The sequence below is a fragment of the Crassostrea angulata genome, unplaced genomic scaffold (genome assembly GCF_025612915.1).
Source record: "Crassostrea angulata isolate pt1a10 unplaced genomic scaffold, ASM2561291v2 HiC_scaffold_265, whole genome shotgun sequence".
NCBI lineage: Eukaryota > Metazoa > Mollusca > Bivalvia > Ostreida > Ostreidae > Magallana > Magallana angulata.
Genome location: NW_026441818.1, coordinates 62,889 through 134,977, shown reverse-complemented (window position 1 = coordinate 134,977; position 72,089 = coordinate 62,889). Strand labels below are relative to the sequence as shown.

Genomic DNA, 72,089 nt, shown 5'->3' with positions numbered 1-72,089 from the left:
AGTATGCCCTATATCTAACGTCAAATTGAAATTTATTGGAATACTCCGGGGGGTATAAATTCATAACAGAGGGGTAATTCTTTTAACTAAGGGTCCTATATCCTTTGTATATATGTGTATTAGGATAAATAATGCTTGAAATATTGATACCTAAATTTAGAGGGTTTCCGAAGGGACTGACTATGCCCAATATTTAACGTCAAATTGAAATTTAATGGCTTTTTCAAGTGGGTCATTTTTTTTAGAGGGTTTAACTGTAGAGTTTTTCAGTTATAATCTCTTAAGGGCTTTACAATAAACAATAAATCATGTAGAAATCAACAATTTGATGCTTATTTTTAAGTTTACACCCTGCGCAGTATGCACTTTATTTTATCCAAAATTGAAAAAAAATGGGTCTACTCCAAGGTCCCTTAAACTTTTAAAGGGCTTTAATTGTGAAATTGATTTGTTATATTCTCTTGAATACATGTAATTAAAGAATAAATCAGGCAGAAATTAATATTTACAAGGAGCATTACAAATTTAGACCCCCTACAGTATGTGCTTTATTTGACCAAAAGTAGAGAAATATGGGCTTACTCGAGGGGGTCCAAATTTTTTCAGAGGCTTTAACTGTGAAATATTTTAGTTATAATCTCTTAAGAACTCTACAATAAACAATAAATCATGAAGAAAATGTCCATTTGATGCAATATTTCATGAATTTCCTTAAAATAAATCTCTGGGGTTTAGAGGACCAAAATATTGGATTAAGTTACAAGTAACACTTTTTTTGTAGGGACCATAAATTCTTGTGATTATGGCAATAAGAGTTACTGGAAATAAATCAAATATTCTTGTTCTATTTCAGTCTTATTCTACACCAATTACAACAGAGAAAAAGGCCCAAAACACTAGCCGGAAATTATCGGGTTCGAGATTCGATCGGGCTCGGTGTTGAAAAAAAACATTTGTGACAAAATGATTTCAAGGTGACATGGATTATACTTGTGTTTTGGGATTAAATCAGACTAATGCAAGGTAGGTTTGCATAAAATAAGTGTAAATAATTGTTCTTTATACTGTATTTGATTGTTTTGTCAACTGTTGATCCCGTAGTTGTTTATTTACAACTGATTGACGAATCGGAATGTTATATGTACATTGTGTACAATACATGTTGGGTGTCAAGTGTTTAAACTAAATGTAGTTACACATCTTAAACTGTTATAATAGTTTCTTTTGAGTGTTATCGATGAAATATACTATTCAGAATAACGTTGTAAACTTCATACAATGACGAACGAATATACAGAAAAGTGTGTATGTGAGACATTTACAAAAAATGTTGTTAAGTCTTTTGTAATCAACGATTGTACCCTTATTTATCTTTAATGATATTAATACACAGAAATAATCTCCTTAAGTGCATGTAAACTCCTTTTATTATAAAATTATACCCCATCAAGGAGCTGAATAATTTCGGTTTAACGTGAACAAATCAGTAAAGTAAAACACTAAGGAAACCCTCGAAATCTTTTCGGATCAATATTTGCACCCTTATTTATCCGTTGATACATTCCTACAAAGAAATAATCGGTGTTAATTTACGGACAAATATTTCTATAAAGAAATTACATCCCTGGAAAGAAGCCAATATTCTTCATTTTAATGTTAAAATAGGGATATAGTTAAATGCTCCGGAAGCCCCCTAAAACTTTTGGGATCAATAATAACACCCATATTTCTCCTTTAATACATTAATACAAAGAAATAATCAGCATTAGTTTCAGATAAAATTCTTTTATAAAGAAATTACACCCCCTGAGAAAACTCAAAATATTCTGTTTATCGTTAAAAAAATCAGTAGACTTAATTAGTTTGGAAACTCCCTAAATCTTTTGATATGAATACTTACACCCTTATATATCCTTGATTACATGAATACAAAGAAATAAACAAAATCAGTTAAATGAAAAATCACTTTATTAAAAAATGACATCCTCAGGAAGGAACCCATATTCTTCATTTTAACGTTCAAAAATAGGTATAGTTAAACGCTAAGTAGACCCCCAAAACCTTTTGGGATTAAGACTTACATCATCAATTCTCCTTTAGTGCATTAATACAAAGAAATAATCAGCTTTAGTTTCAGGAAAAATCCTTTTATTGAGAAATAACACCCCCTGAGAAAACTCAAAATTTTCATTTTATTGTTAAAAAATCAGTGTAATAAATCAGTTAGGAAACTCCTTAATCTTTTGGTATGAATACCTGCACCCTTATATATCCTTAATTACATGAATACAAAGAAATAAACAGCAATAGTTTTAGGCAAAATCATTTTATTAAGAAATAACACCCCCATGAAGGAACCCATATTATTCATTTTAACGTTAACAAATGGATATACTTAAACGCTTAAGAGACTCCATAAATGTTTAAAAATTAATACTTACACCCTAATTTATCCTTTAATACATTAATACAAAGAAATAATTAGCATTAGCTTTAGGCAAAATCCTTTTATAAAGAAATATCACCCCCTGAGAAAACTCATAATTTTCTGTTTATCGTTAAAAATTCAGTATATTAAATCATTAAGGAAACTCCCTAAATCTTTTGGTATGAATGCTAACACCCTTATATATCCTTAATTACATGAAAACAAAGAAATAAACAAAATCAGTTAAATGAAAAATCACTTTATTAAAAAATGACATCCTCAGGAAGGAACCCATATTTTTCATTTTAACGTTCAAAAATAGGTATAGTTAAACGCTAAGTAGACCACCAAAAACTTTTGGGATTAAGACTTACACCATCAATTCTCCTTAAGTGCATTAATACAAAGGAATAATCAGCTTTAGTTTTAGGAAAACTCCTTTTATTGAGAAATAACACCCCCTGAGAAAACTCAAAATTTTCATTTTATCGTTAAAAAATCAGTGTAGTAAATCAGTTAGGAAACTCCTTAATCTTTTGGTATGAATACTTACACCCTTATATATCCTTAATTACATGAATACAAAGAAATAAACAGCAATAGTTTTAGGCAAAATCATTTTATTAAGAAATAACACCCCCATGAAGGAACCCATATTATTCATTTTAACGTTAACAAATGGATATACTTAAACGCTTAAGAGACTCCATAAATGTTTAAAAATTAATACTTACACCCTAATTTATCCTTTAATACATTAATACAAAGAAATAATTAGCATTAGCTTTAGGCAAAATCCTTTTATAAAGAAATATCACCCCCTGAGAAAACTCATAATTTTCTGTTTATCGTTAAAAATTCAGTATATTAAATCATTAAGGAAACTCCCTAAATCTTTTGGTATGAATGCTAACACCCTTATATATCCTTAATTACATGAATACAAAGAAATAAACAAAATCAGTTAAATGAAAAATCACTTTATTAAAAAATGACATCCTCAGGAAGGAACCCATATTTTTCATTTTAACGTTCAAAAATAGGTATAGTTAAACGCTAAGTAGACCACCAAAAACTTTTGGGATTAAGACTTACACCATCAATTCTCCTTAAGTGCATTAATACAAAGGAATAATCAGCTTTAGTTTTAGGAAAACTCCTTTTATTGAGAAATAACACCCCCTGAGAAATCTCAAAATTTTCATTTTATCGTTAAAAAATCAGTGTAGTAAATCAGTTAGGAAACTCCTTAATCTTTTGGTATGAATACTTACACCCTTATATATCCTTAATTACATGAATACAAAGAAATAAACAGCAATAGTTTTAGGCAAAATCATTTTATTAAGAAATAACACCCCCATGAAGGAACCCATATTATTCATTTTAACGTTAACAAATGGATATACTTAAACGCTTAAGAGACTCCATAAATGTTTAAAAATTAATACTTACACCCTAATTTATCCTTTAATACATTAATACAAAGAAATAATTAGCATTAGCTTTAGGCAAAATCCTTTTATAAAGAAATATCACCCCCTGAGAAAACTCATAATTTTCTGTTTATCGTTAAAAATTCAGTATATTAAATCATTAAGGAAACTCCCTAAATCTTTTGGTATGAATGCTAACACCCTTATATATCCTTAATTACATGAATACAAAGAAATAAACAAAATCAGTTAAATGAAAAATCACTTTATTAAAAAATGACATCCTCAGGAAGGAACCCATATTTTTCATTTTAACGTTCAAAAATAGGTATAGTTAAACGCTAAGTAGACCACCAAAAACTTTTGGGATTAAGACTTACACCATCAATTCTCCTTAAGTGCATTAATACAAAGGAATAATCAGCTTTAGTTTTAGGAAAACTCCTTTTATTGAGAAATAACACCCCCTGAGAAAACTCAAAATTTTCATTTCATCGTTAAAAAATCAGTGTAGTAAATCAGTTAGGAAACTCCTTAATCTTTTGGTATGAATACTTACACCCTTATATATCCTTAATTACATGAATACAAAGAAATAAACAGCAATAGTTTTAGGCAAAATCATTTTATTAAGAAATAACACCCCCATGAAGGAACCCATATTATTCATTTTAACGTTAACAAATGGATATACTTAAACGCTTAAGAGACTCCATAAATGTTTAAAAATTAATACTTACACCCTAATTTATCCTTTAATACATTAATACAAAGAAATAATTAGCATTAGCTTTAGGCAAAATCCTTTTATAAAGAAATATCACCCCCTGAGAAAACTCATAATTTTCTGTTTATCGTTAAAAATTCAGTATATTAAATCATTAAGGAAACTCCCTAAATCTTTTGGTATGAATGCTAACACCCTTATATATCCTTAATTACATGAATACAAAGAAATAAATTGCATTGATTTATGGCAAAATCTTTTTATTTAGAAATTACACCCCCATGAAGGAGCCCATATTCTTCGTTTTAATGTAACAAACTGATATAATTAAACACTTAAGAGACTCCCTAAATCTTTTTGTATGAATACTAACGCCCTTATATAACCTTAATTACATGAATACAAAGAAGTAAACAGCATTAGTCAAATGAAAAATCTTTTTATTAAGAAATTACATCCCCACGAAGGAACCCATATTTTTCATTTTAACGTTAAAAAATGGATATAGTTAAACGCTTAGTAGACCTCCTAAAACTTTTCAGATTATGACTTACACCCTCAATTCTCCTTTAGTGCATTAATACAAAGAAATAATCAGCTTTAGTTTCAGGAAAAATCCTTTTATTGAGAAATAAATCCTTCAGGGAAAACCCATAATTTTCATTTTATCGTTAAAAAATCAGTGTAGTAAATCATTTAGGAAACTCCCTAAATCTTTTGTTATGAATACCTACAAGCGTATTTATTCTTCATTACATGAATACAGAGAAATAAACAGCAATAGTTTTAGGCAAAATCATTTCATTATGAAATATCAACTCCAAGAAAGAACCAATTTTTTCTATTTTAGCATTAACAAACAGATATAATTAAACGCTTGAGAGACCCCATAAATGTTTCAGAATTGTTACCTCAACCCTCATTTATCCTTTATTACAATAATACCAAGAATTAAACATCATTAGTTAAATGAAAATCATTTAATTAAGAAATTACATCCCTAGGAAAGAACCCATATTCTTCAGTTTAACGTTCAAAAATGGATATAGTTAAATGCTTAGTAGACCCCCAAAAACGTTTGGGATTAAGACTTACACCCTCATTTTTTCTTGACTACATAAATACAAAGAAATAATCAGCATTAGTTTCAGGAAAAATTCTTTCATTAAGAAATTATACCCCCCTAAAACAATCCATAATTTTCAATTTCTTGTTGAAAATCGGTATAGTTAATCACTTAAGAAACTCCCTAAATCTTTTGGGATCAATAATTGTTCCCTAATTTATCCTATATCACATCAATACAAAGTAATAAACACCTTTACCTTTAGGAAAAATCCCTTTATTTTGAAATCAAACCCCCATCAGAAAACCCATAATTTTCATTTTATCATTGAAAAATCAGTATCGTTAACCACTAAGTAAACCCCCTTAATCTTAATAGATCAGTATTTATATCCTAATTTATCCTGAGTTACATTGATACAAAGAAGTAATGACCATTAGTTTAGAGGATAATCGTATTATTTTGAACTTACACCCCCTGTAGGAAAGCCATTGTTATGAATTTATCATTTAAAAATATATATTCTTAATCACTTTGCTTTGGTATTTTTATCTTTTAATCCTGTAGAAACAGGATGAACTTTAATGCATTTAGCTATAAGTTCAGTATCCACCCCTTCATGTACACTACTGAGATGGTCTTCTCCATATGCTGAAGGATTATCAGCTAAATAACCTTTAAACCGTTTATTTTTTGTTTTTAAGTAGTACAGTTCCATGACTATGCACGAGGGTTCGATTCCCTCCCTAGGCATTATGGAACAGAAAGCTGGTGCAAAGCGGGCAGATAGCCTAGTGGCCCCGCATAGTCAGAGCTGTAATTATAATCATGATAGAATAAATTGATTCAAAAACATTTAAAGTGCTTCTTAGAGAAAATGTCACAAATATAAGAAGTGTTGTGCTTGATAAAAGTTAACCATTAGATTGTACATGTATTCTTTTTTTCTGTTGATAGTAGGAATTAAACCCACTCCTTTTCCTGGTTGATAACATAAAATGTGCTCAAATACATCATATCAGCTTTATTGATGATTACAAAATCTAATTCAGAGAGAGAGAGAGAGATCTTTGTTTGTATATGGTACAGTTCAATGACCATGTACGAGGGTTCGATTCCCTCCCTAGGCATAATGGAACAAGCTGGTGCAAAGCGGGCAGATAGCCTAGTGGTCCACATAGTCAGAGCTGTATACATAGCGATAGAATTAATTACTTCTAAAACATTCAAAGTGCTACTTAGAGAAAATGACACAGATAGCTATAAGAACAAGTGTTTTGTTTGATAAAAGTTAACCATTAGATTGTACATGTATCACCTATTTTCTGTTGATAGTGGGAATTGAACCCACTCCTTTTTCTGGGGGGTAACAGGAAATGTGCTCGAATACACCATATCAGCTTTATTGGTGATTATGTAATCTAATTAAGAGAGAGATAGAGAGAGAGAGAGAGAGAGAGAGATCTTTGTAAGTAGATCAGTTCAATGACTATGTACGAGGGTTCGATTCCCTCCCTAGGCATATGGAACAAGCTGGTGCAAAGCGGGCAGATAGCCTAGTGGCCCCACATAGTCAGAACTGTATACATATTGATAGGACAAATTGCTTCTAAAACATTCAAAGTTCGTCTTAGAGAAAATGTAACAAATAGCTATAAGAAGAAGTGTTGTGCTTGACAAAAGATACTTATAAGATTGTGCATGTATCACCATTTTTTGTTGACAGTGGGAATTGAACCCACTCCTTTTCCTGGTTGATAACAGGAAATGTGCTCGAATACACCATATCAGCTGTATTGGTGATTATGTAATCTAATTGAGAGAGAGAAAGAGAGAGACAGAGATAAATCTTGTTTGTTTGTAGGTAGTATGCAATTCTATGACTATGTACGAGGGTTCAATTCCCTCCCTAGGCATAATGGAACAGAAAGCTGCTGCAAAGTGGGCAGATAGCCTAGTGGCCCCGCATAGTCAGAGCTGCATAGATAATACATAACAATCAGGTTCAAACATCTCCAAAAATATAGAGAAAAACTACTATCTTGACATTAATTCAAGTATTTCCATGACAGGGCAATGCGACAATACTAATCGAGTAACAATTTAATCGAGTTTTTGTCGATTTCGACTCGTTCAAAAAATTCACCCTATCAAATAATAAAATACATCAAGTGACTAGTTCGGGTCAGAAAATCTCCAAAAATAGACAGCAACATGAATACGTCTATGTAAATTCAAGTATTTCGATGTCCAGACAATGCGATAAACCTCATTAGTTAACGATATAATGTTTATTTTAACGATTTATAAGCGTTCAACAATTTCACCCCCCGACTCTGGATATCTGATCCGTGATGGTCCTTAAGTTACAAAAGTGTCGCTACCGGGGTTAGCTATCTCAGAGACTATCGAAGATATTGCGACGGGACCCAGAGGGTTAGAGACGGTTTTCGATGTTATTTAAGGATACGCTAACGGTCAAAAATGAAAACAGACAAAGTCGGCAAACCCCGAAACTTTATGTTACAATTAACACTTTATAAGTTACAAAGCACACTCTTAAGTTACAAAAGCACACTTTTTTAAGTTACAAAGCACACTTTTTTGGCTTAAGTTACAAAAAGTGTGCTTTTAAGTTACAAAAAGTGTGCTTTTTGACCCACTCCCCTAACCCTAACCCTAACCCTAACCCTAACCCTAACCCTAACCCTAACCCTAACCCTAACCCTAACCCTAACCCCCTAACCCTAACCCTAACCCTAACCCTAACCCCCTAACCCTAACCCTAACCCTAACCCCCTAACCCTAACCCCCTAACCCTAACCCTAACCCTAACCCTAACCCCCTAACCCTAACCCTAACCCTAACCCTAACCCTAACCCTAACCCCCTAACCCTAACCCTAACCCTAACCCCCTAACCCTAACCCTAACCCTAACCCCCTAACCCTAACCCTAACCCTAACCCTAACCCTAACCCTAACCCTAACCCCCTAACCCTAACCCTAACCCTAACCCTAACCCTAACCCTAACCCTAACCCTAACCCCCTAACCCTAACCCTAACCCTAACCCTAACCCTAACCCTAACCCAACCCCTAACCCTAACCCTAACCCTAACCCTAACCCTAACCCTAACCCTAACCCTATCGCAAATACCCCTATACCCTAACCCTAACCCTAACCCTAACCCTAACCCTAACCCTAACCCCTAACCCTAACCCTAACCCTAACCCCTAACCCTAACCCCTAACCCTAACCCTAACCCTAACCCTAACCCTAACCCTAACCCTAACCCTGAAATTACACCCCGATAAAGGAACCCATAACTTTCTGTTTCTCGTTAAATTATCAGTATAAATAATCACCTAGGATACCTCCTAATTCTATTTCAATTTACCCTCACACCCAAGATTATCTTTAATTGTATTAATACAAAGAAATAAAAACCTCTAGTTTAATGATTAATCCTTTTCTTATAGAATTACACCCCCATGAAGGAACTCATAATTTTCTGTTTCGCGTTAAAATATCTGTATAAATAATCACCTAGGAAACCTACTAAATCTCTTTGAATTTACCCTCACACCCTAACTTGTCTTTCATCACATTAATACAAAGAAATAGTTACATTTAGTTAAATGATCAATCCTTTTCTTATAGAATTACATCCCCATGAGGGAACCTATAATTTTGCATTTGTCGTTAAATTATCAGTATAAATAATCACTTACGAAACCTCCTCAATCTTTTTGAATTTACCCTCATACCCTAATTTATATTTTCTCACATTAATACAAAGAAATAATTAGCATTAGTTTCCAAAGAAATCCTTTTATTCTGAAATTAGACCCCTAAGTAGGAACCCATAACTTCTTGTTTCTTGTTAAATTTTCTGTACAAATATTCACCTAGGAAACCTCCTAAATCTTTTTCAATTTACCCTCACACCCTATTTTATCTTTTATTGTATTAAAGCAAAGAAAGAGACAGGTTTAGTTCAATAATATATAATTTTCTTAAAGAATGACACCCCCATGAAGGAACCCTTAATTTTGAGTTTATCTTTGAATTATCAGTATAAACAATCACCTAGGAAACTTCCTAAATCTATTTCAATTTACCCTCACACCCTTTTTTATCTTTTATTGTATTAATACAAAGAAATAAAAAGCTCCAGTTAAATGATAAATCCTTTTCTTATAGAATTACACCCCAATGAGGGAACCTATAATTTTGCATTTGTCGTTAAATTATCAGTATAAATAATCACTTACGAAACCTCCTAAATCTTTTTCAATCTACCCTCACGCCCTAATTTATCCTTCCTCACATTAATACAAAGAAATACTCAACATTAGTCCCCTGTAAAATCCTTTTATTCTGAAATTACACCCCGATAAAGGAACCCATAACTTTCTGTTTCTCGTTAAATTATCAGTATAAATAATCACCTTGGATACCTCCTAATTCTATTTCAATTTACCCTCACACCCAAGATTATCTTTAATTGTATTAATACAAAGAAATAAAAACCTCTAGTTTAATGATTAATCCTTTTCTTATAGAATTACACCCCCATGAAGGAACTCATAATTTTCTGTTTCGCGTTAAAATATCTGTATAAATAATCACCTAGGAAACCTACTAAATCTCTTTGAATTTACCCTCACACCCTAACTTGTCTTTCATCACATTAATACAAAGAAATAGTTACATTTAGTTAAATGATCAATCCTTTTCTTATAGAATTACATCCCCATGAGGGAACCTATAATTTTGCATTTGTCGTTAAATTATCAGTATAAATAATCACTTACGAAACCTCCTCAATCTTTTTGAATTTACCCTCATACCCTAATTTATATTTTCTCACATTAATACAAAGAAATAATTAGCATTAGTTTCCAAAGAAATCCTTTTATTCTGAAATTAGACCCCTAAGTAGGAACCCATAACTTCTTGTTTCTTGTTAAATTTTCTGTACAAATATTCACCTAGGAAACCTCCTAAATCTTTTTCAATTTACCCTCACACCCTATTTTATCTTTTATTGTATTAAAGCAAAGAAAGAGACAGGTTTAGTTCAATAATATATAATTTTCTTAAAGAATGACACCCCCATGAAGGAACCCTTAATTTTGAGTTTATCTTTGAATTATCAGTATAAACAATCACCTAGGAAACTTCCTAAATCTATTTCAATTTACCCTCACACCCTTTTTTATCTTTTATTGTATTAATACAAAGAAATAAAAAGCTCCAGTTAAATGATAAATCCTTTTCTTATAGAATTACACCCCAATGAGGGAACCTATAATTTTGCATTTGTCGTTAAATTATCAGTATAAATAATCACTTACGAAACCTCCTAAATCTTTTTCAATCTACCCTCACGCCCTAATTTATCCTTCCTCACATTAATACAAAGAAATACTCAACATTAGTCCCCTGTAAAATCCTTTTATTCTGAAATTACACCCCGATAAAGGAACCCATAACTTTCTGTTTCTCGTTAAATTATCAGTATAAATAATCACCTTGGATACCTCCTAATTCTATTTCAATTTACCCTCACACCCAAGATTATCTTTAATTGTATTAATACAAAGAAATAAAAACCTCTAGTTTAATGATTAATCCTTTTCTTATAGAATTACACCCCCATGAAGGAACTCATAATTTTCTGTTTCGCGTTAAAATATCTGTATAAATAATCACCTAGGAAACCTACTAAATCTCTTTGAATTTACCCTCACACCCTAACTTGTCTTTCATCACATTAATACAAAGAAATAGTTACATTTAGTTAAATGATCAATCCTTTTCTTATAGAATTACATCCCCATGAGGGAACCTATAATTTTGCATTTGTCATTAAATTATCAGTATAAATAATCACTTACGAAACCTCCTCAATCTTTTTGAATTTACCCTCATACCCTAATTTATATTTTCTCACATTAATACAAAGAAATAATTAGCATTAGTTTCCAAAGAAATCCTTTTATTCTGAAATTAGACCCCTAAGTAGGAACCCATAACTTCTTGTTTCTTGTTAAATTTTCTGTACAAATATTCACCTAGGAAACCTCCTAAATCTTTTTCAATTTACCCTCACACCCTATTTTATCTTTTATTGTATTAAAGCAAAGAAAGAGACAGGTTTAGTTCAATAATATATAATTTTCTTAAAGAATGACACCCCCATGAAGGAACCCTTAATTTTGAGTTTATCTTTGAATTATCAGTATAAACAATCACCTAGGAAACTTCCTAAATCTATTTCAATTTACCCTCACACCCTTTTTTATCTTTTATTGTATTAATACAAAGAAATAAAAAGCTCCAGTTAAATGATAAATCCTTTTCTTATAGAATTACACCCCAATGAGGGAACCCATAATTTTGCATTTGTCGTTAAATTATCAGTATAAATAATCACTTACGAAACCTCCTAAATCTTTTTCAATCTACCCTCACGCCCTAATTTATCCTTCCTCACATTAATACAAAGAAATACTCAACATTAGTCCCCTGTAAAATCCTTTTATTCTGAAATTACACCCCTATAAAGGAACCCATAACTTTCTGTTTCTCGTTAAATTAGCAGTATAAATAATCACCTTGGATACCTCCTAAATCTATTTCAATTAATCCTCACACCCAAGATTATCTTTAATTGTATTAATACAAAGAAATAAAAACCTCTAGTTTAATGATTAATCCTTTTCTTATAGAATTACACCCCCATGAAGGAACTCATAATTTTCTGTTTCGCGTTAAAATATCTGTATAAATAATCACCAAGGAAACCTACTAAATCTCTTTGAATTTACCCTCACACCCTAACTTGTCTTTCATCTCATTAATACAAAGAAATAGTTACATTTAGTTAAATGATAAATCCTTTTCTTATAGAATTACATCCCCATGAGGGAACCTATAATTTTGCATTTGTCGTTAAATTATCAGTATAAATAATCACTTACGAAACCGCCTCAATCTTTTTGAATTTACCCTCATACCCTAATTTATATTTTCTCACATTAATACAAAGAAATAATTAGCATTAGTTTCCAAAAAAATCCTTTCATTCTGAAATTAGACCCCTAAGTAGGAACCCATAATTTCCTGTTTCTCGTTAAACTTAAATGTAAATTTTCTGTACAAATAATCACCTAGGATACCTCCTAAATCTTTTTCAATTTACCCTCACACGCTATTTTATCTTTTATTGTATTGAAACAAAGAAATTATCAGCTTTGGTTCATTGATGAATCCTTTTACTGTAAAATTACACCCATATGAAGGAACCCATAATACTCTGTTTTACGTATAAAAATCAGGACAGTTAATCACCTAGGAAACCTGCTAAATCTTTTGGAATTCATCTTCACACCCTAAATAATAATTTATTTTATTGAAGCAAAGAAATCATCAGCTTATGTTCAATGGTAAATCCCTTTATTTTAAGAATGCACCCCTCTGAAGGAACCCATTATTTCCTGTCCATCATTCAATTATCTGTATAGTTAATCCCTTACAAAACCGTCCAAATCCTTTTGAATTCATCCTCTCATTCTAAATTATCTTATATAATATTAAAACAAAGAAATAATCAGCTTTAGTTCTATGATAAGTACTTTTATTGTAAAATTACACCCCTTTGAAGGAACCCAGAATTATCTGTTTAACGTTTAAAAATCAGTACAATTAAATCTGTTTACATTCATCCCCACACCCTGAATTATCTTTTATTATATTGAAACAAAGTAACAATCAGCTGTTGAAACTTGCACCCCCTTATTTATCGTTCAATAATGTGCTGTGCTTGACATTGAAGAACCATAAGATTGTATCACCTTTTTTTCTGCTGATAATGGGAATTGAACCCACTCCTTTTCCTGGATGATAGCAGGAAATGTGCTCTAATACACCATATCAGCTTCATTGGTGATTATATTATCATATGGAGATAGAAGGAGAAAAAGAGAGGTTGCTTTCAAAAGACAAAATCAATGGTGAATGTGTTTATCCCAGTTCGCCAGGGGTCCTCTATTCTAAAAGCGGTGAACGAGAGCACAGGAAAGAAATGAGCAAATCTAAAATCAAACAAAGGCTACGAACTCGATTTAAAACTCGTACCACAATACAACAGTATCAAGAAAACCCCAAATATAAACAAATATTACTCCTTCTAAATAATATAATGTGACAAAAAGTTAATTCCGCCTACAAAAGGTGACATGATCTTTTTTTGACATTGACGAGAGGCAACTGAGTTGAAATATCGCAAATACCCCTATACCCTAACACTGACAGCTACAAATTATGATAATAAAAGTTCTCTGTAGTCGAGGAAATGCATAACATGACATAATTATTGGAACTATTTTCATTGTCAATATGCTTGTCGATCGAATTTCTTTTTTTACACGGGTAAAGCAAACTAACCTGGGGTGTAAGCAGTTCGGCACAAATATTTACAATCACCAAAAACTAACAAACACTGATTTAAGCTAGTATTTTGCATTAAACATTAAAAAAAAAACAAAAAAACAAACGATGGCTCGGCAAACCGGAAAAAACAGCAAAGTACGAAAAAGAGAAAACCAATACATATGATATATTTTTTTCCGGAATACTCTATAATTTATAATAACATGTTTCTGACACACGCATATCAGTTGCGGGGATTATTCGTTGCATTTCCGATTCAGAATGTTTAAAGTGACCTGCCTTAGAGAATATAGAGAATATATTGCAGCTATTTCATGACTGCCTAATTCACTGAAGAGATTCATTAAATCTTCCAGATTCAATATTTAATATTAAGATTGGTATGCTTTAAGACCTAACGTCATGCATTTGAGGTCTCCTATGTCACATTTACAAGATTTTAAACATTGATAAGTTCAATTTAAGGTTTGAGATTTTCCGGTTATTTTTGGTTCATGTGGTGTGGTTTCTTTATCAGCGTGTAAGTTTTATATCCGATTAACACGCGTCTCCAACAAATCAGAGAAAACAAAAAGTGTACAGTTTCGGTAAGATATTTCTAGTGTTGTATTTACATTATATTGTACTTGTTCATTTTCTGTCCATAATTTCTATTCAGAATGAGATAAGTTTAAAAAAATATAAGTAATACTAAGGCTCTAAAAAGGTTGACATTTACTGCAGCACCCAGACTGTTCCATCGGCTTCGTGCACAATTGAAAAGGTTTTATTATTCATGAAATAGGTAAAATAATCAATAGACATATAAACAAGCAGTCAGGCAAACAGAACAAAGCTAAATTAACTATCAATTAGTTCACTACAGTAATCACAAATTCTCCCCTCAGTCCTCAACCCTCAGTCCCAAATCCACAACCCCCATCCCTCAACCTTAAGCCCCCAACCCCCAACTCTACAATTCTCAGTCCTCAACCCTCAGTCCCCAACCCTCAGTCCTCAACCCTCAGTATCCAACCCACAATCCTCATTCCTCAACCCCAAGTCTTCAACTTACTTCAATGTCCGATCCGCAAAGCACAATCCTCAACCCTCAGTCCCCAACCTTACGCCCTAAGCCCGCAACTATCATTCTGGATCCCCAAACTTAACCCTCATCCCTCGTTCCCTAACCCACAGTCGTCCGCCCTCAATCCTTAGTCTCCAACCCACAACAATCATTCTTGCTCCCAACCCCCAATCTTCCCACCCAAAACCCTCGGTCCCCAACTCCTTACCTCCCTGTTCTTAAATCATGAGTCTCAAAACCCTTAACGCTCTCTTTCAAATCTGCAACCCTCAGTTGTCAGCCTCTAATCAGCACCTCTCAGCCATTAGTCCCCAACTCTCAATCCACAACCCTCAGTCCTCAACACACACAATTGATCAAGTTATTTATTAAGATTCCGCCATTACCGATTCTTACTTGTCGCACTTTCATCATTTCATTATATATAGGTCGGATACTTCTTGTTCAGTATTATGATATGCTCTGGTTAAAAGATTGGAATAGAGATTTGTTGGTTTATTATTTTGAAATAAATATTAATATTGTTTTCATTTCAGTTTGCTAGGGGTGCTGTATTACAGAGCGATGAGTGAAGAACAAGACTCGGGTAAGTCTCAAGTTTCATCAATGTTTCATGCTTGATAGTTTATTTTATTAGTTAAAGAAAAAAAATCGCTCTTAACATCGAAACTAATTCGATATTATTTTCTAATAAATGTGTTGTATGACTCAAAAATACAACTGGATTGTGTCTTATTTCAGAAGAAGCACAGCAGCTTCTGGAGGTCGTGGAGACGTACATCACTGACATTTCAAAAGAGTTTAAAGAAGGGCTAGCACAGATCAAGAAAGAAAATGTCGAAGTCCTAAACTCTGTATCAAACAGACTTTCCACAGTTGAAGTGGAAAGTCAGGCACTGCGCAGGGACATAGAACGACTAGAAAAACAGATAGAGGACGTGGCAAAGGGAATCTCAAAAGATATTACGGATCATTTACAGGGGATGCCATTTTTCCTTCAGCCGTGCACACAACACCAAATTGTAATTACAAACAAAGACTTGGAGAATCTGGAGAGGATGGACTTAGATTTGGGTAGTGTTAGCGCTGAAACAGAAACGTCAACGCAGGAAGTTGCGCAGCCATGTACCTCAACCCCTGACCCTCAGACACCGGCGCCATCCAGGAAAACCAAATTTTTCTGGAAATGGAACTCCGCAGCTGAAGACTGGCTCTATGAAAAGTGCCGTAAGAATTCGTTCAGTCGAAGCAGGGCTATTAAGTCCGAAATCTTTAAAGAAGGCATCAGGGAGAAACTGTGGACCGACAGCGTTACTTGGAGTGTGCGAGTGTTTAATAAAATAGACACGATCTGCAAAGGCAACTATTAACGTTTTGTGTTGTGCATAAAACTGTCATTTTATGGTCTAAATAAGACGATGGCATTAGCCCAGTACAGTGTACTTTGACGCAACATGCACAACTGTATTATTGACTACATTTATTTCAATTTCTAATTCGTAAGTAGCGATGGGAACTTGTGTAAGATTTGAAGAATTAACATATTTGTTAATGTGTACTTAGACCCATTTGTATTTTCTTAAGTTACATAAAGATCATTCGTTTTTTGTTTTTGTTTTTGTTTTCTTTTTCTTCAATTGTAACTTCTTCTTTAACTCTGACATCAACGAAAGACCAACTAGTTGCTTTGCAACGAGATCTGTTCCAGTTAATGATTATTATTTCATCAACATTTAGAACCTGCTAGTCTATCCGAGTCAACAGGTCTTTCATGGCCGTTAAAACAGATTCTTTCCTGTTTCGGAACCTTCTCAACTTTACAAATATCATTAATTTTACCTCATTCAGTCTGAGTATTAATAAAACATATAAAATATATATGAAGATTGCACAAACTAACTTGGTAATTGAATTTAATGTTCTAAAATAAAAAAAATAAAAATTACAGTTCCTTTTGTCATGAGGATAAATAGCCTTACTTTTTTAACCTTATCGAGTCAATAACAGATTATTTTTTAAGTCGAAAATATTTTGCTTTAAATGCAACGAATGTTCTATCAGGAATGTTTTTTTCTGCACAAAGTGATTGATAGTAATGGTAAGCTTCTTGAACGCCCTGAAGGTTGTGCTGGATCACCGTATGAAGACATTCAATTTCCTGTGGACTCCATCGCCCTGTAAATCCAGCATGTCTTCCTCTTCTGTCAGTGTAGTGTACTATTTCTAGTTCAGACGAACAATCGATAGATATGCCGACGAATGGTTCATGGGGTTCATCTAAGAGTTCTGTGGTTTGTTCATCAATCGGTAATATCTCATCCTCGTCTTGGATTTTGCATGGTTCAGGGAAGGCAGAAGGAATGCTTTCATGTAGCCTATGCGCCTTGAATGTTATAACAGAGGATAGAGTGTGTTCTGATAAGATTTTCTTTCTTTTTAAAAGTTGTTGCACATTATTGCATTCTGCCTGGATAGATGTATGCAACGCATGTAATTTTCTGAAATTTACAAACCAATGATTCTGTAGTAGACCAAAGCAAGAGATATAGGTTGCAACTTTGATAACGAAATGTCGACTGAAGTTACTGCTAACTAACCGTGAGGCAATTTCTGGAATCCACGGAAACACTAAACTGCCCATCTCATCTTTGAATGCGTTAAACTTAGAAGAATGAACAAGATCGTTTATTTCCATGTAGTGTATGATCTCTAGTGTCAAAGCAACATAATCCTCATCTAATTTTTCATCATCTTCTTCAATAATCTTTAATAGGTAATTTGAGTTCCAGACGAAACGTTTATGGCGAGATTTGTCCGTTGTTCGGCAATCGGGAAAGAATTTAAGTTTCAAACCTTGTACACCTAAGCGCAAAACGGTATGTACATCTCTACCAATTTCATTAATCAAAGCCAACCCTCTTTGAAATGTGTAGGGTTCCTTAAAACCATCTCCAATGGCTAAATGGGTACATAAAGTAGTGACATTTATTCTCCCTGACACTACGGCCCATCGAGGGCATACCGCTTCCTTCAGCGAAGCCAAAAATGACCTATCGGTTGTAACAATTGTTTTAGGGTCTTCTTGAATATCGCGCAAAAGAAGTAGCAAGGACCGCATTCCAAGCTGCGAGTCTGTTGCGTGAAGGAAATCAGAGAAATTTAAGAATCGTTTCATTCGCATTACCTGCCCCATGTCATGTGTAACGACACCAAAAAGAGGCGGTGCAGACATTTCATCCAACGCACAGGACGTGCAATCATCTAAGCATAAGAACCCATTCTCCCATGTCAAACTTCTATTCGGTTTCTGTTGTCCTGGTCCAAGATTTACTGAATATAGTCCAGACTTAGATGAATTTAACCGTCCCTTCCAAAATATTTCATTCGCACACTCTAGCTGGAATGTTCTCCAAGCGGAGAAAAAGCCACCTTTATCTCCGTTTGATGCCAACTTAGATTTCAATTCTTCGGTCAGGAAAGATCCAACTGATCTAATCATTTGCAAAAATGATTTAGATTTTTCAGACATTTCTTTAATTGGTGTAAGCAAGGAATATTGTGAAAGTAATTCTCTTAAATGATCTTCGTTGAATAATTGCCAGGGAAATAAGAGATTACTTCTCTCCGTTACATATGAAACGATTTCCACCCGAGAACTAACTGTCCCCATCTTCATGGTGTTTTCACGAATTGCGTTTATATAATCATTTGCTGATTGCCTGTTGGCAGTATTAAGTGTTTGGGACATCAGTCCTCCAGACACTACAGACTTATAAACGGGATGAATACTCCCATTCATTAAGTGTGGTGTGTCCGCATAAAATTGAACAAATGTCATATTCTCCGGATTTTGACAGAGTCTTCTCACTTTAATAGGTATGTCAGGATTTCGGCCGTCCAGATTAGATTGATAATTTGCACAATCGCGGAGAGAGAGGGCACCAGACATAGTTCCTCTCCTACCAATAATTTCCAAAAGCCCGGATCTAGACCAAAACAAATTCGTTTCTATTATACTGGATGCCATTGTACATGCAACGTGTACACTGATTAAAGTATTATCTAATGAAAACATATGAAGAGGAACCGGTTTGGAGTCTCTTCTACCAAATGTGAAGCAAATTAACACCACTTCAAATCCGTCCGGTGTTGATGTGTTTAACACCGTTTTATCGAGTATTTCGTTAAAATATTCAACATCATCTGGTAGAATATACATCTTTCGAATGTCCAAAAGATAATTTTTCTTAAAGGTTGGTCTTGTTAGCTGTTTTAGAGGTAGAGAGAAAATGACGTCCGATAACTCTTTTCTGAAATTATCGTAGTATGTATATTGCACTTTCTGTATCTGATTTCTTGTTTCAAGTGTTGATTGGAAATCTGGAATAGGCAAAAGGGCCATGTGGAAATCAAATTGCGTTGAAGTAAATAATTTGACGCTGACAGACCATTTCAAATTCTGTAATTGATTTGCATTGTAAGTCTCAAGTTTCAAATGTTTCTTTAATATAGGAAACACTGGGATTAAACTTCTTGCTTTCTGTGGTAGGAATTGAAAATAGGAATATTCCCCTTTAAAATCTTTAAAATGTTTCATAGTCACAACTATTCCATCAACATCAAAGGATTTAGATGTCCACAATGCCTGTTCTGCTCTGTTGATAGGACAATCACGAAGTCTTACGGGTGTATTTCTTCCAAGAATGTTTGAAGCATTGCCTATGCATGCATTGGCGAAACTCAAAGCGTTTTCTGATCCAGTTTCAAGGTATCCCTGGACTTCCATTTGGTCTGAAATAACATTTTACTCAGATAAATTCTTGTCTGAATGAAAACATATCAATCAGATTAGAGCCAATCATTATTCATAGCCAATCAATTGAAATCGAAGTTAAGGAACCTGTATTTCAAGATGTGACTTAACTCTCCTCTCATGGCATAAAAGTACAAAACAAAAATTTAACTTTCACTCACCTGGTTTTTTTTTTTTTAAATATATAATTCAACTAATACCTATCAAACAAAAAAGCAGCACGTATGTATAAACCAAAACTAAATAAAGGCACTTTCCAACACCGAATTACATCTTGTACGGTACAGGTCATCATTACAGACGGACAGCTCGTATCAATAAGAGTTAAACCTAACCATCAGAACTTTGTCCCTAACCCGCAACCCTCAGTATCAAACAAACCCCTTAAGTCCAGAAACCTCAATCTTCAACCTTTATTTTCAATCACTCACCCCTCAACCCTCAATCCAAAACACTCAGTCCCCAACCCTCAACCCACTGTCCCCAATATACAATCCTCAGTCTTCAACCCTCAGTCTTTTTTTTCTTATACAGTTCATTGCAGCCAGGGGATGTGTGACCTCGAAACTCTATAACTAAAATTTCCTCACTTTCCATTCAGCACAAACACCCTCATTCACTCCTTATAAGGCCAATCGCCAAATTCTGCAACTTTCAATTTCACTGTGTAAAGTAAACACAGTTAACAGTCCTAGCCGCAAGTTTCGCATTTTAGTTCTGATTCACGTGTACTTATCATAGGGGTCCACATATTGCATACCAATTTCAACAAGAGACATCCCTCTAACTAATGATAATCATCAAAAATCATTTCATGAATTTTAGCAACACTCATAACTCTTCAAGTACAGCAACTCTCAATTTTACAAAAATATTGACGGGTACTTTATTCGAAACTGTCCCCTTTGCTACCTTAAACCTCAACCCTCAGCCCACAACCCTCAGTCTCCAACCTTCAGCTGTAAGTCCCCAAACCACAATCTTCAACCCTCATGCAGTCTCCAACTGGGTTTTTATTTTGTAAGCATGACTTAGTTGTCATTGAAAATCATAGATATATTGCTTACATTACAGAAATCTTATTCATAGCCAATCAATTAAAATCGATGAACCTTTTTTTTCTTTAGATTTTTAATAAAATATTTTCTGCAATGACCAAAAAAAAAAAATAATGATAATAATAATAACTGATGTGAGATGTATTTATTTCAAGTTGTTAGAGGTGCTCTACAATCCTAATAAATCCCTTTATTGCAAAATTACACCCCTTTAAAGAAACCAATAGTTTTCTGTTCATTGTGACATTATCAGTACAGATAATCACCTAGGAAACCTGATAAATCTTTCTGCTTTTACCCTCACACCCTATATTATCTTTTATTATATTAAAACAAAGAAACAATTAGCTTTAGTTCAATGATAATTCCTTTAATTGTAACCCTACTAAGGAACCAATAATTTTCTGTTTAACTTTAAAAAATCAGTACTGTTAATCACTTAGGAAACCTACTAAATCTATTTCAATTCATCTTTTCACCCTAAATTATTTTTTACTATATTAAAACCAAGAAACAATCAGCTTTAGTTCAATGATAAATCCTTCTTACTGTAAAATTACACCCCTATGAAGGAACCCATAGTTTTCTGTTAAACATTAATAAAATCAGTACAGTTAATCGCCAAGGAAACCTGCTAAATCTTTTGGAATTCATCTTTACACCCTAAATTATCTTTTGTTATATTAAAACAAAGAAATAATCAGCTTTAGTTCAATGATTTATCCATTAACTGTAAAATTACACCCCTATGAAGGAACCCATAGTTTTCTGTATAACGTCAACAAATCTGTCCAGTTAATCACTTAGGAAACCTGCTAAATCTTTTGGAATTCATCTTTACACCCTAAATTATCTTTTATCATATTAAAACAAAGAAATAATCAGATTTTGTTCAATGGTTAATCATTTTATTGTAAAATTACACCTCTGTGAAGGAATCCATAATTTTTCTGTTTAACGTTAAATAATCAGTACAGTTAATTACCTAGGAAACCTGCTAAATCTTTTGGAATTCATCTTTACACCCTAAATTATCTTTAGTAATATTAAAACAAAGAAATAATCAGCTTTAGTTCAATGATTTATCCTTTTACTGTTAAATTACACCCCTTTGAAGGAACCCATAGTTTTCTGTTTAACGTTAAAAAATCAATACAGTTAATCAGTTAGGAAACCTGCTAAATCTGTTGGAATTCATCTTTACACCCTAAATTATCTTTTATTATATAAAAACCAAGAAATAATCAGATTTTGTTCAATGGTTAATCATTTTATTGTAAAATTACACCCCTATGAAGGAATCCATAATTTTCTGTTGAACGTTAAAAAATCAGTACAGTTAATTACCTAGGAAACCTGCTAAATCTTTTGGAATTCATCTTTACACCCTAAATTATCTTTAGTAATATTAAAACAAAGAAATAATCAGCTTTAGTTCAATGATTTATCCTTTTACTGTAAAATTACACCCCTATGAAGGAACCCATAGTTTTCTGTTTAACGTTAAAAAATCAATACAGTTAATCACTTAGGAAACCTGCTAAATCTGTTAGAATTCATCTTTACACCCTAAATTATCTTTTATTATATAAAAACCAAGAAATAATCAGATTTTGTTCAATGGTTAATCATTTTTTTGTAAAATTACACCTCTATGATGGAATCCATAATTTTCTGTTGAACGTTAAATAATCAGTACAGTTAATTACCTAGGAAACCTGCTCAATCTTTTGGAATTCATCTTTACACCCTAAATTATCTTTAGTAATATTAAAACAAAGAAATAATCAGCTTTAGTTCAATGATTTATCCTTTTACTGTAAAATTACACCCCTTTGAAGGAACCCAAAGTTTTCTATTTAACGTTAAAAAATCTGTACCGTTAATCACTTAGGAAACCTGCTAAATCTGTTGGAATTCATCTTTACACCCTAAATTATCTTTTATTATATAACAACAAAGAAATAATCAGATTTTGTTCAATGGTTAATCCTTTTATTGTAAAATTTCACCACTATGAAGGAACCCATAGTTTTCTGTTTAACGTTAAAAAAACAGTACAGTTAATCACCAAGGAAACCTGCTAAATCTTTTGGAATTCATCTCCTCACCCTAATTTATGTTTTACTATTTTAAAACAAAGAAACTATCAGCTTCAGTTCAATGGTTAATCCTTTTATTGTAAAATTACACCCCTATGAAGGAATCCATAATTTTCTGTTGAACGTTAAATAATCAGTACAGTTAATTACCTAGGAAACCTGCTAAATCTTTTGGAATTCATCTTTACACCCTAAATTATCTTTAGTAATATTAAAACAAAGAAATAATCAGCTTTAGTTCAATGATTTATCCTTTTACTGTAAAATTACACCCCTATGAAGGAACCCATAGTTTTCTGTTTAACGTTAAAAAATCAATACAGTTAATCAGTTAGGAAACCTGCCAAATCTTTTGGAATTCATCTTTACACCCTAAATTATCTTTTGTTTTATAAAAACAAAGAAATAATCAGCTTTAGTTCAATGATTTATCCTTTTACTGTAAAATTACACCCCTATGAAGGAACCCATAGTTTTCTGTTTAACGTTAAAAAAACAGTACAGTTAATCACCAAGGAAACATGCTAAATCTTTTGGAATTCATCTTCTCACCCTAATTTATGTTTTACTATTTTAAAACAAAGAAACTATCAGCTTTAATTCAATGGTTAATCCTTTTATTGTAAAATTACACCCCTATGAAGGAATCCATAATTTTCTGTTTAACGTTAAAAAATCAGTACAGTTAATTTCCTAGGAAACCTGCTAAATCTTTTGGAATTGATCTTTCCACCCTTACTTGTCCTTTACTATATCAAAACAAAGGAATAATCAGCTTTAGTTCAATGATAAATCCTTTTACTGTAAAATTACACCCCTGTAAAGGAACCCATAGTTTTCTGTTTAAAGGAAAAAAAAACTGTACAGTTAATCACTTAGGAAACGTTCTAAATCTTTTGAAATTCAACTTTACACCCTAAATTAGTATTTTATTAGTATATTAAAACAAAGAAATAATCAGCTTTAGTTCAATGATTTATCCTTTAGCTGTAAAATTACACCCCTATGAAGGAACCCATAGTTTTCTGTTTAATGTTAATAAAATCAGTACAGTTAATCACTTAGGAAACCTGCTAAATCTTTTGGAATTCATCTTTACACCCTCACTTGTCTTTTATCACATTAAAACAAAGAAATAAACAGCTTTAGTTAAATGATAAATCATTTTCTTATAGAATTACACCCCCACGAAGGAACCCATAATTTTCTGTTTATTGTTAAATTATATGTTTCTGTATGAATAATCACCTAGGAAACCTCCTAAATCTTTTTCAATCTACCCTCACGCCCTAGTTTATCTTTTCTCACATTAATACAAAGAAAAAATCAACATCAGACCCCAGAAAAATCCTTTTATTGTGAAATTACACCCCTATGAAGGAACCCATATTTTTCTGTTTAATGTTAAAAAAATCTGTATAGTTAATCACCTAGGAAACGTGATGAATCTTTTTGAATTCGTCTTCACACCCTAAATTTTCTTTTATTATATTAAAACAAAGAAATTATCAGCTTTAGGTCATTGATTTATCCTTTTACCTTAAAATCACACCCCTATGAAGGAACCCATAATACTCTGTTTTACATTAAAAAATCAGGACAGTTAATCACCAAGGAAACCTGCTAAATCTTTTGGAATTCATCTTCACGCCCTAAATAATAATTTATTTTATTGAAGCAAAGAAATCATCAGCTTAAGTTGAATGGTAAATCCCTTAATTTTAAGAATGCACCCCTCTGAAGGAACCCATTATTTCCTGTCCATCATTCAATTATCTATTTAGTTAGTCCCTTACAAAACCGTCCAAATCCTTTTGAATTCATCCTCACACCCTAAATTATCTTTTATTATATTAAAACAAAGAAATAATCAGCTTTAGTTCTATGATAAGTACTTTTATTGTAAAATTACACCCTTTTGAAGGAACCCAGAATTTTCTGTTTAACGTTTAAAAATCAGTACAATTAAATCTGTTTACATTCATCCCCACACCCTGAATTATCTTTTATTATATTAAAACAAAGTAACAATCAGCTGTTGAAACTTGCACCCTCTATTTATCGTTCAATAATGCGCTGTGCTTGACATTGAAGAACCATAAGATTGTATCACCTTTTTTTCTGCTGATAATGGGAATTGAACCCACTCCTTTTCCTGGTTGATAGCAGGAAATGTGCTCTAATACACCATCTCAGCTTTATTGGTGATTATATAATCTTATGGAGATAGAGGCAGAAAAAAGAGAGATTGCATTCAAAAGACAAAATCAATGGTGGATGTGTTTATCCCAGTTCGCCAGAGGTCCTCTATTCTAAAAGCAGTGAACGAGAGCACAGAAATAACGAAGCAAATCTAAAATCAAACAAAGGCTACGGACACGATTTAAAACTCGTACCACAATATAACAGTATCAAGAAAATTCCAAATATAAACAAATAGTACTCCTTCTAAATAATATAATGTGACAAAAAGTTAACTCCGCTTACAAAAGGTCACGTGATCTTTTTTTTTTGACATTGACGAGATGCAACTGAGTTGCAATATCGCAAATACCCCTATACCCTAACCCTAACCCTAACCCTAACCCTAACCCTAACCCTAACCCTAACCCTAACCCTAACCCCTAACCCTAACCCTAACCCTAACCCTAACCCTAACCCTAACCCTAACCCTCATCTTTACACCCTAAATTATCTTTAGTAATATTAAAACAAAGAAATAATCAGCTTTAGTTCAATGATTTATCCTTTTACTGTAAAATTACACCCCTATGAAGGAACCCATAGTTTTCTGTTTAACGTTAAAAAATCAATACAGTTAATCACTTAGGAAACCTGCTAAATCTGTTAGAATTCATCTTTACACCCTAAATTATCTTTTATTATATAAAAACCAAGAAATAATCAGATTTTGTTCAATGGTTAATCATTTTTTTGTAAAATTACACCTCTATGATGGAATCCATAATTTTCTGTTGAACGTTAAATAATCAGTACAGTTAATTACCTAGGAAACCTGCTCAATCTTTTGGAATTCATCTTTACACCCTAAATTATCTTTAGTAATATTAAAACAAAGAAATAATCAGCTTTAGTTCAATGATTTATCCTTTTACTGTAAAATTACACCCCTTTGAAGGAACCCAAAGTTTTCTATTTAACGTTAAAAAATCTGTACAGTTAATCACTTAGGAAACCTGCTAAATCTGTTGGAATTCATCTTTACACCCTAAATTATCTTTTATTATATAACAACAAAGAAATAATCAGATTTTGTTCAATGGTTAATCCTTTTATTGTAAAATTTCACCACTATGAAGGAACCCATAGTTTTCTGTTTAACGTTAAAAAAACAGTACAGTTAATCACCAAGGAAACCTGCTAAATCTTTTGGAATTCATCTCCTCACCCTAATTTATGTTTTACTATTTTAAAACAAAGAAACTATCAGCTTCAGTTCAATGGTTAATCCTTTTATTGTAAAATTACACCCCTATGAAGGAATCCATAATTTTCTGTTGAACGTTAAATAATCAGTACAGTTAATTACCTAGGAAACCTGCTAAATCTTTTGGAATTCATCTTTACACCCTAAATTATCTTTAGTAATATTAAAACAAAGAAATAATCAGCTTTAGTTCAATGATTTATCCTTTTACTGTAAAATTACACCCCTATGAAGGAACCCATAGTTTTCTGTTTAACGTTAAAAAATCAATACAGTTAATCAGTTAGGAAACCTGCCAAATCTTTTGGAATTCATCTTTACACCCTAAATTATCTTTTGTTTTATAAAAACAAAGAAATAATCAGCTTTAGTTCAATGATTTATCCTTTTACTGTAAAATTACACCCCTATGAAGGAACCCATAGTTTTCTGTTTAACGTTAAAAAAACAGTACAGTTAATCACCAAGGAAACATGCTAAATCTTTTGGAATTCATCTTCTCACCCTAATTTATGTTTTACTATTTTAAAACAAAGAAACTATCAGCTTTAATTCAATGGTTAATCCTTTTATTGTAAAATTACACCCCTATGAAGGAATCCATAATTTTCTGTTTAACGTTAAAAAATCAGTACAGTTAATTTCCTAGGAAACCTGCTAAATCTTTTGGAATTGATCTTTCCACCCTTACTTGTCCTTTACTATATCAAAACAAAGGAATAATCAGCTTTAGTTCAATGATAAATCCTTTTACTGTAAAATTACACCCCTGTAAAGGAACCCATAGTTTTCTGTTTAAAGGAAAAAAAAACTGTACAGTTAATCACTTAGGAAACGTTCTAAATCTTTTGAAATTCAACTTTACACCCTAAATTAGTATTTTATTAGTATATTAAAACAAAGAAATAATCAGCTTTAGTTCAATGATTTATCCTTTAGCTGTAAAATTACACCCCTATGAAGGAACCCATAGTTTTCTGTTTAATGTTAATAAAATCAGTACAGTTAATCACTTAGGAAACCTGCTAAATCTTTTGGAATTCATCTTTACACCCTCACTTGTCTTTTATCACATTAAAACAAAGAAATAAACAGCTTTAGTTAAATGATAAATCATTTTCTTATAGAATTACACCCCCACGAAGGAACCCATAATTTTCTGTTTATTGTTAAATTATATGTTTCTGTATGAATAATCACCTAGGAAACCTCCTAAATCTTTTTCAATCTACCCTCACGCCCTAGTTTATCTTTTCTCACATTAATACAAAGAAAAAATCAACATCAGACCCCAGAAAAATCCTTTTATTGTGAAATTACACCCCTATGAAGGAACCCATATTTTTCTGTTTAATGTTAAAAAAATCTGTATAGTTAATCACCTAGGAAACGTGATGAATCTTTTTGAATTCGTCTTCACACCCTAAATTTTCTTTTATTATATTAAAACAAAGAAATTATCAGCTTTAGGTCATTGATTTATCCTTTTACCTTAAAATCACACCCCTATGAAGGAACCCATAATACTCTGTTTTACATTAAAAAATCAGGACAGTTAATCACCAAGGAAACCTGCTAAATCTTTTGGAATTCATCTTCACGCCCTAAATAATAATTTATTTTATTGAAGCAAAGAAATCATCAGCTTAAGTTGAATGGTAAATCCCTTAATTTTAAGAATGCACCCCTCTGAAGGAACCCATTATTTCCTGTCCATCATTCAATTATCTATTTAGTTAGTCCCTTACAAAACCGTCCAAATCCTTTTGAATTCATCCTCACACCCTAAATTATCTTTTATTATATTAAAACAAAGAAATAATCAGCTTTAGTTCTATGATAAGTACTTTTATTGTAAAATTACACCCTTTTGAAGGAACCCAGAATTTTCTGTTTAACGTTTAAAAATCAGTACAATTAAATCTGTTTACATTCATCCCCACACCCTGAATTATCTTTTATTATATTAAAACAAAGTAACAATCAGCTGTTGAAACTTGCACCCTCTATTTATCGTTCAATAATGCGCTGTGCTTGACATTGAAGAACCATAAGATTGTATCACCTTTTTTTCTGCTGATAATGGGAATTGAACCCACTCCTTTTCCTGGTTGATAGCAGGAAATGTGCTCTAATACACCATCTCAGCTTTATTGGTGATTATATAATCTTATGGAGATAGAGGCAGAAAAAAGAGAGATTGCATTCAAAAGACAAAATCAATGGTGGATGTGTTTATCCCAGTTCGCCAGAGGTCCTCTATTCTAAAAGCAGTGAACGAGAGCACAGAAATAACGAAGCAAATCTAAAATCAAACAAAGGCTACGGACACGATTTAAAACTCGTACCACAATATAACAGTATCAAGAAAATTCCAAATATAAACAAATAGTACTCCTTCTAAATAATATAATGTGACAAAAAGTTAACTCCGCCTACAAAAGGTCACGTGATCTTTTTTTTTTGACATTGACGAGATGCAACTGAGTTGCAATATCGCAAATACCCCTATACCCTAACCCTAACCCTAACCCTAACCCTAACCCTAACCCTAACCCTAACCCCTAACCCTAACCCTAACCCTAACCCCTAACCCTAACCCCTAACCCTAACCCTAACCCTAACCCTAACCCTAACCCTAACCCTAACCCTGAAATTACACCCCGATAAAGGAACCCATAACTTTCTGTTTCTCGTTAAATTATCAGTATAAATAATCACCTAGGATACCTCCTAATTCTATTTCAATTTACCCTCACACCCAAGATTATCTTTAATTGTATTAATACAAAGAAATAAAAACCTCTAGTTTAATGATTAATCCTTTTCTTATAGAATTACACCCCCATGAAGGAACTCATAATTTTCTGTTTCGCGTTAAAATATCTGTATAAATAAAAACCTAGGAAACCTACTAAATCTCTTTGAATTTACCCTCACACCCTAACTTGTCTTTCATCACATTAATACAAAGAAATAGTTACATTTAGTTAAATGATCAATCCTTTTCTTATAGAATTACATCCCCATGAGGGAACCTATAATTTTGCATTTGTCGTTAAATTATCAGTATAAATAATCACTTACGAAACCTCCTCAATCTTTTTGAATTTACCCTCATACCCTAATTTATATTTTCTCACATTAATACAAAGAAATAATTAGCATTAGTTTCCAAAGAAATCCTTTTATTCTGAAATTAGACCCCTAAGTAGGAACCCATAACTTCTTGTTTCTTGTTAAATTTTCTGTACAAATATTCACCTAGGAAACCTCCTAAATCTTTTTCAATTTACCCTCACACCCTATTTTATCTTTTATTGTATTAAAGCAAAGAAAGAGACAGGTTTAGTTCAATAATATATAATTTTCTTAAAGAATGACACCCCCATGAAGGAACCCTTAATTTTGAGTTTATCTTTGAATTATCAGTATAAACAATCACCTAGGAAACTTCCTAAATCTATTTCAATTTACCCTCACACCCTTTTTTATCTTTTATTGTATTAATACAAAGAAATAAAAAGCTCCAGTTAAATGATAAATCCTTTTCTTATAGAATTACACCCCAATGAGGGAACCTATAATTTTGCATTTGTCGTTAAATTATCAGTATAAATAATCACTTACGAAACCTCCTAAATCTTTTTCAATCTACCCTCACGCCCTAATTTATCCTTCCTCACATTAATACAAAGAAATACTCAACATTAGTCCCCTGTAAAATCCTTTTATTCTGAAATTACACCCCGATAAAGGAACCCATAACTTTCTGTTTCTCGTTAAATTATCAGTATAAATAATCACCTTGGATACCTCCTAATTCTATTTCAATTTACCCTCACACCCAAGATTATCTTTAATTGTATTAATACAAAGAAATAAAAACCTCTAGTTTAATGATTAATCCTTTTCTTATAGAATTACACCCCCATGAAGGAACTCATAATTTTCTGTTTCGCGTTAAAATATCTGTATAAATAATCACCTAGGAAACCTACTAAATCTCTTTGAATTTACCCTCACACCCTAACTTGTCTTTCATCACATTAATACAAAGAAATAGTTACATTTAGTTAAATGATCAATCCTTTTCTTATAGAATTACATCCCCATGAGGGAACCTATAATTTTGCATTTGTCGTTAAATTATCAGTATAAATAATCACTTACGAAACCTCCTCAATCTTTTTGAATTTACCCTCATACCCTAATTTATATTTTCTCACATTAATACAAAGAAATAATTAGCATTAGTTTCCAAAGAAATCCTTTTATTCTGAAATTAGACCCCTAAGTAGGAACCCATAACTTCTTGTTTCTTGTTAAATTTTCTGTACAAATATTCACCTAGGAAACCTCCTAAATCTTTTTCAATTTACCCTCACACCCTATTTTATCTTTTATTGTATTAAAGCAAAGAAAGAGACAGGTTTAGTTCAATAATATATAATTTTCTTAAAGAATGACACCCCCATGAAGGAACCCTTAATTTTGAGTTTATCTTTGAATTATCAGTATAAACAATCACCTAGGAAACTTCCTAAATCTATTTCAATTTACCCTCACACCCTTTTTTATCTTTTATTGTATTAATACAAAGAAATAAAAAGCTCCAGTTAAATGATAAATCCTTTTCTTATAGAATTACACCCCAATGAGGGAACCTATAATTTTGCATTTGTCGTTAAATTATCAGTATAAATAATCACTTACGAAACCTCCTAAATCTTTTTCAATCTACCCTCACGCCCTAATTTATCCTTCCTCACATTAATACAAAGAAATACTCAACATTAGTCCCCTGTAAAATCCTTTTATTCTGAAATTACACCCCGATAAAGGAACCCATAACTTTCTGTTTCTCGTTAAATTATCAGTATAAATAATCACCTTGGATACCTCCTAATTCTATTTCAATTTACCCTCACACCCAAGATTATCTTTAATTGTATTAATACAAAGAAATAAAAACCTCTAGTTTAATGATTAATCCTTTTCTTATAGAATTACACCCCCATGAAGGAACTCATAATTTTCTGTTTCGCGTTAAAATATCTGTATAAATAATCACCTAGGAAACCTACTAAATCTCTTTGAATTTACCCTCACACCCTAACTTGTCTTTCATCACATTAATACAAAGAAATAGTTACATTTAGTTAAATGATCAATCCTTTTCTTATAGAATTACATCCCCATGAGGGAACCTATAATTTTGCATTTGTCATTAAATTATCAGTATAAATAATCACTTACGAAACCTCCTCAATCTTTTTGAATTTACCCTCATACCCTAATTTATATTTTCTCACATTAATACAAAGAAATAATTAGCATTAGTTTCCAAAGAAATCCTTTTATTCTGAAATTAGACCCCTAAGTAGGAACCCATAACTTCTTGTTTCTTGTTAAATTTTCTGTACAAATATTCACCTAGGAAACCTCCTAAATCTTTTTCAATTTACCCTCACACCCTATTTTATCTTTTATTGTATTAAAGCAAAGAAAGAGACAGGTTTAGTTCAATAATATATAATTTTCTTAAAGAATGACACCCCCATGAAGGAACCCTTAATTTTGAGTTTATCTTTGAATTATCAGTATAAACAATCACCTAGGAAACTTCCTAAATCTATTTCAATTTACCCTCACACCCTTTTTTATCTTTTATTGTATTAATACAAAGAAATAAAAAGCTCCAGTTAAATGATAAATCCTTTTCTTATAGAATTACACCCCAATGAGGGAACCCATAATTTTGCATTTGTCGTTAAATTATCAGTATAAATAATCACTTACGAAACCTCCTAAATCTTTTTCAATCTACCCTCACGCCCTAATTTATCCTTCCTCACATTAATACAAAGAAATACTCAACATTAGTCCCCTGTAAAATCCTTTTATTCTGAAATTACACCCCTATAAAGGAACCCATAACTTTCTGTTTCTCGTTAAATTAGCAGTATAAATAATCACCTTGGATACCTCCTAAATCTATTTCAATTAATCCTCACACCCAAGATTATCTTTAATTGTATTAATACAAAGAAATAAAAACCTCTAGTTTAATGATTAATCCTTTTCTTATAGAATTACACCCCCATGAAGGAACTCATAATTTTCTGTTTCGCGTTAAAATATCTGTATAAATAATCACCAAGGAAACCTACTAAATCTCTTTGAATTTACCCTCACACCCTAACTTGTCTTTCATCTCATTAATACAAAGAAATAGTTACATTTAGTTAAATGATAAATCCTTTTCTTATAGAATTACATCCCCATGAGGGAACCTATAATTTTGCATTTGTCGTTAAATTATCAGTATAAATAATCACTTACGAAACCGCCTCAATCTTTTTGAATTTACCCTCATACCCTAATTTATATTTTCTCACATTAATACAAAGAAATAATTAGCATTAGTTTCCAAAAAAATCCTTTCATTCTGAAATTAGACCCCTAAGTAGGAACCCATAATTTCCTGTTTCTCGTTAAACTTAAATGTAAATTTTCTGTACAAATAATCACCTAGGATACCTCCTAAATCTTTTTCAATTTACCCTCACACGCTATTTTATCTTTTATTGTATTGAAACAAAGAAATTATCAGCTTTGGTTCATTGATGAATCCTTTTACTGTAAAATTACACCCATATGAAGGAACCCATAATACTCTGTTTTACGTATAAAAATCAGGACAGTTAATCACCTAGGAAACCTGCTAAATCTTTTGGAATTCATCTTCACACCCTAAATAATAATTTATTTTATTGAAGCAAAGAAATCATCAGCTTATGTTCAATGGTAAATCCCTTTATTTTAAGAATGCACCCCTCTGAAGGAACCCATTATTTCCTGTCCATCATTCAATTATCTGTATAGTTAATCCCTTACAAAACCGTCCAAATCCTTTTGAATTCATCCTCTCATTCTAAATTATCTTATATAATATTAAAACAAAGAAATAATCAGCTTTAGTTCTATGATAAGTACTTTTATTGTAAAATTACACCCCTTTGAAGGAACCCAGAATTATCTGTTTAACGTTTAAAAATCAGTACAATTAAATCTGTTTACATTCATCCCCACACCCTGAATTATCTTTTATTATATTGAAACAAAGTAACAATCAGCTGTTGAAACTTGCACCCCCTTATTTATCGTTCAATAATGTGCTGTGCTTGACATTGAAGAACCATAAGATTGTATCACCTTTTTTTCTGCTGATAATGGGAATTGAACCCACTCCTTTTCCTGGATGATAGCAGGAAATGTGCTCTAATACACCATATCAGCTTCATTGGTGATTATATTATCATATGGAGATAGAAGGAGAAAAAGAGAGGTTGCTTTCAAAAGACAAAATCAATGGTGAATGTGTTTATCCCAGTTCGCCAGGGGTCCTCTATTCTAAAAGCGGTGAACGAGAGCACAGGAAAGAAATGAGCAAATCTAAAATCAAACAAAGGCTACGAACTCGATTTAAAACTCGTACCACAATACAACAGTATCAAGAAAACCCCAAATATAAACAAATATTACTCCTTCTAAATAATATAATGTGACAAAAAGTTAATTCCGCCTACAAAAGGTGACATGATCTTTTTTTGACATTGACGAGAGGCAACTGAGTTGAAATATCGCAAATACCCCTATACCCTAACACTGACAGCTACAAATTATGATAATAAAAGTTCTCTGTAGTCGAGGAAATGCATAACATGACATAATTATTGGAACTATTTTCATTGTCAATATGCTTGTCGATCGAATTTCTTTTTTTACACGGGTAAAGCAAACTAACCTGGGGTGTAAGCAGTTCGGCACAAATATTTACAATCACCAAAAACTAACAAACACTGATTTAAGCTAGTATTTTGCATTAAACATTAAAAAAAAAACAAAAAAACAAACGATGGCTCGGCAAACCGGAAAAAACAGCAAAGTACGAAAAAGAGAAAACCAATACATATGATATATTTTTTTCCGGAATACTCTATAATTTATAATAACATGTTTCTGACACACGCATATCAGTTGCGGGGATTATTCGTTGCATTTCCGATTCAGAATGTTTAAAGTGACCTGCCTTAGAGAATATAGAGAATATATTGCAGCTATTTCATGACTGCCTAATTCACTGAAGAGATTCATTAAATCTTCCAGATTCAATATTTAATATTAAGATTGGTATGCTTTAAGACCTAACGTCATGCATTTGAGGTCTCCTATGTCACATTTACAAGATTTTAAACATTGATAAGTTCAATTTAAGGTTTGAGATTTTCCGGTTATTTTTGGTTCATGTGGTGTGGTTTCTTTATCAGCGTGTAAGTTTTATATCCGATTAACACGCGTCTCCAACAAATCAGAGAAAACAAAAAGTGTACAGTTTCGGTAAGATATTTCTAGTGTTGTATTTACATTATATTGTACTTGTTCATTTTCTGTCCATAATTTCTATTCAGAATGAGATAAGTTTAAAAAAATATAAGTAATACTAAGGCTCTAAAAAGGTTGACATTTACTGCAGCACCCAGACTGTTCCATCGGCTTCGTGCACAATTGAAAAGGTTTTATTATTCATGAAATAGGTAAAATAATCAATAGACATATAAACAAGCAGTCAGGCAAACAGAACAAAGCTAAATTAACTATCAATTAGTTCACTACAGTAATCACAAATTCTCCCCTCAGTCCTCAACCCTCAGTCCCAAATCCACAACCCCCATCCCTCAACCTTAAGCCCCCAACCCCCAACTCTACAATTCTCAGTCCTCAACCCTCAGTCCCCAACCCTCAGTCCTCAACCCTCAGTATCCAACCCACAATCCTCATTCCTCAACCCCAAGTCTTCAACTTACTTCAATGTCCGATCCGCAAAGCACAATCCTCAACCCTCAGTCCCCAACCTTACGCCCTAAGCCCGCAACTATCATTCTGGATCCCCAAACTTAACCCTCATCCCTCGTTCCCTAACCCACAGTCGTCCGCCCTCAATCCTTAGTCTCCAACCCACAACAATCATTCTTGCTCCCAACCCCCAATCTTCCCACCCAAAACCCTCGGTCCCCAACTCCTTACCTCCCTGTTCTTAAATCATGAGTCTCAAAACCCTTAACGCTCTCTTTCAAATCTGCAACCCTCAGTTGTCAGCCTCTAATCAGCACCTCTCAGCCATTAGTCCCCAACTCTCAATCCACAACCCTCAGTCCTCAACACACACAATTGATCAAGTTATTTATTAAGATTCCGCCATTACCGATTCTTACTTGTCGCACTTTCATCATTTCATTATATATAGGTCGGATACTTCTTGTTCAGTATTATGATATGCTCTGGTTAAAAGATTGGAATAGAGATTTGTTGGTTTATTATTTTGAAATAAATATTAATATTGTTTTCATTTCAGTTTGCTAGGGGTGCTGTATTACAGAGCGATGAGTGAAGAACAAGACTCGGGTAAGTCTCAAGTTTCATCAATGTTTCATGCTTGATAGTTTATTTTATTAGTTAAAGAAAAAAAATCGCTCTTAACATCGAAACTAATTCGATATTATTTTCTAATAAATGTGTTGTATGACTCAAAAATACAACTGGATTGTGTCTTATTTCAGAAGAAGCACAGCAGCTTCTGGAGGTCGTGGAGACGTACATCACTGACATTTCAAAAGAGTTTAAAGAAGGGCTAGCACAGATCAAGAAAGAAAATGTCGAAGTCCTAAACTCTGTATCAAACAGACTTTCCACAGTTGAAGTGGAAAGTCAGGCACTGCGCAGGGACATAGAACGACTAGAAAAACAGATAGAGGACGTGGCAAAGGGAATCTCAAAAGATATTACGGATCATTTACAGGGGATGCCATTTTTCCTTCAGCCGTGCACACAACACCAAATTGTAATTACAAACAAAGACTTGGAGAATCTGGAGAGGATGGACTTAGATTTGGGTAGTGTTAGCGCTGAAACAGAAACGTCAACGCAGGAAGTTGCGCAGCCATGTACCTCAACCCCTGACCCTCAGACACCGGCGCCATCCAGGAAAACCAAATTTTTCTGGAAATGGAACTCCGCAGCTGAAGACTGGCTCTATGAAAAGTGCCGTAAGAATTCGTTCAGTCGAAGCAGGGCTATTAAGTCCGAAATCTTTAAAGAAGGCATCAGGGAGAAACTGTGGACCGACAGCGTTACTTGGAGTGTGCGAGTGTTTAATAAAATAGACACGATCTGCAAAGGCAACTATTAACGTTTTGTGTTGTGCATAAAACTGTCATTTTATGGTCTAAATAAGACGATGGCATTAGCCCAGTACAGTGTACTTTGACGCAACATGCACAACTGTATTATTGACTACATTTATTTCAATTTCTAATTCGTAAGTAGCGATGGGAACTTGTGTAAGATTTGAAGAATTAACATATTTGTTAATGTGTACTTAGACCCATTTGTATTTTCTTAAGTTACATAAAGATCATTCGTTTTTTGTTTTTGTTTTTGTTTTCTTTTTCTTCAATTGTAACTTCTTCTTTAACTCTGACATCAACGAAAGACCAACTAGTTGCTTTGCAACGAGATCTGTTCCAGTTAATGATTATTATTTCATCAACATTTAGAACCTGCTAGTCTATCCGAGTCAACAGGTCTTTCATGGCCGTTAAAACAGATTCTTTCCTGTTTCGGAACCTTCTCAACTTTACAAATATCATTAATTTTACCTCATTCAGTCTGAGTATTAATAAAACATATAAAATATATATGAAGATTGCACAAACTAACTTGGTAATTGAATTTAATGTTCTAAAATAAAAAAAATAAAAATTACAGTTCCTTTTGTCATGAGGATAAATAGCCTTACTTTTTTAACCTTATCGAGTCAATAACAGATTATTTTTTAAGTCGAAAATATTTTGCTTTAAATGCAACGAATGTTCTATCAGGAATGTTTTTTTCTGCACAAAGTGATTGATAGTAATGGTAAGCTTCTTGAACGCCCTGAAGGTTGTGCTGGATCACCGTATGAAGACATTCAATTTCCTGTGGACTCCATCGCCCTGTAAATCCAGCATGTCTTCCTCTTCTGTCAGTGTAGTGTACTATTTCTAGTTCAGACGAACAATCGATAGATATGCCGACGAATGGTTCATGGGGTTCATCTAAGAGTTCTGTGGTTTGTTCATCAATCGGTAATATCTCATCCTCGTCTTGGATTTTGCATGGTTCAGGGAAGGCAGAAGGAATGCTTTCATGTAGCCTATGCGCCTTGAATGTTATAACAGAGGATAGAGTGTGTTCTGATAAGATTTTCTTTCTTTTTAAAAGTTGTTGCACATTATTGCATTCTGCCTGGATAGATGTATGCAACGCATGTAATTTTCTGAAATTTACAAACCAATGATTCTGTAGTAGACCAAAGCAAGAGATATAGGTTGCAACTTTGATAACGAAATGTCGACTGAAGTTACTGCTAACTAACCGTGAGGCAATTTCTGGAATCCACGGAAACACTAAACTGCCCATCTCATCTTTGAATGCGTTAAACTTAGAAGAATGAACAAGATCGTTTATTTCCATGTAGTGTATGATCTCTAGTGTCAAAGCAACATAATCCTCATCTAATTTTTCATCATCTTCTTCAATAATCTTTAATAGGTAATTTGAGTTCCAGACGAAACGTTTATGGCGAGATTTGTCCGTTGTTCGGCAATCGGGAAAGAATTTAAGTTTCAAACCTTGTACACCTAAGCGCAAAACGGTATGTACATCTCTACCAATTTCATTAATCAAAGCCAACCCTCTTTGAAATGTGTAGGGTTCCTTAAAACCATCTCCAATGGCTAAATGGGTACATAAAGTAGTGACATTTATTCTCCCTGACACTACGGCCCATCGAGGGCATACCGCTTCCTTCAGCGAAGCCAAAAATGACCTATCGGTTGTAACAATTGTTTTAGGGTCTTCTTGAATATCGCGCAAAAGAAGTAGCAAGGACCGCATTCCAAGCTGCGAGTCTGTTGCGTGAAGGAAATCAGAGAAATTTAAGAATCGTTTCATTCGCATTACCTGCCCCATGTCATGTGTAACGACACCAAAAAGAGGCGGTGCAGACATTTCATCCAACGCACAGGACGTGCAATCATCTAAGCATAAGAACCCATTCTCCCATGTCAAACTTCTATTCGGTTTCTGTTGTCCTGGTCCAAGATTTACTGAATATAGTCCAGACTTAGATGAATTTAACCGTCCCTTCCAAAATATTTCATTCGCACACTCTAGCTGGAATGTTCTCCAAGCGGAGAAAAAGCCACCTTTATCTCCGTTTGATGCCAACTTAGATTTCAATTCTTCGGTCAGGAAAGATCCAACTGATCTAATCATTTGCAAAAATGATTTAGATTTTTCAGACATTTCTTTAATTGGTGTAAGCAAGGAATATTGTGAAAGTAATTCTCTTAAATGATCTTCGTTGAATAATTGCCAGGGAAATAAGAGATTACTTCTCTCCGTTACATATGAAACGATTTCCACCCGAGAACTAACTGTCCCCATCTTCATGGTGTTTTCACGAATTGCGTTTATATAATCATTTGCTGATTGCCTGTTGGCAGTATTAAGTGTTTGGGACATCAGTCCTCCAGACACTACAGACTTATAAACGGGATGAATACTCCCATTCATTAAGTGTGGTGTGTCCGCATAAAATTGAACAAATGTCATATTCTCCGGATTTTGACAGAGTCTTCTCACTTTAATAGGTATGTCAGGATTTCGGCCGTCCAGATTAGATTGATAATTTGCACAATCGCGGAGAGAGAGGGCACCAGACATAGTTCCTCTCCTACCAATAATTTCCAAAAGCCCGGATCTAGACCAAAACAAATTCGTTTCTATTATACTGGATGCCATTGTACATGCAACGTGTACACTGATTAAAGTATTATCTAATGAAAACATATGAAGAGGAACCGGTTTGGAGTCTCTTCTACCAAATGTGAAGCAAATTAACACCACTTCAAATCCGTCCGGTGTTGATGTGTTTAACACCGTTTTATCGAGTATTTCGTTAAAATATTCAACATCATCTGGTAGAATATACATCTTTCGAATGTCCAAAAGATAATTTTTCTTAAAGGTTGGTCTTGTTAGCTGTTTTAGAGGTAGAGAGAAAATGACGTCCGATAACTCTTTTCTGAAATTATCGTAGTATGTATATTGCACTTTCTGTATCTGATTTCTTGTTTCAAGTGTTGATTGGAAATCTGGAATAGGCAAAAGGGCCATGTGGAAATCAAATTGCGTTGAAGTAAATAATTTGACGCTGACAGACCATTTCAAATTCTGTAATTGATTTGCATTGTAAGTCTCAAGTTTCAAATGTTTCTTTAATATAGGAAACACTGGGATTAAACTTCTTGCTTTCTGTGGTAGGAATTGAAAATAGGAATATTCCCCTTTAAAATCTTTAAAATGTTTCATAGTCACAACTATTCCATCAACATCAAAGGATTTAGATGTCCACAATGCCTGTTCTGCTCTGTTGATAGGACAATCACGAAGTCTTACGGGTGTATTTCTTCCAAGAATGTTTGAAGCATTGCCTATGCATGCATTGGCGAAACTCAAAGCGTTTTCTGATCCAGTTTCAAGGTATCCCTGGACTTCCATTTGGTCTGAAATAACATTTTACTCAGATAAATTCTTGTCTGAATGAAAACATATCAATCAGATTAGAGCCAATCATTATTCATAGCCAATCAATTGAAATCGAAGTTAAGGAACCTGTATTTCAAGATGTGACTTAACTCTCCTCTCATGGCATAAAAGTACAAAACAAAAATTTAACTTTCACTCACCTGGTTTTTTTTTTTTTAAATATATAATTCAACTAATACCTATCAAACAAAAAAGCAGCACGTATGTATAAACCAAAACTAAATAAAGGCACTTTCCAACACCGAATTACATCTTGTACGGTACAGGTCATCATTACAGACGGACAGCTCGTATCAATAAGAGTTAAACCTAACCATCAGAACTTTGTCCCTAACCCGCAACCCTCAGTATCAAACAAACCCCTTAAGTCCAGAAACCTCAATCTTCAACCTTTATTTTCAATCACTCACCCCTCAACCCTCAATCCAAAACACTCAGTCCCCAACCCTCAACCCACTGTCCCCAATATACAATCCTCAGTCTTCAACCCTCAGTCTTTTTTTTCTTATACAGTTCATTGCAGCCAGGGGATGTGTGACCTCGAAACTCTATAACTAAAATTTCCTCACTTTCCATTCAGCACAAACACCCTCATTCACTCCTTATAAGGCCAATCGCCAAATTCTGCAACTTTCAATTTCACTGTGTAAAGTAAACACAGTTAACAGTCCTAGCCGCAAGTTTCGCATTTTAGTTCTGATTCACGTGTACTTATCATAGGGGTCCACATATTGCATACCAATTTCAACAAGAGACATCCCTCTAACTAATGATAATCATCAAAAATCATTTCATGAATTTTAGCAACACTCATAACTCTTCAAGTACAGCAACTCTCAATTTTACAAAAATATTGACGGGTACTTTATTCGAAACTGTCCCCTTTGCTACCTTAAACCTCAACCCTCAGCCCACAACCCTCAGTCTCCAACCTTCAGCTGTAAGTCCCCAAACCACAATCTTCAACCCTCATGCAGTCTCCAACTGGGTTTTTATTTTGTAAGCATGACTTAGTTGTCATTGAAAATCATAGATATATTGCTTACATTACAGAAATCTTATTCATAGCCAATCAATTAAAATCGATGAACCTTTTTTTTCTTTAGATTTTTAATAAAATATTTTCTGCAATGACCAAAAAAAAAAAATAATGATAATAATAATAACTGATGTGAGATGTATTTATTTCAAGTTGTTAGAGGTGCTCTACAATCCTAATAAATCCCTTTATTGCAAAATTACACCCCTTTAAAGAAACCAATAGTTTTCTGTTCATTGTGACATTATCAGTACAGATAATCACCTAGGAAACCTGATAAATCTTTCTGCTTTTACCCTCACACCCTATATTATCTTTTATTATATTAAAACAAAGAAACAATTAGCTTTAGTTCAATGATAATTCCTTTAATTGTAACCCTACTAAGGAACCAATAATTTTCTGTTTAACTTTAAAAAATCAGTACTGTTAATCACTTAGGAAACCTACTAAATCTATTTCAATTCATCTTTTCACCCTAAATTATTTTTTACTATATTAAAACCAAGAAACAATCAGCTTTAGTTCAATGATAAATCCTTCTTACTGTAAAATTACACCCCTATGAAGGAACCCATAGTTTTCTGTTAAACATTAATAAAATCAGTACAGTTAATCGCCAAGGAAACCTGCTAAATCTTTTGGAATTCATCTTTACACCCTAAATTATCTTTTGTTATATTAAAACAAAGAAATAATCAGCTTTAGTTCAATGATTTATCCATTAACTGTAAAATTACACCCCTATGAAGGAACCCATAGTTTTCTGTATAACGTCAACAAATCTGTCCAGTTAATCACTTAGGAAACCTGCTAAATCTTTTGGAATTCATCTTTACACCCTAAATTATCTTTTATCATATTAAAACAAAGAAATAATCAGATTTTGTTCAATGGTTAATCATTTTATTGTAAAATTACACCTCTGTGAAGGAATCCATAATTTTTCTGTTTAACGTTAAATAATCAGTACAGTTAATTACCTAGGAAACCTGCTAAATCTTTTGGAATTCATCTTTACACCCTAAATTATCTTTAGTAATATTAAAACAAAGAAATAATCAGCTTTAGTTCAATGATTTATCCTTTTACTGTTAAATTACACCCCTTTGAAGGAACCCATAGTTTTCTGTTTAACGTTAAAAAATCAATACAGTTAATCAGTTAGGAAACCTGCTAAATCTGTTGGAATTCATCTTTACACCCTAAATTATCTTTTATTATATAAAAACCAAGAAATAATCAGATTTTGTTCAATGGTTAATCATTTTATTGTAAAATTACACCCCTATGAAGGAATCCATAATTTTCTGTTGAACGTTAAAAAATCAGTACAGTTAATTACCTAGGAAACCTGCTAAATCTTTTGGAATTCATCTTTACACCCTAAATTATCTTTAGTAATATTAAAACAAAGAAATAATCAGCTTTAGTTCAATGATTTATCCTTTTACTGTAAAATTACACCCCTATGAAGGAACCCATAGTTTTCTGTTTAACGTTAAAAAATCAATACAGTTAATCACTTAGGAAACCTGCTAAATCTGTTAGAATTCATCTTTACACCCTAAATTATCTTTTATTATATAAAAACCAAGAAATAATCAGATTTTGTTCAATGGTTAATCATTTTTTTGTAAAATTACACCTCTATGATGGAATCCATAATTTTCTGTTGAACGTTAAATAATCAGTACAGTTAATTACCTAGGAAACCTGCTCAATCTTTTGGAATTCATCTTTACACCCTAAATTATCTTTAGTAATATTAAAACAAAGAAATAATCAGCTTTAGTTCAATGATTTATCCTTTTACTGTAAAATTACACCCCTTTGAAGGAACCCAAAGTTTTCTATTTAACGTTAAAAAATCTGTACAGTTAATCACTTAGGAAACCTGCTAAATCTGTTGGAATTCATCTTTACACCCTAAATTATCTTTTATTATATAACAACAAAGAAATAATCAGATTTTGTTCAATGGTTAATCCTTTTATTGTAAAATTTCACCACTATGAAGGAACCCATAGTTTTCTGTTTAACGTTAAAAAAACAGTACAGTTAATCACCAAGGAAACCTGCTAAATCTTTTGGAATTCATCTCCTCACCCTAATTTATGTTTTACTATTTTAAAACAAAGAAACTATCAGCTTCAGTTCAATGGTTAATCCTTTTATTGTAAAATTACACCCCTATGAAGGAATCCATAATTTTCTGTTGAACGTTAAATAATCAGTACAGTTAATTACCTAGGAAACCTGCTAAATCTTTTGGAATTCATCTTTACACCCTAAATTATCTTTAGTAATATTAAAACAAAGAAATAATCAGCTTTAGTTCAATGATTTATCCTTTTACTGTAAAATTACACCCCTATGAAGGAACCCATAGTTTTCTGTTTAACGTTAAAAAATCAATACAGTTAATCAGTTAGGAAACCTGCCAAATCTTTTGGAATTCATCTTTACACCCTAAATTATCTTTTGTTTTATAAAAACAAAGAAATAATCAGCTTTAGTTCAATGATTTATCCTTTTACTGTAAAATTACACCCCTATGAAGGAACCCATAGTTTTCTGTTTAACGTTAAAAAAACAGTACAGTTAATCACCAAGGAAACATGCTAAATCTTTTGGAATTCATCTTCTCACCCTAATTTATGTTTTACTATTTTAAAACAAAGAAACTATCAGCTTTAATTCAATGGTTAATCCTTTTATTGTAAAATTACACCCCTATGAAGGAATCCATAATTTTCTGTTTAACGTTAAAAAATCAGTACAGTTAATTTCCTAGGAAACCTGCTAAATCTTTTGGAATTGATCTTTCCACCCTTACTTGTCCTTTACTATATCAAAACAAAGGAATAATCAGCTTTAGTTCAATGATAAATCCTTTTACTGTAAAATTACACCCCTGTAAAGGAACCCATAGTTTTCTGTTTAAAGGAAAAAAAAACTGTACAGTTAATCACTTAGGAAACGTTCTAAATCTTTTGAAATTCAACTTTACACCCTAAATTAGTATTTTATTAGTATATTAAAACAAAGAAATAATCAGCTTTAGTTCAATGATTTATCCTTTAGCTGTAAAATTACACCCCTATGAAGGAACCCATAGTTTTCTGTTTAATGTTAATAAAATCAGTACAGTTAATCACTTAGGAAACCTGCTAAATCTTTTGGAATTCATCTTTACACCCTCACTTGTCTTTTATCACATTAAAACAAAGAAATAAACAGCTTTAGTTAAATGATAAATCATTTTCTTATAGAATTACACCCCCACGAAGGAACCCATAATTTTCTGTTTATTGTTAAATTATATGTTTCTGTATGAATAATCACCTAGGAAACCTCCTAAATCTTTTTCAATCTACCCTCACGCCCTAGTTTATCTTTTCTCACATTAATACAAAGAAAAAATCAACATCAGACCCCAGAAAAATCCTTTTATTGTGAAATTACACCCCTATGAAGGAACCCATATTTTTCTGTTTAATGTTAAAAAAATCTGTATAGTTAATCACCTAGGAAACGTGATGAATCTTTTTGAATTCGTCTTCACACCCTAAATTTTCTTTTATTATATTAAAACAAAGAAATTATCAGCTTTAGGTCATTGATTTATCCTTTTACCTTAAAATCACACCCCTATGAAGGAACCCATAATACTCTGTTTTACATTAAAAAATCAGGACAGTTAATCACCAAGGAAACCTGCTAAATCTTTTGGAATTCATCTTCACGCCCTAAATAATAATTTATTTTATTGAAGCAAAGAAATCATCAGCTTAAGTTGAATGGTAAATCCCTTAATTTTAAGAATGCACCCCTCTGAAGGAACCCATTATTTCCTGTCCATCATTCAATTATCTATTTAGTTAGTCCCTTACAAAACCGTCCAAATCCTTTTGAATTCATCCTCACACCCTAAATTATCTTTTATTATATTAAAACAAAGAAATAATCAGCTTTAGTTCTATGATAAGTACTTTTATTGTAAAATTACACCCTTTTGAAGGAACCCAGAATTTTCTGTTTAACGTTTAAAAATCAGTACAATTAAATCTGTTTACATTCATCCCCACACCCTGAATTATCTTTTATTATATTAAAACAAAGTAACAATCAGCTGTTGAAACTTGCACCCTCTATTTATCGTTCAATAATGCGCTGTGCTTGACATTGAAGAACCATAAGATTGTATCACCTTTTTTTCTGCTGATAATGGGAATTGAACCCACTCCTTTTCCTGGTTGATAGCAGGAAATGTGCTCTAATACACCATCTCAGCTTTATTGGTGATTATATAATCTTATGGAGATAGAGGCAGAAAAAAGAGAGATTGCATTCAAAAGACAAAATCAATGGTGGATGTGTTTATCCCAGTTCGCCAGAGGTCCTCTATTCTAAAAGCAGTGAACGAGAGCACAGAAATAACGAAGCAAATCTAAAATCAAACAAAGGCTACGGACACGATTTAAAACTCGTACCACAATATAACAGTATCAAGAAAATTCCAAATATAAACAAATAGTACTCCTTCTAAATAATATAATGTGACAAAAAGTTAACTCCGCTTACAAAAGGTCACGTGATCTTTTTTTTTTGACATTGACGAGATGCAACTGAGTTGCAATATCGCAAATACCCCTATACCCTACTCCAATATCGCCAATGTATGTATACCCCAACCCTCAATCCTCAATCCCAAACCCTCAGTTCCCAACCCCCAATCCTCAACCCTCAACCCCAACTCCTCAGTTTCAACCCTCAACTGTCAGTCCCCAAACCGCAAACTTCAACCCCTTAGTTCCCCGCTGGGTTTTTATTTTGTAAGCATGACTTAGATATAATTAAAAAGTCATAGTTATATTGCTTGAATTACAGAAAATCTTATTCACAGCCAACCAGTTGAAATTGAAGAACCTTTGGGTAGCAAGGGACAGTTTAGGGAGAAGAAAACGTACTCGTTCTCAAATTTATTTTTTTTTTTTTTTTTTTTTTTTTTTTTTTTTGTAAAATTGAGAGTTGCTGTACTTGAAGGCTTATAAGTGTTATCAATATTTATGAAGTGATTTTAATGATTATCATTAGTTAGAGGGATGTCTCTGATTGAAATGGATATGCAATATGTAGTCCCCTAATGTTAAGTTCATGGGAATCAGAGGTAAAATGAAAAACTTGCGGCTATGACTGTTGTATTGACTTTACACAATTAACTTTACACGACTTTACTAATACTTAAGAAACTCAATAAGACCTACAAGATTAATCTTTTAACCTTAACCTTTTACCTCAAACATAACAGCTTAACCTCTACCGTGTGATTTTTTTTATGAAGATTTCATTTAGTCATTTAAAATGATTGATATATGTAAGTTTTAATGCAAACCAGAATAATAGATGATCTTTTACCATCTTAAACGAGCTTCTACTGAAGTAAAAGTGCAAACCTTAACCCCCATGCAGGGTTCAAAAATAAGTTTATGATTTTAGGTGTCACGCTTAGGTTTAATGTAAGGTGAAATGGCTGGTAAAAAAATTAAACCTGAACCTTAACATCAATGCCTGACCCAACCTTATGATCCAACAGAGTACTTTCTCTCCAATTCTATGTATGCTAAGTTTCAATACATAAATATTGTACTTTCTGGTTATCATCACCTAAGTCACTCAACTAAACAAAAAATAAAGAACTATTACTGATTTAATATCATGTGTTCTAAACTAATATAAAAATGCAGTAAAATACCACCTTTATAATAGAACCCATAGTTTTCGGTTTATCGTTAAATTATCAGTACAATTAATCACCACCTAGGAAACCTTCTAAATCTTTTTGAATATACCCTCACACCCTATATTATCTTTTATTGAATTAACACAAAGAATGAAACAGCTCTATTAAATGAAAAATCCTTTTCTGATAAAATTTCAGCCTAATTAAGGAACCCAAAGATTTCTGTTCATTGTTAAATATAAATAATCACCTAGGGAACCTTCTAAATCCATTTCAATTTACCTTCAGACCCTCATTTATCTTTTATTACATTAACACAAGGAAATAATCAACATTAATCCCCAAAAAAATCCTTTTATTGTGAAATTACACCCCTGTAAGGGAACCCATCATTTTCTGTTTCTCGTTAAATTATCACTATAGTTAATCACCAAGGAAACCTTCTAAATCTTTTTAAATTCATCCTCACACCCTAGATTATCTTTTATTGTATTAACGCAAAGAACAAAGAATGAAACAGCTTTAGTTAAATGATAAATCCCTTTCTTACGAAATTACAACATCATGGAGGAACCCATGAATTTCTGTTCATTGTTGAATAATCATTATAAATAATCACCTAGGCAACCTCCTAAATCCATTTAAATTTACCTTCAGACCCTTAGTAATCTTTCATTACATTACCATAAGGAAAAAATCAACATTAGTTACTAGAAAAATCCTTCTATTGTAAAATTACACCCCTGTGAAGGAACCCATAGTTTTCTGTTTCTCGTTAAATTATTAGTATAGATAATAACCTAGGATACCTCCTAAATCTTTTTTAATTTAACCTTACACCCAAGATTATCTTTTATTGTATTTAAACAAAGAAATAAAAAGCTATAGTTTGATGATTAATCCCTTTCTTTTAGAATTACAACCCCAATAAGGGACCCCTAATTTTCAGTTTCTCGTTAAATTATCAGTATAAATAATCACCTAGGAAACATACTAAATCTATTTGAATTTACTCTCACACCCTAACTTGTCTTTCATCACAATAATACAAAAAAATAATTACATTAAGTTAAATAATTAATCCTTTTCTTATAGAATTACACCCCCATGAAGGAACCCTTAATTTTGAGTTTATCATTGAATTACCAGTATTAATAATCAGCTAGGAAACCTCCTAAATCTATTTCAAATTATCCCCTTACACCCTTTTTTCTCTTTTATTGTATTAATACAAAGATATAAAAAGCCCTAGTTAAATGATGAATTCTTTTCTCATAGAATTACATCCCCATGAAGGAACCCATAATTGTGCGTTTATCGTTAAATTTACAGTATAGTTAATCACTTACTAAACCTTCTAAATCTTTTTGAATTTACCTCCATACCCTAATTTATCTTTTCTCACATTAATACAAAGAAATAATGAGCATTAGTCTCCAGAGAAACCCTTTATATCTGAAATTACAACCCTATGAAGAAACCCATAATTTTCTGTTTCTCGTTAAATTATCAATATATATAATCACCTAGGATACCTCCAAAATTTATTTCAATTTACTCTCATACCCAAGATTATATTGTATTGTATTAATACATAGAAATAAAAAGCTCCAGTTTAATGACAAATCCTTTTCTTTTAGAATTACAACCCCATGAAGGAACCTATAATTTTCTGTTTCTCGTTATATTGTCAGTGTAAATAATCACCTAGGAAACCTACTAAATCTTATTGAATTTACCCTCACACCCTATATTATATTTTATTGTATTAACACAAAGAATGAAACAGCTTTAGTTAAATGATAAATCCTTCTCTGATAAAATTACAGCCTAATTAAGGAACCCATAGATTTCTGTCCATTGTTAAATAAAAAGTGTAAATAATCACCTAAGAAACCTACTAAATCCATTTAAATTTACCTTCAGACCCTTTTTTACCTTTAATTACATTAACAAAAAGAAATAATCAACATTAATCCCAAGAAGAAATCCTTTTATTGTGAATTTACAGCCCTGTAAGGAAACCCATCATTTTCTGATTCTGGTTAAATTATCACTATAAATAATCACCTAGGAAACCTCCTAAATCTATTTCAATTTACTCTCACACCCAAGATTATCTTTTATTGTATTAATACAAAGAAATAAAAAGCTCCAGTTTGATGACAAATCCTTTTCTTTTAGAATTACAACCCCATGAAGGAACCTATGATTTTCTGTGTCTCATTAAATTATCTATCTAAATAATCACCTAGGAAACCTACTAAATCTATTTGAATTTATCCTCACACATTAACTTGTCTTTTATCATATTAATACAAATAAATAAACAGCTTTAGTTAAATGATAAATCATTTTCTCATAGAATTACTCCCCTATGAAGGAACACTTAATTTTGCATTTGTCGTTGAATTATCAGAATTAACAGTCACCTAAGAAACCTCCTAATTCTGTTTCAATTTACCATCATACCCTTTTTTATCTTTTATTGTATTAATACAAAGAAATAAAAAGCTCTAGTTAAATGATAAATCCTTTTCTTAGAGAATTACACCCCAATGAGGAAATCCATAATTTTGCGTTTGTCGTTAAATTGTCAGTATAAATAATCACCTAGGAAACCTCCTAAATCTTTTTCAATCTACCCTCACGCCCTAATTTATCTTTCCTCACATTTATACAAAGAAATACTCAACATTGGTCCCCTGAAATTTCTTTTATTCTGAAATTACACCCCTATAAAGGAACCAAAAATTTTCTGTTTCTCGTTAAATTATCAGTATAAATAATCACCTAGGATACCTCCTAAATCTATTTCAATTTACTCTCACACCCAAGATTATCTTTAATTGTATTAATACAAAGAAATAAAAACCTCTAGTTTAATGATAAATCCTTTTCTTATAGAATCACACCCCCATGAAGGAACTCATAATTTTCCGTTTCGCGTTAAAATATCTGTATAAATAATCACCTAGGAAACCTACTAAATCTCTTTGAATTTACCCTCACACCCTAACTTGTCTTTCATCACATTAATACAAAGAAACAATTACATTTAGTTAAATGATAAATCCTTTTCTTATAGAATTACACCCCCATGAAGGAACCCATAATTTTGCATTTGTCGTTAAATTATCAGTATAAATAATCCCTTACGAAACCTCCTCAATCTTTTTGAATTTACCCTCATACCCTAATTTATCTTTTCTCATATTAATACAAAGAAATAATTAGCATTAGCTTCCAAAAAAATCCTTTCATTCTGAATTTAGACCCCTAAGTAGGAACACATAATTTCCTGTTTCTCGCTAAATTTTCTGTACAAATAATCACCTAGGATACCTCCTAAATCTTTTTCAATTTACCCTCACACCCTATTTTATCTTTTATTGTATAAATACAAAGAAAGAAACAGGTTTAGTTCAATAATATATCATTTTCTAAAAGAATGACAACCCCATGAAGAAATCGTTAATTTTGAGTTTATCTTTGAATTATCAGTATAAACAATCACCTAGGAAACTTCCTAAATCTATTTCAATTTACCCTCACACCCTTTTTTATCTTTTATTGTATTAATGCAAAGAAATAAAAAGCTCTAGTTAAATGATAAATCCTTTTCTTATAGAATTACACCCCAATGAGGGAACCCATAGTTTTGCGTTTGTCGTTAAATTGTCAGTATAAATAATCACCTAGGAAACCTCCTAAATCTTTTTCAATCTACCCTCACGCCCTAATTTATCTTTCCTCACATTAATACAAAGAAATACTCAACATAAGCCCCCTGAAAAATCCTTTTATTCTAAAATTACACCCCGATAAAGGAACCCATAACTTTCTGTTTCTCGTTAAATTATCAGTATAAATAATCACCTAGGATACCTCCTAAATCTATTTCAATTTACCCTCACACCCAAGATTATCTTTAATTGTATTAATACAAAGAAATAAAAACCTCTAGTTTAATGATAAATCCTTTTCTTATAGAATTACACCCCCATGAAGGAACTCATAATTTTCCGTTTCGCGTTAAAATATCTGTATAAATAATCACCTAGGAAACCTTCTAAATCTCTTTGAATTTACCCTCACACATTAACTTGTCTTTCATCACATTAATACAAAGAAATAATAACATTTAGTTAAATGATCAATCCTTTGTTATAGAATTACATCCCCATGAGGGAACCTATAATTTTGCATTTGTCGTTAAATTATCAGTATAAATAATCACTTACGAAACCTCCTTAATCTTTTTGAATTTACCCTCATACCCTAATTTATCTTTTCTCATATTAATACAAAGAAATAATTAGCATTAGTTTCCAAAGAAATCCTTTTATTCTGAAATTAGACCCCTAAGTAGGAACCCATAACTTCTTGTTTCTTGTTAAATTTTCTGTACAAATATTCACCTAGGAAACCTCCTAAATCTTTTTCAATTTACCCTCACACCCTATTTTATCTTTTATTGTATTAAGGCAAAGAAAGAGACAGGTTTAGTTCAATAAAATATAATTTTCTAAAAGAATGACACCCCCATGAAGGAACCCTTAATTTTGAGTTTATCTTTGAATTATCAGTATAAACAATCACCTAGGAAACTTCCTAAATCTATTTCAATTTACCCTCACACCCTTTTTTATCTTTTATTGTATTAATACAGAGAAATAAAAAGCTCTAGTTAAATGATAAATCCTTTTCTTATAGAATTACACCCCAATGAGGGAACCCATAGTTTTGCGTTTGTCGTTAAATTGTCAGTATAAATAATCACCTAGGAAACCTCCTAAATCTTTTTCAATCTACCCTCACGCCCTAATTTATCCTTCCTCACATTAATACAAAGAAATACTCAACATTAGTCCCCTGTAAAATCCTTTTATTCTGAAATTACACCCCGATAAAGGAACCCATAACTTTCTGTTTCTCGTTAAATTATCAGTATAAATAATCACCTTGGATACCTCCTAATTCTATTTCAATTTACCCTCACACCCAAGATTATCTTTAATTGTATTAATACAAAGAAATAAAAACCTCTAGTTTAATGATTAATCCTTTTCTTATAGAATTACACCCCCATGAAGGAACTCATAATTTTCTGTTTCGTGTTAAAATATCTGTATAAATAATCACCTAGGAAACCTACTAAATCTCTTTGAATTTACCCTCACACCCTAACTTGTCTTTCATCACATTAATACAAAGAAATAGTTACATTTAGTTAAATGATCAATCCTTTTCTTATAGAATTACATCCCCATGAGGGAACTTATAATTTTGCATTTGTCGTTAAATTATCAGTATAAATAATCACTTACGAAACCTCCTCAATCTTTTTGAATTTACCCTCATACCCTAATTTATATTTTCTCACATTAATACAAAGAAATAATTAGCATTAGTTTCCAAAGAAATCCTTTTATTCTGAAATTAGACCCCTAAGTAGGAACCCATAACTTCTTGTTTCTTGTTAAATTTTCTGTACAAATACTAACCTAGGAAACCTCCTAAATCTTTTTCAATTTACCCTCACACCCTATTTTATCTTTTATTGTATTAAAGCAAAGAAAGAGACATGTTTAGTTCAATAATATATAATTTTCTTAAAGAATGACACCCCCATGAAGGAACCCTTAATTTTGAGTTTATCTTTGAATTATCAGTATAAACAATCACCTAGGAAACTTCCTAAATCTATTTCAATTTACCCTCACACCCTTTTTTATCTTTTATTGTATTAATACAAAGAAATAAAAAGCTCCAGTTAAATGATAAATCCTTTTCTTATAGAATTACACCCCAATGAGGGAACCTATAATTTTGCATTTGTCGTTAAATTATCAGTATAAATAATTACTTACGAAACCTCCTAAATCTTTTTCAATCTACCCTCACGCCCTAATTTATCCTTCCTCACATTAATACAAAGAAATACTCAACATTAGTCCCCTGTAAAATCCTTTTATTCTGAAATTACACCCCGATAAAGGAACCCATAACTTTCTGTTTCTCGTTAAATTATCAGTATAAATAATCACCTTGGATACCTCCTAATTCTATTTCAATTTACCCTCACACCCAAGATTATCTTTAATTGTATTAATACAAAGAAATAAAAACCTCTAGTTTAATGATTAATCCTTTTCTTATAGAATTACACCCCCATGAAGGAACTCATAATTTTCTGTTTCGCGTTAAAATATCTGTATAAATAATCACCTAGGAAACCTACTAAATCTCTTTGAATTTACCCTCACACCCTAACTTGTCTTTCATCACATTAATACAAAGAAATAGTTACATTTAGTTAAATGATCAATCCTTTTCTTATAGAATTACATCCCCATGAGGGAACCTATAATTTTGCATTTGTCGTTAAATTATCAGTATAAATAATCACTTACGAAACCTCCTCAATCTTTTTGAATTTACCCTCATACCCTAATTTATATTTTCTCACATTAATACAAAGAAATAATTAGCATTAGTTTCCAAAGAAATCCTTTTATTCTGAAATTAGACCCCTAAGTAGGAACCCATAACTTCATGTTTCTTGTTAAATTTTCTGTACAAATATTCACCTAGGAAACCTCCTAAATCTTTTTCAATTTACCCTCACACCCTATTTTATCTTTTATTGTATTAAAGCAAAGAAAGAGACAGGTTTAGTTCAATAATATATAATTTTCTTAAAGAATGACACCCCCATGAAGGAACCCTTAATTTTGAGTTTATCTTTGAATTATCAGTATAAACAATCACCTAGGAAACTTCCTAAATCTATTTCAATTTACCCTCACACCCTTTTTTATCTTTTATTGTATTAATACAAAGAAATAAAAAGCTCCAGTTAAATGATAAATCCTTTTCTTATAGAATTACACCCCAATGAGGGAACCTATAATTTTGCATTTGTCGTTAAATTATCAGTATAAATAATCACTTACGAAACCTCCTAAATCTTTTTCAATCTACCCTCACGCCCTAATTTATCCTTCCTCACATTAATACAAAGAAATACTCAACATTAGTCCCCTGTAAAATCCTTTTATTCTGAAATTACACCCCGATAAAGGAACCCATAACTTTCTGTTTCTCGTTAAATTATCAGTATAAATAATCACCTTGGATACCTCCTAATTCTATTTCAATTTACCCTCACACCCAAGATTATCTTTAATTGTATTAATACAAAGAAATAAAAACCTCTAGTTTAATGATTAATCCTTTTCTTATAGAATTACACCCCCATGAAGGAACTCATAATTTTCTGTTTCGCGTTAAAATATCTGTATAAATAATCACCTAGGAAACCTACTAAATCTCTTTGAATTTACCCTCACACCCTAACTTGTCTTTCATCACATTAATACAAAGAAATAGTTACATTTAGTTAAATGATCAATCCTTTTCTTATAGAATTACATCCCCATGAGGGAACCTATAATTTTGCATTTGTCGTTAAATTATCAGTATAAATAATCACTTACGAAACCTCCTCAATCTTTTTGAATTTACCCTCATACCCTAATTTATATTTTCTCACATTAATACAAAGAAATAATTAGCATTAGTTTCCAAAGAAATCCTTTTATTCTGAAATTAGACCCCTAAGTAGGAACCCATAACTTCTTGTTTCTTGTTAAATTTTCTGTACAAATATTCACCTAGGAAACCTCCTAAATCTTTTTCAATTTACCCTCACACCCTATTTTATCTTTTATTGTATTAAAGCAAAGAAAGAGACAGGTTTAGTTCAATAATATATAATTTTCTTAAAGAATGACACCCCCATGAAGGAACCCTTAATTTTGAGTTTATCTTTGAATTATCAGTATAAACAATCACCTAGGAAACTTCCTAAATCTATTTCAATTTACCCTCACACCCTTTTTTATCTTTTATTGTATTAATACAAAGAAATAAAAAGCTCCAGTTAAATGATAAATCCTTTTCTTATAGAATTACACCCCAATGAGGGAACCTATAATTTTGCATTTGTCGTTAAATTATCAGTATAAATAATCACTTACGAAACCTCCTAAATCTTTTTCAATCTACCCTCACGCCCTAATTTATCCTTCCTCACATTAATACAAAGAAATACTCAACATTAGTCCCCTGTAAAATCCTTTTATTCTGAAATTACACCCCGATAAAGGAACCCATAACTTTCTGTTTCTCGTTAAATTATCAGTATAAATAATCACCTTGGATACCTCCTAATTCTATTTCAATTTACCCTCACACCCAAGATTATCTTTAATTGTATTAATACAAAGAAATAAAAACCTCTAGTTTAATGATTAATCCTTTTCTTATAGAATTACACCCCCATGAAGGAACTCATAATTTTCTGTTTCGCGTTAAAATATCTGTATAAATAATCACCTAGGAAACCTACTAAATCTCTTTGAATTTACCCTCACACCCTAACTTGTCTTTCATCACATTAATACAAAGAAATAGTTACATTTAGTTAAATGATCAATCCTTTTCTTATAGAATTACATCCCCATGAGGGAACCTATAATTTTGCATTTGTCATTAAATTATCAGTATAAATAATCACTTACGAAACCTCCTCAATCTTTTTGAATTTACCCTCATACCCTAATTTATATTTTCTCACATTAATACAAAGAAATAATTAGCATTAGTTTCCAAAGAAATCCTTTTATTCTGAAATTAGACCCCTAAGTAGGAACCCATAACTTCTTGTTTCTTGTTAAATTTTCTGTACAAATATTCACCTAGGAAACCTCCTAAATCTTTTTCAATTTACCCTCACACCCTATTTTATCTTTTATTGTATTAAAGCAAAGAAAGAGACAGGTTTAGTTCAATAATATATAATTTTCTTAAAGAATGACACCCCCATGAAGGAACCCTTAATTTTGAGTTTATCTTTGAATTATCAGTATAAACAATCACCTAGGAAACTTCCTAAATCTATTTCAATTTACCCTCACACCCTTTTTTATCTTTTATTGTATTAATACAAAGAAATAAAAAGCTCCAGTTAAATGATAAATCCTTTTCTTATAGAATTACACCCCAATGAGGGAACCCATAATTTTGCATTTGTCGTTAAATTATCAGTATAAATAATCACTTACGAAACCTCCTAAATCTTTTTCAATCTACCCTCACGCCCTAATTTATCCTTCCTCACATTAATACAAAGAAATACTCAACATTAGTCCCCTGTAAAATCCTTTTATTCTGAAATTACACCCCTATAAAGGAACCCATAACTTTCTGTTTCTCGTTAAATTAGCAGTATAAATAATCACCTTGGATACCTCCTAAATCTATTTCAATTAATCCTCACACCCAAGATTATCTTTAATTGTATTAATACAAAGAAATAAAAACCTCTAGTTTAATGATTAATCCTTTTCTTATAGAATTACACCCCCATGAAGGAACTCATAATTTTCTGTTTCGCGTTAAAATATCTGTATAAATAATCACCAAGGAAACCTACTAAATCTCTTTGAATTTACCCTCACACCCTAACTTGTCTTTCATCTCATTAATACAAAGAAATAGTTACATTTAGTTAAATGATAAATCCTTTTCTTATAGAATTACATCCCCATGAGGGAACCTATAATTTTGCATTTGTCGTTAAATTATCAGTATAAATAATCACTTACGAAACCGCCTCAATCTTTTTGAATTTACCCTCATACCCTAATTTATATTTTCTCACATTAATACAAAGAAATAATTAGCATTAGTTTCCAAAAAAATCCTTTCATTCTGAAATTAGACCCCTAAGTAGGAACCCATAATTTCCTGTTTCTCGTTAAACTTAAATGTAAATTTTCTGTACAAATAATCACCTAGGATACCTCCTAAATCTTTTTCAATTTACCCTCACACGCTATTTTATCTTTTATTGTATTGAAACAAAGAAATTATCAGCTTTGGTTCATTGATGAATCCTTTTACTGTAAAATTACACCCATATGAAGGAACCCATAATACTCTGTTTTACGTATAAAAATCAGGACAGTTAATCACCTAGGAAACCTGCTAAATCTTTTGGAATTCATCTTCACACCCTAAATAATAATTTATTTTATTGAAGCAAAGAAATCATCAGCTTATGTTCAATGGTAAATCCCTTTATTTTAAGAATGCACCCCTCTGAAGGAACCCATTATTTCCTGTCCATCATTCAATTATCTGTATAGTTAATCCCTTACAAAACCGTCCAAATCCTTTTGAATTCATCCTCTCATTCTAAATTATCTTATATAATATTAAAACAAAGAAATAATCAGCTTTAGTTCTATGATAAGTACTTTTATTGTAAAATTACACCCCTTTGAAGGAACCCAGAATTATCTGTTTAACGTTTAAAAATCAGTACAATTAAATCTGTTTACATTCATCCCCACACCCTGAATTATCTTTTATTATATTAAAACAAAGTAACAATCAGCTGTTGAAACTTGCACCCCCTTATTTATCGTTCAATAATGTGCTGTGCTTGACATTGAAGAACCATAAGATTGTATCACCTTTTTTTCTGCTGATAATGGGAATTGAACCCACTCCTTTTCCTGGATGATAGCAGGAAATGTGCTCTAATACACCATATCAGCTTCATTGGTGATTATATTATCATATGGAGATAGAAGGAGAAAAAGAGAGGTTGCTTTCAAAAGACAAAATCAATGGTGAATGTGTTTATCCCAGTTCGCCAGGGGTCCTCTATTCTAAAAGCGGTGAACGAGAGCACAGGAAAGAAATGAGCAAATCTAAAATCAAACAAAGGCTACGAACTCGATTTAAAACTCGTACCACAATACAACAGTATCAAGAAAACCCCAAATATAAACAAATATTACTCCTTCTAAATAATATAATGTGACAAAAAGTTAATTCCGCCTACAAAAGGTGACATGATCTTTTTTTGACATTGACGAGAGGCAACTGAGTTGAAATATCGCAAATACCCCTATACCCTAACACTGACAGCTACAAATTATGATAATAAAAGTTCTCTGTAGTCGAGGAAATGCATAACATGACATAATTATTGGAACTATTTTCATTGTCAATATGCTTGTCGATCGAATTTCTTTTTTTACACGGGTAAAGCAAACTAACCTGGGGTGTAAGCAGTTCGGCACAAATATTTACAATCACCAAAAACTAACAAACACTGATTTAAGCTAGTATTTTGCATTAAACATTAAAAAAAAAACAAAAAAACAAACGATGGCTCGGCAAACCGGAAAAAACAGCAAAGTACGAAAAAGAGAAAACCAATACATATGATATATTTTTTTCCGGAATACTCTATAATTTATAATAACATGTTTCTGACACACGCATATCAGTTGCGGGGATTATTCGTTGCATTTCCGATTCAGAATGTTTAAAGTGACCTGCCTTAGAGAATATAGAGAATATATTGCAGCTATTTCATGACTGCCTAATTCACTGAAGAGATTCATTAAATCTTCCAGATTCAATATTTAATATTAAGATTGGTATGCTTTAAGACCTAACGTCATGCATTTGAGGTCTCCTATGTCACATTTACAAGATTTTAAACATTGATAAGTTCAATTTAAGGTTTGAGATTTTCCGGTTATTTTTGGTTCATGTGGTGTGGTTTCTTTATCAGCGTGTAAGTTTTATATCCGATTAACACGCGTCTCCAACAAATCAGAGAAAACAAAAAGTGTACAGTTTCGGTAAGATATTTCTAGTGTTGTATTTACATTATATTGTACTTGTTCATTTTCTGTCCATAATTTCTATTCAGAATGAGATAAGTTTAAAAAAATATAAGTAATACTAAGGCTCTAAAAAGGTTGACATTTACTGCAGCACCCAGACTGTTCCATCGGCTTCGTGCACAATTGAAAAGGTTTTATTATTCATGAAATAGGTAAAATAATCAATAGACATATAAACAAGCAGTCAGGCAAACAGAACAAAGCTAAATTAACTATCAATTAGTTCACTACAGTAATCACAAATTCTCCCCTCAGTCCTCAACCCTCAGTCCCAAATCCACAACCCCCATCCCTCAACCTTAAGCCCCCAACCCCCAACTCTACAATTCTCAGTCCTCAACCCTCAGTCCCCAACCCTCAGTCCTCAACCCTCAGTATCCAACCCACAATCCTCATTCCTCAACCCCAAGTCTTCAACTTACTTCAATGTCCGATCCGCAAAGCACAATCCTCAACCCTCAGTCCCCAACCTTACGCCCTAAGCCCGCAACTATCATTCTGGATCCCCAAACTTAACCCTCATCCCTCGTTCCCTAACCCACAGTCGTCCGCCCTCAATCCTTAGTCTCCAACCCACAACAATCATTCTTGCTCCCAACCCCCAATCTTCCCACCCAAAACCCTCGGTCCCCAACTCCTTACCTCCCTGTTCTTAAATCATGAGTCTCAAAACCCTTAACGCTCTCTTTCAAATCTGCAACCCTCAGTTGTCAGCCTCTAATCAGCACCTCTCAGCCATTAGTCCCCAACTCTCAATCCACAACCCTCAGTCCTCAACACACACAATTGATCAAGTTATTTATTAAGATTCCGCCATTACCGATTCTTACTTGTCGCACTTTCATCATTTCATTATATATAGGTCGGATACTTCTTGTTCAGTATTATGATATGCTCTGGTTAAAAGATTGGAATAGAGATTTGTTGGTTTATTATTTTGAAATAAATATTAATATTGTTTTCATTTCAGTTTGCTAGGGGTGCTGTATTACAGAGCGATGAGTGAAGAACAAGACTCGGGTAAGTCTCAAGTTTCATCAATGTTTCATGCTTGATAGTTTATTTTATTAGTTAAAGAAAAAAAATCGCTCTTAACATCGAAACTAATTCGATATTATTTTCTAATAAATGTGTTGTATGACTCAAAAATACAACTGGATTGTGTCTTATTTCAGAAGAAGCACAGCAGCTTCTGGAGGTCGTGGAGACGTACATCACTGACATTTCAAAAGAGTTTAAAGAAGGGCTAGCACAGATCAAGAAAGAAAATGTCGAAGTCCTAAACTCTGTATCAAACAGACTTTCCACAGTTGAAGTGGAAAGTCAGGCACTGCGCAGGGACATAGAACGACTAGAAAAACAGATAGAGGACGTGGCAAAGGGAATCTCAAAAGATATTACGGATCATTTACAGGGGATGCCATTTTTCCTTCAGCCGTGCACACAACACCAAATTGTAATTACAAACAAAGACTTGGAGAATCTGGAGAGGATGGACTTAGATTTGGGTAGTGTTAGCGCTGAAACAGAAACGTCAACGCAGGAAGTTGCGCAGCCATGTACCTCAACCCCTGACCCTCAGACACCGGCGCCATCCAGGAAAACCAAATTTTTCTGGAAATGGAACTCCGCAGCTGAAGACTGGCTCTATGAAAAGTGCCGTAAGAATTCGTTCAGTCGAAGCAGGGCTATTAAGTCCGAAATCTTTAAAGAAGGCATCAGGGAGAAACTGTGGACCGACAGCGTTACTTGGAGTGTGCGAGTGTTTAATAAAATAGACACGATCTGCAAAGGCAACTATTAACGTTTTGTGTTGTGCATAAAACTGTCATTTTATGGTCTAAATAAGACGATGGCATTAGCCCAGTACAGTGTACTTTGACGCAACATGCACAACTGTATTATTGACTACATTTATTTCAATTTCTAATTCGTAAGTAGCGATGGGAACTTGTGTAAGATTTGAAGAATTAACATATTTGTTAATGTGTACTTAGACCCATTTGTATTTTCTTAAGTTACATAAAGATCATTCGTTTTTTGTTTTTGTTTTTGTTTTCTTTTTCTTCAATTGTAACTTCTTCTTTAACTCTGACATCAACGAAAGACCAACTAGTTGCTTTGCAACGAGATCTGTTCCAGTTAATGATTATTATTTCATCAACATTTAGAACCTGCTAGTCTATCCGAGTCAACAGGTCTTTCATGGCCGTTAAAACAGATTCTTTCCTGTTTCGGAACCTTCTCAACTTTACAAATATCATTAATTTTACCTCATTCAGTCTGAGTATTAATAAAACATATAAAATATATATGAAGATTGCACAAACTAACTTGGTAATTGAATTTAATGTTCTAAAATAAAAAAAATAAAAATTACAGTTCCTTTTGTCATGAGGATAAATAGCCTTACTTTTTTAACCTTATCGAGTCAATAACAGATTATTTTTTAAGTCGAAAATATTTTGCTTTAAATGCAACGAATGTTCTATCAGGAATGTTTTTTTCTGCACAAAGTGATTGATAGTAATGGTAAGCTTCTTGAACGCCCTGAAGGTTGTGCTGGATCACCGTATGAAGACATTCAATTTCCTGTGGACTCCATCGCCCTGTAAATCCAGCATGTCTTCCTCTTCTGTCAGTGTAGTGTACTATTTCTAGTTCAGACGAACAATCGATAGATATGCCGACGAATGGTTCATGGGGTTCATCTAAGAGTTCTGTGGTTTGTTCATCAATCGGTAATATCTCATCCTCGTCTTGGATTTTGCATGGTTCAGGGAAGGCAGAAGGAATGCTTTCATGTAGCCTATGCGCCTTGAATGTTATAACAGAGGATAGAGTGTGTTCTGATAAGATTTTCTTTCTTTTTAAAAGTTGTTGCACATTATTGCATTCTGCCTGGATAGATGTATGCAACGCATGTAATTTTCTGAAATTTACAAACCAATGATTCTGTAGTAGACCAAAGCAAGAGATATAGGTTGCAACTTTGATAACGAAATGTCGACTGAAGTTACTGCTAACTAACCGTGAGGCAATTTCTGGAATCCACGGAAACACTAAACTGCCCATCTCATCTTTGAATGCGTTAAACTTAGAAGAATGAACAAGATCGTTTATTTCCATGTAGTGTATGATCTCTAGTGTCAAAGCAACATAATCCTCATCTAATTTTTCATCATCTTCTTCAATAATCTTTAATAGGTAATTTGAGTTCCAGACGAAACGTTTATGGCGAGATTTGTCCGTTGTTCGGCAATCGGGAAAGAATTTAAGTTTCAAACCTTGTACACCTAAGCGCAAAACGGTATGTACATCTCTACCAATTTCATTAATCAAAGCCAACCCTCTTTGAAATGTGTAGGGTTCCTTAAAACCATCTCCAATGGCTAAATGGGTACATAAAGTAGTGACATTTATTCTCCCTGACACTACGGCCCATCGAGGGCATACCGCTTCCTTCAGCGAAGCCAAAAATGACCTATCGGTTGTAACAATTGTTTTAGGGTCTTCTTGAATATCGCGCAAAAGAAGTAGCAAGGACCGCATTCCAAGCTGCGAGTCTGTTGCGTGAAGGAAATCAGAGAAATTTAAGAATCGTTTCATTCGCATTACCTGCCCCATGTCATGTGTAACGACACCAAAAAGAGGCGGTGCAGACATTTCATCCAACGCACAGGACGTGCAATCATCTAAGCATAAGAACCCATTCTCCCATGTCAAACTTCTATTCGGTTTCTGTTGTCCTGGTCCAAGATTTACTGAATATAGTCCAGACTTAGATGAATTTAACCGTCCCTTCCAAAATATTTCATTCGCACACTCTAGCTGGAATGTTCTCCAAGCGGAGAAAAAGCCACCTTTATCTCCGTTTGATGCCAACTTAGATTTCAATTCTTCGGTCAGGAAAGATCCAACTGATCTAATCATTTGCAAAAATGATTTAGATTTTTCAGACATTTCTTTAATTGGTGTAAGCAAGGAATATTGTGAAAGTAATTCTCTTAAATGATCTTCGTTGAATAATTGCCAGGGAAATAAGAGATTACTTCTCTCCGTTACATATGAAACGATTTCCACCCGAGAACTAACTGTCCCCATCTTCATGGTGTTTTCACGAATTGCGTTTATATAATCATTTGCTGATTGCCTGTTGGCAGTATTAAGTGTTTGGGACATCAGTCCTCCAGACACTACAGACTTATAAACGGGATGAATACTCCCATTCATTAAGTGTGGTGTGTCCGCATAAAATTGAACAAATGTCATATTCTCCGGATTTTGACAGAGTCTTCTCACTTTAATAGGTATGTCAGGATTTCGGCCGTCCAGATTAGATTGATAATTTGCACAATCGCGGAGAGAGAGGGCACCAGACATAGTTCCTCTCCTACCAATAATTTCCAAAAGCCCGGATCTAGACCAAAACAAATTCGTTTCTATTATACTGGATGCCATTGTACATGCAACGTGTACACTGATTAAAGTATTATCTAATGAAAACATATGAAGAGGAACCGGTTTGGAGTCTCTTCTACCAAATGTGAAGCAAATTAACACCACTTCAAATCCGTCCGGTGTTGATGTGTTTAACACCGTTTTATCGAGTATTTCGTTAAAATATTCAACATCATCTGGTAGAATATACATCTTTCGAATGTCCAAAAGATAATTTTTCTTAAAGGTTGGTCTTGTTAGCTGTTTTAGAGGTAGAGAGAAAATGACGTCCGATAACTCTTTTCTGAAATTATCGTAGTATGTATATTGCACTTTCTGTATCTGATTTCTTGTTTCAAGTGTTGATTGGAAATCTGGAATAGGCAAAAGGGCCATGTGGAAATCAAATTGCGTTGAAGTAAATAATTTGACGCTGACAGACCATTTCAAATTCTGTAATTGATTTGCATTGTAAGTCTCAAGTTTCAAATGTTTCTTTAATATAGGAAACACTGGGATTAAACTTCTTGCTTTCTGTGGTAGGAATTGAAAATAGGAATATTCCCCTTTAAAATCTTTAAAATGTTTCATAGTCACAACTATTCCATCAACATCAAAGGATTTAGATGTCCACAATGCCTGTTCTGCTCTGTTGATAGGACAATCACGAAGTCTTACGGGTGTATTTCTTCCAAGAATGTTTGAAGCATTGCCTATGCATGCATTGGCGAAACTCAAAGCGTTTTCTGATCCAGTTTCAAGGTATCCCTGGACTTCCATTTGGTCTGAAATAACATTTTACTCAGATAAATTCTTGTCTGAATGAAAACATATCAATCAGATTAGAGCCAATCATTATTCATAGCCAATCAATTGAAATCGAAGTTAAGGAACCTGTATTTCAAGATGTGACTTAACTCTCCTCTCATGGCATAAAAGTACAAAACAAAAATTTAACTTTCACTCACCTGGTTTTTTTTTTTAAATATATAATTCAACTAATACCTATCAAACAAAAAAGCAGCACGTATGTATAAACCAAAACTAAATAAAGGCACTTTCCAACACCGAATTACATCTTGTACGGTACAGGTCATCATTACAGACGGACAGCTCGTACCAATAAGAGTTAAACCTAACCATCAGAACTTTGTCCCTAACCCGCAACCCTCAGTATCAAACAAACCCCTTAAGTCCAGAAACCTCAATCTTCAACCTTTATTTTCAATCACTCACCCCTCAACCCTCAATCCAAAACACTCAGTCCCCAACCCTCAACCCACTGTCCCCAATATACAATCCTCAGTCTTCAACCCTCAGTCTTTTTTTTCTTATACAGTTCATTGCAGCCAGGGGATGTGTGACCTCGAAACTCTATAACTAAAATTTCCTCACTTTCCATTCAGCACAAACACCCTCATTCACTCCTTATAAGGCCAATCGCCAAATTCTGCAACTTTCAATTTCACTGTGTAAAGTAAACACAGTTAACAGTCCTAGCCGCAAGTTTCGCATTTTAGTTCTGATTCACGTGTACTTATCATAGGGGTCCACATATTGCATACCAATTTCAACAAGAGACATCCCTCTAACTAATGATAATCATCAAAAATCATTTCATGAATTTTAGCAACACTCATAACTCTTCAAGTACAGCAACTCTCAATTTTACAAAAATATTGACGGGTACTTTATTCGAAACTGTCCCCTTTGCTACCTTAAACCTCAACCCTCAGCCCACAACCCTCAGTCTCCAACCTTCAGCTGTAAGTCCCCAAACCACAATCTTCAACCCTCATGCAGTCTCCAACTGGGTTTTTATTTTGTAAGCATGACTTAGTTGTCATTGAAAATCATAGATATATTGCTTACATTACAGAAATCTTATTCATAGCCAATCAATTAAAATCGATGAACCTTTTTTTCTTTAGATTTTTAATAAAATATTTTCTGCAATGACCAAAAAAAAAAAATAATGATAATAATAATAACTGATGTGAGATGTATTTATTTCAAGTTGTTAGAGGTGCTCTACAATCCTAATAAATCCCTTTATTGCAAAATTACACCCCTTTAAAGAAACCAATAGTTTTCTGTTCATTGTGACATTATCAGTACAGATAATCACCTAGGAAACCTGATAAATCTTTCTGCTTTTACCCTCACACCCTATATTATCTTTTATTATATTAAAACAAAGAAACAATTAGCTTTAGTTCAATGATAATTCCTTTAATTGTAACCCTACTAAGGAACCAATAATTTTCTGTTTAACTTTAAAAAATCAGTACTGTTAATCACTTAGGAAACCTACTAAATCTATTTCAATTCATCTTTTCACCCTAAATTATTTTTTACTATATTAAAACCAAGAAACAATCAGCTTTAGTTCAATGATAAATCCTTCTTACTGTAAAATTACACCCCTATGAAGGAACCCATAGTTTTCTGTTAAACATTAATAAAATCAGTACAGTTAATCGCCAAGGAAACCTGCTAAATCTTTTGGAATTCATCTTTACACCCTAAATTATCTTTTGTTATATTAAAACAAAGAAATAATCAGCTTTAGTTCAATGATTTATCCATTAACTGTAAAATTACACCCCTATGAAGGAACCCATAGTTTTCTGTATAACGTCAACAAATCTGTCCAGTTAATCACTTAGGAAACCTGCTAAATCTTTTGGAATTCATCTTTACACCCTAAATTATCTTTTATCATATTAAAACAAAGAAATAATCAGATTTTGTTCAATGGTTAATCATTTTATTGTAAAATTACACCTCTGTGAAGGAATCCATAATTTTTCTGTTTAACGTTAAATAATCAGTACAGTTAATTACCTAGGAAACCTGCTAAATCTTTTGGAATTCATCTTTACACCCTAAATTATCTTTAGTAATATTAAAACAAAGAAATAATCAGCTTTAGTTCAATGATTTATCCTTTTACTGTTAAATTACACCCCTTTGAAGGAACCCATAGTTTTCTGTTTAACGTTAAAAAATCAATACAGTTAATCAGTTAGGAAACCTGCTAAATCTGTTGGAATTCATCTTTACACCCTAAATTATCTTTTATTATATAAAAACCAAGAAATAATCAGATTTTGTTCAATGGTTAATCATTTTATTGTAAAATTACACCCCTATGAAGGAATCCATAATTTTCTGTTGAACGTTAAAAAATCAGTACAGTTAATTACCTAGGAAACCTGCTAAATCTTTTGGAATTCATCTTTACACCCTAAATTATCTTTAGTAATATTAAAACAAAGAAATAATCAGCTTTAGTTCAATGATTTATCCTTTTACTGTAAAATTACACCCCTATGAAGGAACCCATAGTTTTCTGTTTAACGTTAAAAAATCAATACAGTTAATCACTTAGGAAACCTGCTAAATCTGTTAGAATTCATCTTTACACCCTAAATTATCTTTTATTATATAAAAACCAAGAAATAATCAGATTTTGTTCAATGGTTAATCATTTTTTTGTAAAATTACACCTCTATGATGGAATCCATAATTTTCTGTTGAACGTTAAATAATCAGTACAGTTAATTACCTAGGAAACCTGCTCAATCTTTTGGAATTCATCTTTACACCCTAAATTATCTTTAGTAATATTAAAACAAAGAAATAATCAGCTTTAGTTCAATGATTTATCCTTTTACTGTAAAATTACACCCCTTTGAAGGAACCCAAAGTTTTCTATTTAACGTTAAAAAATCTGTACAGTTAATCACTTAGGAAACCTGCTAAATCTGTTGGAATTCATCTTTACACCCTAAATTATCTTTTATTATATAACAACAAAGAAATAATCAGATTTTGTTCAATGGTTAATCCTTTTATTGTAAAATTTCACCACTATGAAGGAACCCATAGTTTTCTGTTTAACGTTAAAAAAACAGTACAGTTAATCACCAAGGAAACCTGCTAAATCTTTTGGAATTCATCTCCTCACCCTAATTTATGTTTTACTATTTTAAAACAAAGAAACTATCAGCTTCAGTTCAATGGTTAATCCTTTTATTGTAAAATTACACCCCTATGAAGGAATCCATAATTTTCTGTTGAACGTTAAATAATCAGTACAGTTAATTACCTAGGAAACCTGCTAAATCTTTTGGAATTCATCTTTACACCCTAAATTATCTTTAGTAATATTAAAACAAAGAAATAATCAGCTTTAGTTCAATGATTTATCCTTTTACTGTAAAATTACACCCCTATGAAGGAACCCATAGTTTTCTGTTTAACGTTAAAAAATCAATACAGTTAATCAGTTAGGAAACCTGCCAAATCTTTTGGAATTCATCTTTACACCCTAAATTATCTTTTGTTTTATAAAAACAAAGAAATAATCAGCTTTAGTTCAATGATTTATCCTTTTACTGTAAAATTACACCCCTATGAAGGAACCCATAGTTTTCTGTTTAACGTTAAAAAAACAGTACAGTTAATCACCAAGGAAACATGCTAAATCTTTTGGAATTCATCTTCTCACCCTAATTTATGTTTTACTATTTTAAAACAAAGAAACTATCAGCTTTAATTCAATGGTTAATCCTTTTATTGTAAAATTACACCCCTATGAAGGAATCCATAATTTTCTGTTTAACGTTAAAAAATCAGTACAGTTAATTTCCTAGGAAACCTGCTAAATCTTTTGGAATTGATCTTTCCACCCTTACTTGTCCTTTACTATATCAAAACAAAGGAATAATCAGCTTTAGTTCAATGATAAATCCTTTTACTGTAAAATTACACCCCTGTAAAGGAACCCATAGTTTTCTGTTTAAAGGAAAAAAAAACTGTACAGTTAATCACTTAGGAAACGTTCTAAATCTTTTGAAATTCAACTTTACACCCTAAATTAGTATTTTATTAGTATATTAAAACAAAGAAATAATCAGCTTTAGTTCAATGATTTATCCTTTAGCTGTAAAATTACACCCCTATGAAGGAACCCATAGTTTTCTGTTTAATGTTAATAAAATCAGTACAGTTAATCACTTAGGAAACCTGCTAAATCTTTTGGAATTCATCTTTACACCCTCACTTGTCTTTTATCACATTAAAACAAAGAAATAAACAGCTTTAGTTAAATGATAAATCATTTTCTTATAGAATTACACCCCCACGAAGGAACCCATAATTTTCTGTTTATTGTTAAATTATATGTTTCTGTATGAATAATCACCTAGGAAACCTCCTAAATCTTTTTCAATCTACCCTCACGCCCTAGTTTATCTTTTCTCACATTAATACAAAGAAAAAATCAACATCAGACCCCAGAAAAATCCTTTTATTGTGAAATTACACCCCTATGAAGGAACCCATATTTTTCTGTTTAATGTTAAAAAAATCTGTATAGTTAATCACCTAGGAAACGTGATGAATCTTTTTGAATTCGTCTTCACACCCTAAATTTTCTTTTATTATATTAAAACAAAGAAATTATCAGCTTTAGGTCATTGATTTATCCTTTTACCTTAAAATCACACCCCTATGAAGGAACCCATAATACTCTGTTTTACATTAAAAAATCAGGACAGTTAATCACCAAGGAAACCTGCTAAATCTTTTGGAATTCATCTTCACGCCCTAAATAATAATTTATTTTATTGAAGCAAAGAAATCATCAGCTTAAGTTGAATGGTAAATCCCTTAATTTTAAGAATGCACCCCTCTGAAGGAACCCATTATTTCCTGTCCATCATTCAATTATCTATTTAGTTAGTCCCTTACAAAACCGTCCAAATCCTTTTGAATTCATCCTCACACCCTAAATTATCTTTTATTATATTAAAACAAAGAAATAATCAGCTTTAGTTCTATGATAAGTACTTTTATTGTAAAATTACACCCTTTTGAAGGAACCCAGAATTTTCTGTTTAACGTTTAAAAATCAGTACAATTAAATCTGTTTACATTCATCCCCACACCCTGAATTATCTTTTATTATATTAAAACAAAGTAACAATCAGCTGTTGAAACTTGCACCCTCTATTTATCGTTCAATAATGCGCTGTGCTTGACATTGAAGAACCATAAGATTGTATCACCTTTTTTTCTGCTGATAATGGGAATTGAACCCACTCCTTTTCCTGGTTGATAGCAGGAAATGTGCTCTAATACACCATCTCAGCTTTATTGGTGATTATATAATCTTATGGAGATAGAGGCAGAAAAAAGAGAGATTGCATTCAAAAGACAAAATCAATGGTGGATGTGTTTATCCCAGTTCGCCAGAGGTCCTCTATTCTAAAAGCAGTGAACGAGAGCACAGAAATAACGAAGCAAATCTAAAATCAAACAAAGGCTACGGACACGATTTAAAACTCGTACCACAATATAACAGTATCAAGAAAATTCCAAATATAAACAAATAGTACTCCTTCTAAATAATATAATGTGACAAAAAGTTAACTCCGCCTACAAAAGGTCACGTGATCTTTTTTTTTTGACATTGACGAGATGCAACTGAGTTGCAATATCGCAAATACCCCTATACCCTAACCCTAACCCTAACCCTAACCCTAACCCTAACCCTAACCCTAACCCCTAACCCTAACCCTAACCCTAACCCCTAACCCTAACCCCTAACCCTAACCCTAACCCTAACCCTAACCCTAACCCTAACCCTAACCCTGAAATTACACCCCGATAAAGGAACCCATAACTTTCTGTTTCTCGTTAAATTATCAGTATAAATAATCACCTAGGATACCTCCTAATTCTATTTCAATTTACCCTCACACCCAAGATTATCTTTAATTGTATTAATACAAAGAAATAAAAACCTCTAGTTTAATGATTAATCCTTTTCTTATAGAATTACACCCCCATGAAGGAACTCATAATTTTCTGTTTCGCGTTAAAATATCTGTATAAATAAAAACCTAGGAAACCTACTAAATCTCTTTGAATTTACCCTCACACCCTAACTTGTCTTTCATCACATTAATACAAAGAAATAGTTACATTTAGTTAAATGATCAATCCTTTTCTTATAGAATTACATCCCCATGAGGGAACCTATAATTTTGCATTTGTCGTTAAATTATCAGTATAAATAATCACTTACGAAACCTCCTCAATCTTTTTGAATTTACCCTCATACCCTAATTTATATTTTCTCACATTAATACAAAGAAATAATTAGCATTAGTTTCCAAAGAAATCCTTTTATTCTGAAATTAGACCCCTAAGTAGGAACCCATAACTTCTTGTTTCTTGTTAAATTTTCTGTACAAATATTCACCTAGGAAACCTCCTAAATCTTTTTCAATTTACCCTCACACCCTATTTTATCTTTTATTGTATTAAAGCAAAGAAAGAGACAGGTTTAGTTCAATAATATATAATTTTCTTAAAGAATGACACCCCCATGAAGGAACCCTTAATTTTGAGTTTATCTTTGAATTATCAGTATAAACAATCACCTAGGAAACTTCCTAAATCTATTTCAATTTACCCTCACACCCTTTTTTATCTTTTATTGTATTAATACAAAGAAATAAAAAGCTCCAGTTAAATGATAAATCCTTTTCTTATAGAATTACACCCCAATGAGGGAACCTATAATTTTGCATTTGTCGTTAAATTATCAGTATAAATAATCACTTACGAAACCTCCTAAATCTTTTTCAATCTACCCTCACGCCCTAATTTATCCTTCCTCACATTAATACAAAGAAATACTCAACATTAGTCCCCTGTAAAATCCTTTTATTCTGAAATTACACCCCGATAAAGGAACCCATAACTTTCTGTTTCTCGTTAAATTATCAGTATAAATAATCACCTTGGATACCTCCTAATTCTATTTCAATTTACCCTCACACCCAAGATTATCTTTAATTGTATTAATACAAAGAAATAAAAACCTCTAGTTTAATGATTAATCCTTTTCTTATAGAATTACACCCCCATGAAGGAACTCATAATTTTCTGTTTCGCGTTAAAATATCTGTATAAATAATCACCTAGGAAACCTACTAAATCTCTTTGAATTTACCCTCACACCCTAACTTGTCTTTCATCACATTAATACAAAGAAATAGTTACATTTAGTTAAATGATCAATCCTTTTCTTATAGAATTACATCCCCATGAGGGAACCTATAATTTTGCATTTGTCGTTAAATTATCAGTATAAATAATCACTTACGAAACCTCCTCAATCTTTTTGAATTTACCCTCATACCCTAATTTATATTTTCTCACATTAATACAAAGAAATAATTAGCATTAGTTTCCAAAGAAATCCTTTTATTCTGAAATTAGACCCCTAAGTAGGAACCCATAACTTCTTGTTTCTTGTTAAATTTTCTGTACAAATATTCACCTAGGAAACCTCCTAAATCTTTTTCAATTTACCCTCACACCCTATTTTATCTTTTATTGTATTAAAGCAAAGAAAGAGACAGGTTTAGTTCAATAATATATAATTTTCTTAAAGAATGACACCCCCATGAAGGAACCCTTAATTTTGAGTTTATCTTTGAATTATCAGTATAAACAATCACCTAGGAAACTTCCTAAATCTATTTCAATTTACCCTCACACCCTTTTTTATCTTTTATTGTATTAATACAAAGAAATAAAAAGCTCCAGTTAAATGATAAATCCTTTTCTTATAGAATTACACCCCAATGAGGGAACCTATAATTTTGCATTTGTCGTTAAATTATCAGTATAAATAATCACTTACGAAACCTCCTAAATCTTTTTCAATCTACCCTCACGCCCT

At 32.5% G+C, this 72,089-nt stretch overlaps 3 protein-coding genes across 3 annotated transcripts; all 3 read left to right on the top strand.

Annotated features, from left to right (window-relative positions):
* Positions 1-14,664: 14,664 nt before the first annotated feature.
* LOC128169961 (uncharacterized) lies at positions 14,665-16,790 on the top strand. The gene is made up of 3 exons (XM_052835976.1): positions 14,665-14,704; positions 15,720-15,769; positions 15,925-16,790. Exons 2-3 carry the CDS (start codon positions 15,748-15,750, stop codon positions 16,551-16,553), a joined length of 651 nt encoding a protein of 216 aa, XP_052691936.1. The 5' UTR covers positions 14,665-14,704; positions 15,720-15,747; the 3' UTR covers positions 16,554-16,790.
* An 18,177-nt stretch (positions 16,791-34,967) lies between these two features.
* LOC128169962 (uncharacterized) lies at positions 34,968-37,093 on the top strand. Its single transcript, XM_052835977.1, has 3 exons — positions 34,968-35,007; positions 36,023-36,072; positions 36,228-37,093. Exons 2-3 carry the CDS (start codon positions 36,051-36,053, stop codon positions 36,854-36,856), a joined length of 651 nt encoding a protein of 216 aa, XP_052691937.1. The 5' UTR covers positions 34,968-35,007; positions 36,023-36,050; the 3' UTR covers positions 36,857-37,093.
* A 21,704-nt stretch (positions 37,094-58,797) lies between these two features.
* LOC128169960 (uncharacterized) lies at positions 58,798-60,923 on the top strand. The gene is made up of 3 exons (XM_052835975.1): positions 58,798-58,837; positions 59,853-59,902; positions 60,058-60,923. The coding sequence occupies exons 2-3, from the start codon at positions 59,881-59,883 to the stop codon at positions 60,684-60,686; spliced, it is 651 nt and encodes a 216-aa protein (XP_052691935.1). The 5' UTR covers positions 58,798-58,837; positions 59,853-59,880; the 3' UTR covers positions 60,687-60,923.
* The last annotated feature ends 11,166 nt before the right edge of the window (positions 60,924-72,089 follow it).

What these genes read in the sequence shown, in the direction of transcription:
- LOC128169960 (XM_052835975.1), top strand. Translation starts at nt 59,881, where the DNA reads ATGAGTGAAGAACAAGACTCGG. An exon ending in GAGTGAAGAACAAGACTCGG is followed by an intron (nt 59,903 to 60,057) that starts GTAAGTCTCAAG and finishes GTCTTATTTCAG; the next exon opens with AAGAAGCACAGCAGCTTCTG.
- LOC128169962 (XM_052835977.1), top strand. Translation starts at nt 36,051, where the DNA reads ATGAGTGAAGAACAAGACTCGG. An exon ending in GAGTGAAGAACAAGACTCGG is followed by an intron (nt 36,073 to 36,227) that starts GTAAGTCTCAAG and finishes GTCTTATTTCAG; the next exon opens with AAGAAGCACAGCAGCTTCTG.
- LOC128169961 (XM_052835976.1), top strand. Translation starts at nt 15,748, where the DNA reads ATGAGTGAAGAACAAGACTCGG. An exon ending in GAGTGAAGAACAAGACTCGG is followed by an intron (nt 15,770 to 15,924) that starts GTAAGTCTCAAG and finishes GTCTTATTTCAG; the next exon opens with AAGAAGCACAGCAGCTTCTG.